This window comes from Panthera tigris, chromosome X (genome assembly GCF_018350195.1).
Source record: "Panthera tigris isolate Pti1 chromosome X, P.tigris_Pti1_mat1.1, whole genome shotgun sequence".
NCBI classification, from domain to species: Eukaryota; Metazoa; Chordata; class Mammalia; order Carnivora; family Felidae; genus Panthera; species Panthera tigris.
This window is the reverse complement of record NC_056677.1, coordinates 125,002,738-125,074,519: the sequence shown is the minus strand read 5'-3', so window position 1 is coordinate 125,074,519 and position 71,782 is coordinate 125,002,738. Positions and strand designations below refer to the sequence as shown.

The 71,782-nt window shown below is 41.7% G+C and overlaps 2 protein-coding genes across 4 annotated transcripts; one reads left to right on the top strand and one right to left on the bottom strand.

Moving 5' to 3' along the window:
• Window positions 1-11,745: 11,745 nt before the first annotated feature.
• On the bottom strand, window positions 11,746-22,740 carry LOC102972535 (synaptonemal complex protein 3-like). The gene is given in 10 exon segments (XM_015543525.2): window positions 11,746-12,794; window positions 12,928-12,995; window positions 12,998-13,025; window positions 14,875-14,973; window positions 16,471-16,570; window positions 17,470-17,587; window positions 19,245-19,279; window positions 19,433-19,502; window positions 20,016-20,184; window positions 22,662-22,740. Coding segments are annotated over 9 exon segments (702 nt in total). The 5' UTR covers window positions 20,146-20,184; window positions 22,662-22,740; the 3' UTR covers window positions 11,746-12,740.
• A 1,699-nt stretch (window positions 22,741-24,439) lies between these two features.
• Window positions 24,440-45,622, top strand: LOC102972808 (PWWP domain-containing DNA repair factor 3B-like). Of its 3 annotated transcripts, none has more exons than XM_042975055.1 (3): window positions 24,440-24,513; window positions 40,648-40,832; window positions 41,570-45,622. In XM_042975055.1, exon 3 carries the CDS (start codon window positions 41,788-41,790, stop codon window positions 45,124-45,126), a length of 3,339 nt encoding a protein of 1,112 aa, XP_042830989.1. In that variant the 5' UTR covers window positions 24,440-24,513; window positions 40,648-40,832; window positions 41,570-41,787; the 3' UTR covers window positions 45,127-45,622. The 3 variants fall into 3 exon arrangements, with proteins under 3 accessions (XP_042830989.1, XP_042830990.1, XP_007095547.2); XM_042975056.1 differs by lacking the exon at window positions 24,440-24,513 and adding an exon at window positions 28,021-28,079; XM_007095485.2 differs by lacking the exon at window positions 24,440-24,513 and adding an exon at window positions 34,618-34,702.
• The last annotated feature ends 26,160 nt before the right edge of the window (window positions 45,623-71,782 follow it).

The window sequence follows — 71,782 nt, the reverse complement described above, 5'->3', positions numbered from 1 at the left end:
GTAGATTGCTTTGGGTGGTATTGCCATCCTAACAATATTAAGCATTCCAATCCATGAACATGGAAAGTCTTTCCATTTATTTATATCTTCTTTAATTTCTTTTAGCAATATTTTGTAGCTTTCATTATACAGGTCTTTCACTTCCTTGGTTAACTTACTGCCTAAGTATTTTATTCTTTTTGATGCTATTGTAAATTATTTTTTCCCTTAATTTCCTCTTTAGATTGTTCTTTGTTAGTGCATAAGCATGCAATTTATTTTCTTTGCATGTTGATTTTATATCCTGCTACTTTGCTGAATTCATTTATTACTTCTAACAGGGGTTTTTTGGTGTGGAATATTTTGGATTTTGTACTTCTAAGATCATATCATCTGCAAATAGAGATAATTTTACTTTTTCCTTGCCATTTAGGATGTCTTTAATTTCTGTTTCTTGTCTAATTGCTCTAACTAGATCTTCCAATAGTCTGTTCAATAGAAATGACAAGAACAGAAATCCTTTCCTTGCTCCTGGCATTAAATGAAAAACTTTCAGTCTTTTGCCACTGACTGCACTGTGAATTTTTCAAATATGCTTTTTTTTTTTATTATGCTGAGGTAATTTCATTCTATTCCCAGTTTATTGCGTGTCTTTATTGTGAAAGGGTGTTGAATTTAGTCAAATGCTTTTTTTTTTTTTTTTTTGCATCAATTGAAGTGAATGTCTATGTGTGTGTTGGGGGAGGGCATTTCCTCTTCATTCTCTTAATGTGGTGTATTACATTGATCAATTTTTTCATATGTTGAACCATCTTTGCTTTCCAAGAATAAATTCTACTTGGTCATGGTTTACAACATTTTTCAACATGTTGAATTCAGTTATCTAGTATTTTATTGAGAATTTTTGCTTCCGTGTTCATAAGGTCTATATTTCTCCTGTATTTTCTAGTCTGGATTTGGTTTCAGGGCATACTGACCTCATGGAATGAGTTAGGAAATACTCTATCCTCTTCAGTGTTTGGAAGAGTTTGAAAAAGAGTAGTGGTTAGTTCTTTAAATGTTTGGTAGAATTTATGAGTGAAGCCATATCAGGTCCAGGGTTTTTCTCTGTTGGGAGGTTTTTCATTATTTATTCAATCCCCTTAGAGGTCTATTTTGATTTTATATTTCTTCATGATTTAGTCTTGGTAAGTTTTGTGTTTCTAAGAATTTGTCCATTTTATCAAGGCTATCCACTGTGTTGGTGTACTATTATTTATAGCACTCGCTTATAATTATTTTTATTTCTGTAGGATTGATAGTAAGTAATGTCCCCAGTTTCATATCCGATTTTAGTAATTTGAGTCTTCTCTCTTTCTTTGTTCAACTAGCAAAAGGTTTGTCAATTTTGTTGATATTTCCAAATAACCAACTTTTGGTTTCATTGATTTTCTCTATACATTTTTATTCTTTATTCAAACAACTAACGCTTGTTTTTTATTAAATATTTTTAAAAAATTATTCTTATGGGCAGAATAAATGAGAGAGAGGGAGAGAAAGAGAATCACAAGCAGGCTCTGCGCTGTCAGCACAGAGCCTGATATGAGGCTCAAACTCATGAAACGTGAGATCACGTCCTGAGCCAAAGTCAGACGCTTAACCAACTGAGTCACCCAGGTGTCCTAACTTTTGTCCTTTTTATTCAAAAAAACAACAAACTTTTGGGTTCACTGATTTTCTCTAGTTTTCTATTCTAATTTTTATTTTCTCTGTTCTATTCTGTTTTTTAGTATTTAATTTATTTTTTTAAATTTACACTCAATTCTTTATTACTTTTTTCCTTCTGCTGACTCTGGGTGTAGTTTTTCTTCTTTCTCTTGTTCCTTAAGTTGAAAAGTTAGGTTGTCGATTTGAGAGAATTCTCCTTTTTTAGTGTAAGCATTGATAGCTATACATTTCCAACAGAATTTCCCCATCTTATATGTGCTGTGGCTGCTAAGCACAAATCTTTGGTGTATGCATAAAACAAAGCACATTTTTTATTCTTTTCTTTCTGATAGGTTTAAAAAGAAGATACAGCAAAATGATACATGGTTTTCATTTTGATGTTACCCACATTAGATGGAATACAACAAAGTGATCCTCATGGTAACCACAAAGAAAATACCTATAGAACACACACACACACACACACACACACACACACACACACACAAAAGAGAATTGGACAATCCCAAAGAGAGGTGGCAGGTAACACAATGGCTACTTCCCCAACAACAGACCTCTCTCAATGGACAAAAACCATGAAATTGTTTGTGTCCCATATGAATGCTCATTAAAGGCTGACATGAATGGGGGAAGATTTTAAGAATCAAGTGGGAGAAAGAATGAAATCTGGCCATTTGCAGCAATGTGGATGGAACTGGAGGGTATTATGCTAAGTGAAATAAGCCAGGCAGAGAAAGACAGATACCATATGTTTTCACTCATATGTGGATCCTGAGAAACTTAGCAGAGGACCATGGGGGAGGGAAAGGGGGAAAAAGTTACAGAGAGGGAGGGAGGCAAACCATAAGAGACTCTTAAGGACTGAGAACAAACTAAGGGTAGATGGGTGGTGGGGGAGAGGGGAAAGTGGGTGATGGTCAGGGAGGAGGGCACTTGTTGGGATGAGCACTGGGTGTTGTATGGAAACCAACTTGACAATAAATTATATTTGATAAAAAAAAAGAATCAAGTGGATAAGATGATCCATTCTGTGGATCTCAGTCAGCCTCTTTATCCTGCCAACCTTTTCATTGTTCAATGGGGTCATCAAAATAGTGGTCATTGTCACGGGATGGAAGATATGCATGGACACAGTAACATAAGGCTGCCCTGGCTATGGGCACTGTTGGATGTTCAATCTGCCAGCATCAGAGATCAAAACTGAGTCATTAATATGGCACCATCTTCCAGGTGATCAACCTAGTGGCAGGTTGATTGCATTGGGACACTTTCAGATTGGAAGGGGCAGTGTTGTTTTTACTGTAATGGACACTTACTCTGGATACAGTTATATCTTCTTTGCCCCCAGTGCTTCTTCAAAAACTACCATCTGAGGATGTAAGGAATGCCTTATCTTCTATCTTTGTATTCCACACAGGATTGCTATAGTGCTTGGATGTTAAGTGAAACACTCATATAGATGTTGCTGTGATGGATTGTGTATGGCTTTAATTAAAGGAGATTACCCTCAAGAATGTATAAGGCCAAAAAGTAAGGTTTCTGAGGAAGGAAGGAATACTGCCTGACTTTAACATGGAGTTTCTCTGCGTTTCCATACTGCCAGCATGTGCTATATGTTTCTTCCTCATGACTACAACATCAACGCCCATTTCAGTTTCTAGATGGCCAGGCTACCATATATATTTAAGATTCAAGACTGCATGGTCAATTTTTCCCTGAATTTCTCACTAGCCAACTTGCCCTACAGATTTCAACTTACCATTTCCCAGAATCATGGGAGCAAATTCATTAAAATAAATCATTTAATAATATGCAGGTGGCCAACAGACACATGAAAAGATGGTCAACATCACTAATCATCAATGAAATGCAAATCAAACCCACAATGAGATACAACCTTACACCTGTCAGAATGGCTAAAATAAAAAATACAAGATGGGGCTCCTGGGTGGCTCAGTCAGTTAAACGTCTGGCTCAGCTCAGGTCATGATCTCGTGGTTCATGAGATCAAGCCCTGTGTCAGGCTCTGCACAGATAGCACAGAGCCTGCTTGGGATTCTCTCTCTCCCTCTCTTCTGCCCCCCCTCCACTCATACTTTCTCTTGCAAAATAAATAAACATTTTAAAAAATAAAAATTAAATTAAAAATACAAGAAGTAACAATTGTTGGTGAGGATGTGAAGAGATAAGTGGCATCATGTACTGTTGATGGGAATGCAAACTGGTGAAGCCACTGTGGAAAACAGTATAGAGGTCCCTCAAAAAATTACATGGAGAACCAGTGAAACTAATTCGAAAAGATATGTACACCCCTATGTTCATTGAAACATTATTTACAATAGCCAAGATATGGAAGAACCTAAGAGCCTATTTGATAGACAAATAGATAAGAAAGATGTGGAATGTATGCGTGGGCTTGAACACACACACACAGACACACACACAGTAGAATATTACACAACCATAAAAGAGGGTGAGTTTGTGCCATTTGCAACAACATGGATCTATGTGGAGGGTATTATGCTATGTGACCTGAGACTGAGAAAGACAAATATCATATGATTTTGTTCATATGTAGAATCTAAAAAACGAAACAAATGAATAAACAATTTTTAAAAAGCATAATCAGACACATAAATACAGAGAACAAACTAATGGTTGCCAGAGGGGAAGGGGTGAAGAGATGGACAAAATGGATGAAGAGGAATGGGAGATACAGACTTCTAGTTATGGAACCAATAAGTCACAGGAATAAAAGGCGCAGCATAGGCAATATAGCAATGATATTGTAATAGCACTGTATGGTGACAGATGGTGGCTGCACTTCTAGTGAGTATAGCATAACATATTGAGAAGTTGAATCATTGTGTTGTGTATCTGAAACTAATATAACATTGTGTATCAACTAAACTCAAATAAAAAATTCTGCAACAGGGATGGAGTAAGTCATCCTTATCTTACAAAACCAGGCACTGAGGATCACCAAAGTTGGTGTTGAGTAGTATGTTCCAGATCACCCAGTATTTGAGTCTAAGTTTGGCTCCAAAGCCCATATGGTCCCCAGTACATCATATGGCCAAAAAGATCAGGGAAGGCCTGAGAGGTTTTCTGAGGTTTTGAGTATATCGAATAAGGGTATTGGGAGTGTTTTTAAATTTTTTTTAATGTTTATTATTTTTGAGAGAGAGAGACAGAGAGACAGAGAGACAGAGTGCGAGTGGGGGAGGGGCAGAGAGAGAGGGAGACACACAATCTGAAGCAGGCTCCAGGCTCTGAGCTGTCAGCACAGAGCCCGATACGGAGCTCACACTCACAAACGGCGAGATGGTGACCTGAGCTGAAGTCAGACGCTTAACCAACTGAGCCACCCAGGCGCCCCTAGGAGTGTGTTTAGAACGTGTCAAACATGCACCTAAGTGATACAACAGTATAACAATCTTCACATGTTAGTCACCCAGTTTCAACAATTATCAAAATACAGTTCATTCTGTTTCACATATATTACGCTCTCCAACTCTGCTACTGCTCCTGTCTCCACTCAATTATTTTAAAGCAAATCCTAGGTATGTTTTTATTCATAACCCACACTACAAAATAAAAATACTATCAATATACACAATAAAAAATTCATTAATGTTATCTGATATCTAGTCAACATATTTCTCCAATTAATTTCATAACTGTCCTTTTACCATGGGCTCATTTACATCAGAATTCAAACAGGATGTCCAGACTGTCTTTCTTTAATATGTTTTATAAATTTCCTTTAATACATATCATTTCTTGCTTTTCCTTTATCTTATCATTTTTTTTTTGTGGAAGAGACTAGGTCATTGTGTCATTGAATTTTGGAAATCCTGGATCTGGCAGATCACACCCCTGCTGTGTTTCTCAACATATTCTTCTGTCACTAGCATGTACCCTGAACTGACAGAACTTGAGGCTTCATCATCAGATTCAGGTTTGGCTCCATGGCAAAAATATGTCAGAGATGGTGCTTTGTACTTCCTATTGCATCTGCAGCCCAATAGGAGATAATGTCTCTGTGTCTCTTTTTCATTGTGATGTTAAGATTGACCAGTGGGTCCAGGTGTTTTGAGCCCTCCTTGTTCATTACAAAGTTCCCTATCAGTAGGTTGATCATATGTCATCCAAATGGAGACTATTTTGTAGAGGAGGTAAAGTAAGGTGTAGTATTAGTAATGATGATAGAACAACCAATGTAAACCAGGACTTGTCCCAGGAAAATCATGGTGTATGTTCATCAGACATATCAACCTCCACATCATGGATTTACCAGCCAGTGAGGGTTATTGCTAGATCCATTAATTCATTAGGTGTTGCAAAATGGTGATTCCCCCCTCCACACACACATGCACACACACACACACACACACACACACACACACTCTTCATGGGTTTTTTGTTGCATTTACTGTCTGGAATTATACCATAAAGCATAAGTTTATAAATATTTGATTTTCATAAAATATGGTTCATATAAGAAAGCTAGAATTAATGCTTTGTTCTATCCCTTTCAGAGTGATGGGATGGTGACTGAGCTAGCTCCAATCACTTAGAGTGAGCAAGGGTTATTTGGGGATTTTTTTTTTTTTTTAGTATTATAATGAACTCATGAGTGTCAATATATTTGTGACTCAAACCATTGCATTTATTATTCCTTTGATGGTCACATATTTCTGCATTTGCCCATTAGGAACCCCTGTGTCCCACCTCCTGTGTCCTTTTGACATAACCTCAACACACATCCTGACTTTCGGATATTATAAGATGTTCCAGGCTTATATATATATTTTTTCCTCCCAAGATTTTACAGGCTTATATTATTTATATTCCACCCCGTATCTGGAACCAGCTATTTCTCCAAGGAGCTCTTGTTTGTGTTCAAGATCATAAAATAGACTCTAAGTTACTCACTGCAACTGAATCATTGCTTCTAGGCCTTGGCAGGCTATAAAGCTAATGATCAATGTTGACAATTATTTTTTCCAGTCTGATAAATGAGGAATAGTCTCTGTAGGAATGGCTCCCCTTGTTTCTATTTATTCATTTTCAAGATTTTCCTGTCAGGGCACCTGAGTGGTTCAGTCAGTTGAGCGACCGACTCTTGATTTTGGCTTGGGTCATGATCTCACGGTGCTGAGATCGAGTCCCGAGTTGGGCTCTGAGCTGGGCATGGAGCCTGCTTGGGATTCTCACTCTCCTTTTCTCTCTGAACCCCCTCTCAAAATAAATAGGTAAACTTTCTTTTTTTTTTTAAGATTTCCCTGTCCATCTGTACTAATCTTCCCCCCTAAATGGACTGCAAAACCAACTTGTCTAGTTCCAGGAAAAACAAAAAAAAAACTTTATGATATTGGAAGGTCTGAACATGTTTTTCTTACTAGGAGTAAGTAACATTTTCATATATTTAAAAACCAGTTCATACTCATTTCTGTGATTTATTTATTCACAATTTTAATGTGTTTTTCTATTATGTTTTTGACCTCTTCTCAATTGTTAGTAGCTCTTCTAAATCGCAAGAGAATCCTAGGTTGTAAAGTAATATTTGCATGGTTTCATTTTCTACAACTGGACCTCTGACCCATTTAGAATTTATTCCAATACACAGTGTAAGGAACAGATCCAATTTTATCTGTTTCCATATGGCTATTCAGTTACAACACCCCTCCCCGCCATGACACATTTTTAAAAGTCCACTATCCCCCACTGATTTGATATGCCATCTTTATCGTATGGCAAATTTCCATGTGCATTTGAGTCTATTCATACATGTTCTCTTTTGCTTAATTGTTCTATTCAGGCATCAATACTATGCTATTTTGTTATATAGATTTGTGATAGGTTTTAGTATCTGTAGACGTGGCTCCCCCCATTGGTCTTTCTTCTTTTTCAAAGTTTTTCTGTCTATGCGTGCACATTTGTGTCCCCAAAATCTATATTAACATCAACTTGTCTAGCCTCAGAAAAAAAATCTCATGGAATTTTTATTGTGATTGTATTAAACTTATAAATTTACTGCAGAAGAGCTGACTCTTTATGATGTCGAGTCTTCTGATCCAAGAGCTTGGCATATCTTTCCATCTGCCCAAGTCTATTCTTGTGTCTTTCAGAATGATTTTGTAGTTTTCCTTATTTATATTTTGGTTATTTCTTGTTAAATGTATGCCTAGGCATTTCATTTTTGCCATTATTAATGGAATTTTCCTTCTTATTTTCTAGCTGGTTATCCTTCTATATATGAAAACTTTTGGTTTCTGTATGTTAGTTTTATTGCCTGTTAACTTTACTAATATCTTCCACTGTTTATAGCGCTTTTTCCATTAATTATTTCTTTCTAGTTTTGTGTGGGCATTTCCTGCCTCTTGTGTAATTACATCAGCACATAGCTCCACCACAATGTTAAATAGTAATGAGATATTAGGCATCTCTTTTTGTTTCTGACTTTAGTGGTAGAGTCTCTAGTTAATGTTTCCCCATTAAGCAAGTTACTGGCTTTTGGGCTAAGATTTGTATATTTCATTAGTTAAGGTAGTTTATCCAGCTATATTATTTGCGAGCAGTCCCTAAACACAACACTGGCAAAACGCAATTCTGAAAAACAAAAAAAGTGGCTGTTCTACAGGTGTAGGCTGTTCAATACCAACTTCCACTGATTAGAATACCTATATGAAAGAAAACAAGTTGGAGGACAGGTATAAAGGGCATATGCTAAGCAATGCCATCATATTCACATCATATTTACTAGAAGACCACTTGGCAATAAATCTAGCTGGAGTATTAAAGTTCCTTTCCTTGGGACACTAAATAATAGAATTTAACGACAAGGGTATTCTAGTGTTTGTTAAGAGAATTTTTTTTTTAATCTGGAGCTAGAGCTTCACTGGGCCCAAACACTTAAGATTTTACTTCTATTATTACATATTTGCTACTTAATAATTCTCCAATTTTCAAATACCTTTACCGTCATTTATTAGTATTGATTCTGCTTACAGATTAATAAACACACAGGCTCTGGAATCACATGGTTTGGTAGAATTGAAATCTGGCTACACATAACTGTTAAGTGACCTTCAGTAAGTCACTTACCCTCATTTTCCTCAGTTTCTTCAGCTGTAAAACGAAGCCACAGAACTTCCACCTGGGTTCCGAGACTTTCAAGCTTTAACGTTTCATCCTAGCCTTTTACCTCTTGTGACTCAGTTTCTGTAATTGTGAAACGTGTTGCCTATTTCATACAACTCCAACGAGGTTCAAATATAACGTACAGGAAGTACTCTAAAATGTAATATTTTGGGGGCACCTGGGTGGCTCAGTTGGTTGAGCATCTGACTTTGGCTCGGGTCATGATCTCATGGTTCGTGGGTTCGAGCCCCACATCGGGCTCGCTGCTGTCAGTGTAGAGGCCACTTCGGATCCTCTGTCTCTCTCTCTCTCTCTCTCTCTGCCCCTCCTGATCTCTCTCTCCCTCTCTTTCTCTCTCTCAAATTTTAAAAAAATTAAAATAATATTTTCAGCCAAAAATTTTAGGGTATCATTTGATTTTTGAGATAAGTAGGCAAACAGCTCCTGCTCCAGGAAAGACAAATAAGAATTTTTATATATATACATATATATATATATATATATATATATATGTATATATATATATACATATATATATATATATCAAACGATGCAGCAACCATCCTTCTAATGGTTACTGCATCGTTTCCTCCATGACATGTTTGGTGCTTCCTGCCTGAAAATTTCAAGACACTTTCATTTTAATGTCTTCAAGACATCATATCATCAAACATCTGATCAGGTTCACAAACTGAGTGATTAGAAGCTGTAGGAGAAGAGAAGACATCCCCACTGTAATTGTCAACATTTAAGTTCACAGGTAGCAATCTGTACATTAATCAGAAACACTCCCCCGCACCAAAACAAAACACATTTCAATCTTGAAGATAGGAAAGTGAACCACTGTAGTCAAAAGAGTAATCTCTCTGTCTCTGAAAAATCCCATTTTGAAGGATTAGAAAAAAAATCCTGGACATGAATAATTTTAGCCATGCTTACTCTGATTGCTACAAAGGGTGATGCATACTTTGATTGCTATAGATTGAAATGTTAAATCATGATACTGCATAAGTGCATGCTTGTAATACTGTAATTGTTGAGCCAAACAGTATTAGAGGAAGTGACTTCTTGATATCAGCTACTTTTCAAAGAAGGTCTCTAGTTACTATGGAAGAAAAGGGAATATGTGCATTCGTCTACCAACTAGAATTCTACTGGGTATTTACCCAAAGAAAAAGAAAATGCTAATTTGAAAACATATATGCACCCCTACGTTTATTGCAGCATTATTTACAATGGCCAAGATACGGAAGCAACCCGTGTCCATCGGTAAATGAATGAATGAATACAGAAGATGTGGTATATATAGGCAATGGAATATTATGCAACTGTAAAAAAAGAATGAGATCTTGCCACTTGCAATAACGTGAATGGGCCTAGAGGGTATTAAGCTAAGTGAAATAAGTCCGATTGAGAAAGACAGATTCCCTAGGATTTAACTTACATCTGGAATCTAAAATACAAAACAAATGAATAAATGAACAAACAAAAAGCAGAATCAGACCTATAAATACAGAGAATAAACTGACATTTTCGGGGGGGGTGATGGGTGGACAAAATGGGTGAGGGAGAGTGGGAGATATGGCTTCCATTTACGGAATGAATAAGTGAAGGGGATAAAAGATACAGCATAGGGAATACAGTCAATGATACTACAATAGCATTGTATGGTGACACGTGGTAGCTACACTTGTGGTGAGCATAGCATAACATATAGAGATGTTGAATCACTATATTCTACACCCCAAACTAATGTAACATTGAGTGTCAACTATCCTCAAATAAAAAAAAATAAAACTTTTTTTTTTTTTTTTAATAAAAACGCTGGCTGCAATTTCCTGAAATTTGTATTTAGTAAAAGAAACCTGTCCTACCGTTTTTGGGGAGAAAAAAATGAATTTTTACATTTGCTTTAGGGTGACTTTCCTGATATTCTGAGTTAAAATTTCACTGCCACAAAAAAGTGGACATTAAATGTTCCCTTTTATGAAAAATAAAACAATGGCTAAAGCACAGGTGACATGTAAGAAAACTGTTCACCAAGAGAAAGAAAAAAGTAACACAAGAGTGAACCTAAATGTAACCCACGGACTATGGGTAATATCGATGTGTCAATGATTAAGTTTGTCGCTGTGGGTGTGTGGGGGCAGGGAGTATATGAGAAATCTCTGTACCTTCTGCCCCATTTTGCTGTGAACCTAAAACTGTTTAGAACATATATATAATTGTAATATGCACACAGATGATATATAATGGCAAATTATGTATAAATACATAAATAGTTATAACGGCAAAATATTTCTTCCCCTTAGAATATCAGCCAAAGTTGCTTCAAGTACGTATTTACTCATTTGAGGTTGCCAGGGGATGGAAATAAATGTCAACTGTTTGATCACTAAGTACATTATGTACTGATTATCGTCTGTGCACTCTCACATAAAATTAGATGGCTTAGTATGAATATTAGAACTTTCACGGGGACCTTTGGAGTACTTACTTGTGCCTCTGTAGTTACTGGAAAACTTCCCAAATAAGGACCTTCTTAGAAGTTTGGAACAGAACTTCAGACGCATATACCAACACATGCTTTGGCTTAACAGGAAAGTTCTTTACAAACATGTGAAGCTGAGCAATTAAATTCTCCCCATAATGTCAAATACTGGATAATGGTGGAGGACTCATTCATTCCTGTATACGTTGTTGCAGTTAGAAAAAGAGATTCCATATGGGCTTATTTTTTTAAAACTTGGAAAGCCTTAAAACAAACAGAAGGGTGGTATACAGGGGTCAGGATTAACGTTAAAAAAATGCAGAAAGACAGGAGAAAATAAATCCTCTCCTCTGAATGGAAATGCTTTATTTTGAATGATTCATGAGAGCAACTTCAGGAACTCAGAAAAAAACACATTTAACTGACTTATTCCAAATATATTCTGAAACAATGTCATGTTTATTAAATAACGTGCCCAAACGAAGATGGTGTTATGTTATTAAATGTAAAAAGAAAATGCCCATTACAAAAAGAAAGGTATAAGAATTATTCAAGTTATTAGTTCTCAAATATAAAATCAACGTTCCACATACTCAATGAACATTAAACTTGAAAACAAGGCACTATAGGTAATTTATCTTTAAAGAGAGATGTGAAATACTTAAACCATAAGTCATTAGGTATATGTACATATTAATGAAATACTTTCAATCAATGCTAAGGGCAAGTGTCATTTAATAGTGAACCAACACCAATTAAATGACATTTTGGTGTCTTTGTGGAAATGACATTTTCACAAACCCATGTCTCAGCACTGATACTTATGTATCTAGTTCTGTACTCCCAATGATTTTAGGCAGTTTAATTTATTCCAAAAAAAACCCCACAATCTTATGTTTGCTTTTAATAATTTTTATAAGGCAGTAGAGTATATTTTCTGAAATCATATTTATTAGAATTGGCTCTGTAAACTAATGAGTAAAATACAAGCGGGCACACGGGTAAGATAGATTTTATACCCTTTAATTTTATTTTTCCTTTAGGAAAAGCAAAGTAACCTTCTTTCTGTATGTGTGCTCTGAACCTTTTGGGACTGATACAGATCCACGGAGGCCAAGCCTCAAATTAAATCATCCTGTTGCTAAAAGTTAATTGACAGTGTTAAGTACACAAAGTCATCATTACTAACAAAGGGCTGAAAGCTTAATACATATAATTGTGGAATTGCTGCTACCCACATAACTGTTTAGGGCTTGGGGTTTTAGCAGGAAAAGATTCTTGCACTAAACAAGCAAGCTATGGTAAACAAGATGTACTGATTTCAACTACAATTTTTAAACTACCGCAATGTGGTTCAGTGTAGCTAATGTTATGCTTCTATCATAGCACTTAGGTTCAAGTTCTTTCTTCAAAGTCATCAGAATAACAGGGATTGAAGAGACTTTTGAACAATTGCCAGCTCTTGCTGTTGCTGTTTCAAGGAAGGAAATATTAAACATTTACATGCTATTTAGGTCATTGTTATATACACTTCAGCAAACAAAATACCCCAATGCTCACATCCCTTGTTAGTTCTTAATATTAAATATGCACTAAATACTTACAACTTCCATCATAATTTTGTTTTGCAATTTGGTCATTTCTTCTCTAACTTCACTTTGTTCATCAGTTCATCATGGTCCTTCTCTAAGTCGTGCATACTCTAAAACAAAAAGCCTAGTTTAGTTATAAACCACCACTTTTCATCTCACGCACTAAACATGTAAAAGCAAATTTCAAAACTAACATCTCTTAATATGCAAAGGATGCCCGTTATTTATTCCAAGTAAGATATTATACCTAATACATGGAGACCAAAATACCCACCTAAGAAATTTTTTAAATGTTGTGTTTGAGTCAAATATTATTAGTATAGAGGCACAACAGTAGTAGGCTCAAAACAATGGGTTACTAAACAGTTAAGGTCAAGGTGGAGGGAAAAAAAGAAAAAGACTGACAGTCCCACTGAATGAGATGCCATCATTTTAAAACTCTCTAATAAGCTTTCTAGACACCATGTAACGGTGCATTTATAATGACTCATAATCAATGTAGCATGATTACACTGGAGGGAATAAAATGATCTGTGACACGACCTCTTTAAGTTATGAAAAACAAACATGTTCTAAATCTTTACTATTCACCCAACAAATAGTGATCTACTACAGCCTACATAAAAAGTGCTGTGGGGGAATTTAAAAATGAATACACGATCTCTTCCTTCCTTATTCCAGTGAGAACAAAAAAACATGTAAATAAAAACAACACAAAAACTTTATAACAATTAAGGTAACACAACTTGCCGTGACTATGTAGTGGAAAATAAGATTGATTCTGATTTAGTTGGCAAAAGAATAAGATTTCAGTAGGTAAACGGAAGAGGCAATTGAAAGTATTCTAGAAACAAGGAAGTAATGGTGCGTTAGTTCAGAGAAAGCAACCAATCTGGAGGGGTGGGAGGAAAGAATGAACGTTAAGTATAAAACTACAAAGGGAGCCTTGTTATGGGGGAAGCGGGGCACAGACTTTGAATACCTGAGGGCCTAAAATGGGAAGCTAACGACAGGTTCTCAGGAGGGAAGGTCTATGCTTTGGAAGATCATATTGCAGAATGGTGAGGGATGGACTGGAAAAGAGAACTCAGATGAGGGTTTAGTAGCATAAGCAAGGAATGATGAAATCCTGAACTAGGGAGCAGCAGTTGGAATTCGAAGAAAGATACTAAGGTACCGTTGCAGAAGTAAAGGACACCTCCCCTCCGCCCAACACACACCAAGAAAAAAGAAGAGGAATGTGCAGGATTCTACTGCCTCCTAAATAAGTATATATCTGCATGAAGAAGAGGACTGTGTCACTGAGGACAGTTGGTCAATGTGCAAATATCACAGCGGATCATTCTCAATTCACAAACGTTTGGTCCTCCTGTGGCTTTTTCATCCTGTTATATTGTATTTAGACCTTCTCTTATGATTTTAAGTTTGCATATAAAGTCATTATTAATCATTAATATTCCAAAAGCAACTATGCCACAAAACACGTAACACATTTGGAAATAAAAGCAGTATTCATCAATTACCACTGCCTACTCATATTTAACAGAAACCTTCAATACAAGTAAAAGGCATGTAGAAGTGACTTATAGACTTCTTAGTTTCCACTATATATTTATTGCTGATCTCCTCCGAACTGATTGTTGCACAAAAAATTATGATTAAAGTGTTGATAAAGTACCACTTTTCTACACGATACATGTATTTCTAGGTAAAATCCCCAGCTTACAGTTCCCTGTTTTAAATGACTCCCACAAAAGTATTAATTAATCCCCAAAATCAAAACACATTTACCAATTATGTTAAATACAGAGCAACGAACTCCAAATGGAAAATGGTTAACGGTTCAGATGTACAACCTAACTGTGTTTTTCCCCCCACATAGATTCAGAAAGAAACAAACTATCTCCTACTTTTGTACACATGTTATGTTTTATAAGAATGTATTATGTTGCCAAATACCTCTAAGAATTGCACATATAAATTTTTAATTTTTTGCAGTCTCTGTTTCTGAACAACTCTAGCTTGTTGAAGAACCTTTCGTTGCTCTTGAAACATACTCTACAAATATAAAAGAAAAGGATGATAAAATGTGGGTGACATTTAATATTTAGAGAAACATAATCATACATCATGTTTAAAAGGAATATTCTTTAAATCAATACTTGTTAACATTTCCTGTTGTAACAACCTTTATGACCGAGTTTAGATAACTGTGTTCACCACTAATACACAAAAACAATACGATGATCCTACCTAGTAGTCATTAAGTAGGAAATTTTTTTTCTTGCCAATATGGAAAACAGGTTTTAACTCTTGATTTCAAAACCCACAAATGACCCTTCCAAGAATGTGTTTACTACAAGTAGTCAAAAATCTATACACTGATCCTTCCTAACAGTAGTTACAGAGGGAATATTCTTTTCTTAACAACGTTCAAAACATGTATTAATTCTTGGTCATTTCAGTATGCACACAGATGATCCCAGCCTTTCCGCTCCTTGACCTGATCTCCAACAACAATTTTGTCCTCTTCCCTACTTCAGTCGCTCACTTACATAGTCACACCCTGGATTCTGTCATTCCCAATAACTGCAACATCTACATTATATTAACAAGAGCAAAAACTTATATAGGAGCTGTGTGTCAGGTACTATTCTGAACCATTTTAAATAAACATTATATATGATCTCACTTAATCCTCAAAACAACTCTATGAGGCAGGTGCTTTTATTATGTCTCCTTCCATAATAGGTGAGGAACCTGGGTGAGGCACAGGGATAAACAATTTGTGGCTGATTTCACAGCTAGTACCGGTCAACCAGGATTGGATCCCAAAAACTGGCTCCAGAGTCCAGGCTCTGGACCACTATACTATACTGGTTCTCCATTTTTTCCCCCAATATTCAACCTCTACCTCCCTGTTTGTAGTTCTCTCCCTTTCTTACTATAGTCCAACACTCTTTCAGGATTAACATCCCATGGATCCTATGACTTTTCATTGCCCCTGATCCCCACCCTCATATTCTTCCTTTTCCTCCTTCCTGGCCTAAATGCCATGGTCAATCATTATACCTATGCCCTCGCACATGTACCTTACCCCCTTTTCACTCCGCCAATTTGCGTGGCTAAACCCCAACCCTGGAAAATCCAACTCTCCAGCTGCTCTGCCACAACCATGCAATGTGGTCTCACTTTAAATTCATGGTCACTATGACACCAACCTAAGTTAGACCATAATGCTGCTTGGCAATGGCATTTCCCTAGTCCATTCACTGGCCTGCTCTCAGGAAACAGTTCCAGGACTTCTTCTCTGCTCCCGAGAGGCAACACCTCCTCCACCACTCTAACTCTTAACTGGTGGCCTTCCTGTATCCCTAAATAGACAGAAGCAATTCAGAGAGGACATTCAGTCTCCCACCGCTACATCTTCTACCCACCTTTACCCATCTGGGCTCATGGTCCCTACATTCTCTCCTGTGTTTTTGCATGACCTATCGCTACTTGAGACTTTGATACAATAAATAAATCAATTTTAAAGCCAAAGCTGATACCAACGGCTAGTTTTTCTTGTTGTTTCTGGGCTTTCTGCATGTCTACATTCCACTCCCGAAACAAAGTCAGAAACTGCTGAGAATATTTGAGATGAAGATTCTGCCTGTAAAACATAATAATGAGCACTGTCATAATTCATAAAGACATGAAAGAATTAACCGTATTCAAAACAAAATTGATTTGACACAATTTACACTACAAAAGGAGAAGGCAGTAATAGCATAACAGCAGCTGAAATAGCAGTCTCATGGGAAGCAGAAAGGTGACATGAACAATTTACTCTTATTCCAAAAGTATTGTTCCTAACTGACCAACATAAAAGCTATCTCACATGCCTTACCTCTTAAAAGCTAATGAGGATTTACTGTACTATCAGTTTTCCAGAAAAATTCATTTTATCTAAAAGCAGTTTACTTTTCATTTCTTCTTACTGAATAGCATATATGTTCTGATACGATAAGTAGATTCATTCAATGAGGATATTATATCCATTTATCATAGAAGATTTCCAAACAGGAATATTTCACTTAAATATATCCCCCGAACAATGTTTTTTTTTTTTTTAAAGAACGGTGAACACAATTTACCTAAAATATGCAAATTATTTACAATATAAGATTAACCTTTTCTACATAACTGAATATAGTTAACTATCACAAGAATAATGGTTTAAGACATTTACCTGAAGTTCAGCTAGTGTAGGCCTAGAATGAATATAAATTAATGTTATAGGAAGAAAACTCAATTGTTATTTGAAAGGGAAGAAAGGTCATTTTTATTGGCTTCTAGGAAATACATCTCAGAATCTGTTAAGGAGTGAGGTTACAGAACTAAGGAATTTATCTGCTTAGAAAAAAAAACAAGCAAAATATGTTTTTCGCTGGAAAATTCAATATAATAGAATTTGTCTTAGGTTATTTGCGCCAATGAATACGAAGAAATGATACAAATGTCATCGTGACTCAAAAACAAAAACAAAAACAAACACTCCAACAACTTCACCTTTGTTCTTGTTGTAGTTTCCAAACACGCTCAATTGTTTCGTTAGTGGTTTTGATAGAAGCTTTTGTACCCATTTCGAACATTTTTCTCTTTGTGAGAAGAGCCTGTTTAATGTCAACTGTATGGAAAATAGATATTCACTGAAATTTAAGTGTTGAAAGTTATTTCGTTTTCATATATTCAGATCAGTACAGGTAAATGTTGCCTTGGCGATGTGCAAAGTACATTTACAATTTATAATACAGACATCATAAATGTCCAATCACTATGTTGTATACCTGGAACTAACATAATGTCGTATGTCAATTACACTTCAAAAAACAAAGTAAGTAAAATAAAATTTATAATTCAGGCATCATTTCAAAAAGCAAGATTTGCTCACTATTTTCTGTAAAATCTTTCCAGTGCTAGTATCCCAATTCTAATTTTTCTAACTGCAGGTCACCTTTTAGTTTAGAGATAATGAAAAGGGCTTAATAATCAATATATTTTTCATTATCAAAATGTGTATAAAGAATCTCAAAGACAGACTTTAATTTCCTTCTGAAAATTTGCTAACACGCACATTTTTCTAAACTTATAAAATATCCTCCAACTCAAGGGACACGTTTACATGGGTAAATGTCCTCCAACTCAAGGGATACATTTGGATGGGTTACCATTAGAATGCATTATATAAAAAGCACGAAAGTATTTTCCTAAAAATGACCCTCAAAAAGGATAAAAATAATTATATCGCACATTAAAAAATTATTTTTCAAGCAATCTAGTGAGTGATGCTTTTAACTGCATTTTACTAACAGAGACAAAGGCCGTGGGTGTAAAATTCTAGTTTAAATAAATGAATTCAAAAACATTTAAAAAAATATTTTCATGGAGCTTTTTATATAACACTTTCATCCATAAGTGCTGCATTTCACAGAATCTGAATACTTCAAATAACGCTTTGCAGAGCATATGATTTGACTTTATGGATCTACAGTCCGTAGTTATTTTTCAGTAGTCATGAAGGATCTGCACTACAATAAAAATATTTTATACACCCAGAATCCATCTATAATAAGAAGTTTATTAGACACCTCACAAAGCAAGCACTTTGTCACCACCAAATAGAGCAAAGCCTTCAAAAGATACTTGCCTGTAAGGATGATCTCTATGGAGAGCCACATATTGACTCAGACTCTGCTAAGTGTACTGTCCTATAGTGCAGATGGTGTAAGTGACATCTGACAGAACAACATAAAATTTAGGAGTTTGGATATGATTAGACACTTCTCACTAGCTAGCAGAGTTCTTTACTTTGCAGCTACACAGTTTGTTAATGAAAAATAAAAATAAAGAGTTATATTAGAGGATTCGATTTGTGCTGCTACTCCAAAGGGAAGCACACTGGAAAGTTATGAAAGGTAGCAAAATTAAGAAAATTTAAAATTGGCAATACACGTTGATACATCACCTAAGCTGTGCACACAAAAGGCAGTATAAACTTTTCTCACACACTCTTACACAGTACATTAAGTGTACACGTGCATAAAATAATGGCATCATTCTTACCTCACGACTGTTAGTACCGTTTTCAGTTTTCCACATCAACAATTCAAAAGGTCAGTAAAGAAACTTACAAAGTTGAATCACACTATAAATACTGGTATAAAGTGCTCTATACTAGAACAAGGCATTAAAACCAGTCTTGGAATCCACTCACTAACATTCCCATTTAGAAAAGTTGTATGGATTAAACAATTGTTTTGACTGCAAATATCACTTAAACATACCTCCAAGCCTTTCCAGCATCTTCTGTACTTCATTCCTGTGAAGAAGTTACATGGAACATTATTGAGAAAGGATAAGCAAAGATCATATTTGCTTTGGAGGAAATGTGTCATTCTAGGATTTTATGGAGAATAATTGTATGAGCCATGTTGCCTAGAGCTGGCAGGTGATAACACTATGAAGACATTACCCCACATCTGTCTCAAATGTTCCTGCAGAAGGACTGCTCTCCCCGGGCTTATCCGGTATTGGATTGTTTCCTGCATTGAAAGAAAAGTGGAAAGCATTTTAAAAGGAAGTATGGTATTCTGATCAGTTTTCAGGGGGCGGTAGCCTCGCCGTGTGGAGTGTTTTAGGCCTCTTGCAAGCGAAAGTCTTTACGGCAGACATATGAAAGGAAGGAAGCACGTATGCACAGGGTCAGATGAAACTGGATGGGGGATGAGGACCATGCTCTGGAGACAGTGTTGCAAACCTTTCAGGGTTAAGGTCAGACTACACCACCCGGCACGTGTGAGACATTCCGGAAAGAGCAACTGCGAGCGAGCAGAAGTGCTGCTATCTAAGCTTCTGTAATCCTGGTCTGGGATGGGAGGATCGAGTGGGCAACATCCGGTACATGAAACCGCTTTACACACACACACACACACACACACACACACACACACACACGTGTTTTACTGCTTACAATGCCAAGGACTCAGAAGCAGCGACCTGCCCCGCGGGTGGTATCTACAGGCGCTGCATCTGCAAAGGTGTCAGATAGAGTGTACCTTCAGGAACAGCCTCTGTCCCACTCAGGTCTCTTCTCTCTTGTCCCCGAAAGTCATTGGCTGCCATACCCGGAGCCTCCACCGGGGCCTTCGCAGCTCTCCTCAGGCGCTTCCTCCGAGGTGGCGCCATCCCAAGGTGTCTTCTCAGGTACAGACAGCTCTCCTGCACCTTGTGAGTGCAAACACGCGTGAAAGAAATGGGGACATGGTCAATGAGCGATGCCAGGCAAGGGTCCTCTGCGCAGATCAGAGCATGCGCGTCCTCGTTGTCTCTCGTTGGGCTAGGAGGGGACAAAGACGATGGTGACAGCAGACCCCTGCCCCCCGTGGCTGTGACCCCCTCTCCCTGGCTGCGACCTGCCCCAGGACACCTGAGTGTCAGGACCCTCTGCCAGATTCTTGCCCCTATGTTGGCACAGCGGCTGTCCCCTGCTCTCGGTCCCCAAGGGACAACGTGCTGGTCTGGAGGCCCAAACTTGGCCGTGACCAAAAGAAGTGTCCCCTCCAAATGGATGGGGAAGAAACCGTTCTGCACCTGTCCAGGGACAGTCAGGTCAGGGGTCTCCTCGACATGCCATCTGGACCCCAGGACAACCAAGCAGTCCTGCAGGGCAAGCGGCTGGGCAGGAGGGACAGACGCAGATGCCGCCTCCTCACCAGGTGTGGCCCTGTCCTGAAGAGGGGAACGTCGGGCTCGCTTCCCATCCTGCGGACCCTGCCAGCCCTGCCCTCGAGAGCCTCATCCTGTCCTGTCCTTGTCCTGTCCTGTCGTGTCCTCTCGGAGCCCCGGAGGAATCCGTGGGGACATCACTTCAGAGGTCAGCTCAGCTGCCGCCACCCCCTACTGTCCTTGCGGGCCTTGACCTCATCTTATCCTAACCTGTTCTCATCCTGTATTGTCCTGTCGGATTCCTGTAGGACTCCGTGGGGACATCACCATAGAGGTCAGTACAGCCGCTGCCACCATGCACTGCCCTCGGGGGCCTTGTCTTGTCCTGTCCTGTCCTATTGGAAACCCAAAGGACTCCATGGGAACATCACCGCAGAGGTCAGCCCAGCTGCCGCCTCTACTCACTGCTCTCGCGGGCCATGTCCTGTCCTGTCCTGTCCAGTGGGAGTCCCAGTGGGATATCTGTGGGGATATCATGCAGAGGTCCATAGAGCTGCCACCTCTATACACTGCTCTCAGGGACCTTGACCTGTCCTGTTCTGTCCTATCGGAGCCCTGGAGGACTCCGTGGGGACATCACCTCAGAGGTCGGCCCAGCCACCGCCACCCCACTGCCCTCGGGTTCTCAACCTGTCCTGTCCTGTTCTCTTGGAGCCCCAGAGGACTCCATGGGGACACCCCTCAGAATTCGGCCCAGGCACCACCATGCCACATGCCTTCGGGGTCTCGTCCTGCCCTGCCCTGTTCTCTTGGGGCCCCGGAGGACTCCGTGGACATCACCTCAGAGGTCAGCCCAGCCACCATCACCCACTGCCCTCGGGGTCTCAACCTGTCCTGTCCTGTTCTCTGGGAACCCCGGAGGACTCCGTGGGGACATCACTTCAGAGGTCAGCCCAGCCACCGCCACCCCACTGCCCTCAGGGTCTCGTCCTGCCCTGTGCTGTTCTCTTGGAGCCCCGAGGATTCCATGGGGACACCAACTCAGAGGTCAGCCCAGGCACCACCACCGTGAGACACTGCCCTCGGGGGCCTCATCCTCCCCCTATCCTGTCATGTCCTGTCAGAGACCAGAGGACTCCCTGGAGACATCACCTCAGAGGTCAGCCCAGCCACTGCCACCCCACCCTGCCCTCGGGGGCCCCGTCCTCTTCCTGTCCTGTCATGTCCTGTCAGAGACCGGAGGACTCCATGGGGAAACCAACTCAGAGGTCAGCCCAGACACAGCCATCCCACAGTGCCGTCTGGGGCCTTGTACTCATCTTGTCCTGTCCTGTCTTGTTGGAATGCCAGAGGACTCCGTGGGGACATCACCTGAGAGGTCAGCTCAGCCCCTGCCACCCCACACTGACCTCGGGGACCTCGTTCTCATGTCTTCCTCTCCTGTCCTATCATGTCCTGTGGAGCCCCAGAGGACTCCGTGGGGACACCACCTCAGAGGTCAGCCCAGCTGCCACCACCCCACTGTCCTTAGGGTCTCATCCTACCCTGTCCTCTCCTGTCCTGTCCTCTCCTGTCCTGTCAGAGCCACAGAGGAGTCCACGGAGACATCACCTCAGAGGTCAGTCCAGCTGCCACCATCCCACATTGCCCTCGGGGGCCTCGACCTGTCCTGTCCTGTCGTGGCCTGTCACAGCCCAGAGGTCTCCGTAGGGACATCACCCCAGAGGTCAGCCCAGCTGATGCCACCCCGCAGGACCCTTGGGGGCCTCGTCCTGTCTTCTACTGTCCTGTCCTGTCCTGTCACAGCTCCAGTGGACGCCATGGGAACATCACCACAGAGGTCAGCCAAGCCGCTGCCGCCCCACACCCTGGTCCCCTCATGGCTGAGAAGACACCCCCCCGCCACCTCCCATGGCAAGACAGGGCTACCGGGTCCACCTCCCCACCCGCCTGGCCTCCCTGAGGGTCTTCCCTATGCCCCACCCTCATCCTCTGTCTCTCTGTCCCTCCCTCCACCCCTCCACAGGCACAGCAACCTCCACACGGAGTCCTCTGCGAAGCTCCTCTGAGGGCCTCGCGATGGCGACGAGCTAGCCAGCCGGGCCTGGGCAGGAGCGTCGCTGATTGGTTGGCTAGGTGCACGTGACGGGGGCGGGACTTTCGCCGAGACACGCCCCCTGAAGGGACGGCCCAGGACCTTGGCGTTGGCGCCAAGGGTGGAGGCCAGGGCTCGGGGTTTCCCGTTCTACCGCCGAGGACGTTTCGCAGGCCATCTTCCTGGGAAATCACAAAAGGACACCGGAGTGGGCGACAGGTGCACAAGCCTCCACCTTCCCAATGTGGGGGAATTAAGACATTATGCTCAGTGAAATATGCTAGTCACAGAAGGACAAATGGTGTACGTATGAGGTACCCAAATTCATAGAGAAAGGGAGTAAAGTGGTGGTTGCCAGGGGGTGGGAGGAGGAGGGAATGGGCAATAGGTGTTTCATGGGTTCAGAGTTTCAGTCCGCAAAGATGAAAAAGGTTGAGAGATGGATGGCAGTGATGTTGTACAATGGGAATGTACTTAATGCCACTGAGCTGTACACCTACAAATGGCTGAACAGGTACAATTTGCATTGTTTCTATTTTATTGCGATAAAAAGGCAGAGGGAAACGCTGCTGTAAAGACTGATATCTAGCTCTACAAAACTGTAAGCAAGTCATCCTACCCAGTGGAAGAAAGGTCATAACACCCACATAGATAAATGTGGTGGGAAAGGAAATTGCATTGGCCAATGAGCATAAAAAAGAGCTCATTCTTCTTAGTGTGGGAGAAATGCTGAAGAGGATTACCACCGCCACCGCCACCGCCACCGCCGCCGCCACCACCACCGCAAACGCCACCAGCACGGACACCATCCCCATCCTCCCCACACCACCACCCTTCCCCAGCCAATTGTAATCTGATTATACCCAGTATTGGTGCGTATATGGAACAATCAGAACCCAACCTGCTGGTGTAGTCACATACGTTGGAAATAATTTTGTTCTACTGAATACTCAGCTAGCCTATGACCTAGGAATAGGTCATTAACTGCTTTAACCTCTTTGGCTCCTTCTGACGCTGCAAAGCATATTGCACGGACGCCAGGCATTGGAATATTTCTAGTATCACTGCTTTTTAGGGCTCTACAGTGGAAAGTATCCACGTGTCCATGGACAGGAAAATGGATGAACGAACCGAGGAGTGGTTCCGCAACGGTGTGTGCTACCACAGGGAAAATGAAAGCACTGTGGCTCCACGGAATAGTATAGTCACTGTTAGGACACAATGTTGGGTGAGAAAGAATGTGGCGGAATACTAGGCACAACGTGATACAGTTTGTTGTAATACCCAGGCAACGCACCAGGAAGCAAGGATATTCAAGGATACACACACGGGTCTTCCACAAAACCAAACAAAACCAAAAGCGGTAGAAAAGGGACGGGGGTGGTTTACACAGAACACTCAGGAGGATGGCCATTCCTCTGCAAGCGGAAGCAGTGGGTGGAAAGGGTCCCGGGAGGAGACGGAGTAGGAATTGTTAAATTCCCCCACATAGGAAAGGTGCACCTGTCGCCCACTCCGGTGTCCTTTTGTGATTTCCCAGGAGGATGGCCTGCGAAACGTCCTCGGCGGTAGAACGGGAAACCCCGAGCCCTGGCCTCCACCCTTGGCACGGACGCCAAGGTCCTGGGCAGTCCCTCCAGGGGGCGTGTCTCGGCGAAGGTCCCGCCCCCGTCACGTGCACCTAGCCAACCAATCAGCGACGCTCCTGCCCAGGCACGGCTGGGGAGTTCGTTGCCCTCCCGAGGCTCTCAGAGGAGCTTCGCAGAGGACTCCGTGTGGAGGTCGCCGTGCAGGTAGAGGGATGGAGGGAGGGACAGAGAGACAGAGGATGAGGGTGGGGCATAGGGACCCTTAGGGAGGCCAGGCGGGTGGGGAGGCGGGTCTGGTGACTCTGTCTGGCCATGGGAGGTGGGCGGGGGCGTCTACTCAGCCACGAGGGGACCAGGGTGTGGGGCGGCAGTTGCTTGGCTGACCTCTGAGGTGATCCCATGGAGTCCTTGAGGACTGTGACAGGACAGGACGAGGATGAGGCCCCCGAGGGCAATGTGGGGTGGCGGCGGCTGGGCTGACTTCTGAGGTGATGTCTCCGAGGCATCCCCCGGATGAGGGGATGGGACAGGAGAGGACAGGACAGGACAAGACCCTGTGGGCAGTGTGGGGTTGTGGCAACTGAGCTGATATCTGAGGTGATGGCCCCACGGAGTCCTCGGGGGCTCCAACAGGACAGAAGACAGGACAGGACGAGGCCCCCGAGGACTCATGGGATGGGGGCGGCTGGGCTGACCTATGAGGTGATGTCCCTCCCAGAGTCCTCCCGGGCTCCGTCAGGACAGGACAGGACACGACAGGACAGGACAGGACAGGTCGAGGCCCCCAAGGGCAGCATGCGGTGGCGGCGGCTGGGCTGACCTCTGAGATGATTTCCCCATGTAGTCCACTTTTTTTTTTGGGGGGGGGTTCCAGTCATCTGTGGATGGACACTTTGTTTCCACGTTTATCTATTGTGAAAGTGCTGTATGAGCACAGGTACACAAATATCTTTCTGACACTCTGTATCTGTTTGATTCTCTTCTTTCACGTCTTTTGGGCATATACCTAGCCACGGAATTGATGGATTGTATGGTAGCTCTATTGCTTAGTTTTTGAGGTTCTTCCATACTGTTTTCCATAGTAACTGTACCAGTTTCCAATCCTACCAACAGTGGGGAATTGTTCCTGTTTCTCCACATCCATGCCAACACTTGTTATTCCGGGTTTTTTTTTTTTTTTTGTCTTTGTTTTGTTTTTGTATTTTGTTTGCTTGATAATGGGCATCCAAATGAGTGTGAAGTGCTGTCTCCTTGTGGTTTTGATTTGCATTTCAGTAATTATTAGTTATGTTGAGACTCTTTTCATGCGCTTATCGCCATTTGTATACTTTCTTTGGAGAAATGTCCATTCCAGTCCTTTGACAATTTTTTAATCAGATGACCTTTGCTGTAGTTGCGGTGGTGGTTGTGGTTGATTGGCCGGACCTCTTTATATGTTCAGCATTTTACTCTCTTATCAGAGAGATTGTTTGCAATCATTGTTATCAATTCCATGGATTGCCTGGACACTTTGTTGAGAATGTCCTTTGATGCCCAGATGTTTTAAATTTTGATGTTGTCCAATTCATCTATTTGTTTCCTTGCCTCCTGGGCCTTTGCAAATAAAATTGTATGAACCCTAAGGTCATAAAAGTTTTCTCCTATGTTTTCTTATAGATGTTTTAAGGTGTGATCTTGCATTTTTTTAGTCTTTGATCATGTTGAATTGATCTTTGTGCTTGCTCTCAGGTAGTGATCTAATTGCTTTTTTCCTCCCATGAAAAAATAATTGTACCACCCTCATTTATTGAATGGCACACACTTCCCCACTATCAGCTATGCCATGCCTATCATATGTCAAGTTTCGCTCTGTCCCTGATTCCGCTTCCCTATCCTGGTCCACCAGTCATTTCATTTATCCTGTGCCAAAAACCACAGCTTGGAGTAGAATGAAGACTCTAAGCCAGAACTGTCTAACTCTGAGTCCTCAAATATTAGCTGATACTAGGATGTCTAAGATCCTTCGGTGAATTCCTCAGAGCCTCCACAAGAGGTTCTACCCTATGTATGAGAACCCTTAGCATCTGGACTCGTTTAACTTCCCTTTTATCCTCTCCATCCTGAGCTTCTTGCAGTTTCCTCAAGCACACCATTGCTGTTTCACCACTGGGCCTTTGAACAAGCTCAGTCGACTTCTCTGTCAAGTCTTGGTTGGCACTCCTTCCTTTGCCTGATACTGTGATTTGTGCTGCCTCTCTCCTCTCAATACACTGTAATCCAATCATCTGTGTGCTAATGAGACTGTACTATTGTGCCCCACCTTGATCATGCTGGAAACCTGTATGATTCAACCGAGCAGATTTGAAACTTACAATTCAAATTGGTTACTGTTTGCCCGTAAATAAAAACAACATTTCTGCAAGCTTTACTGCCCTTCGAAAGTATACATACCCATAGCTCATTTAATCATCTTGATAACCCTCTGGAAGATGAATTAGTGTAAGGCCAGTTTATAATTTAAGAGGATGAGGATCAAAGAGCGCAAATGTTTACCCAAGTTTGTAGAGCTTCACAGTAGAGCTAGGACCAGACCTTTGGTATTTTGCCCCACTGCTCTCCCCTGGCCCGCACCTGTGACCGTTTTGGGTTACTTTGCTGCTCTGGAAATAAACCTCATCTTCAGCTGTAGATCATGATCTCTAGCAGTGTTTGTGTCTTTGAAGAGTGTGACCGCAGATGTGGGAGTCCTTTAAAAAGTTGTCGTTTTCAATGTAAATTTCAAAACAAGTTACTTGAGGAAGGTACTATCTTTAACATTTTGGAATGCACCTAAACGTCATGAAATGATAAACCCATTGAAGAGTTCATGGACACCAGACCAGGTGAAAAGACAAAGGGGCTATCCTCGATAGAGCAAAGATCAGCAGTTCAGCAACCTGAAAGTAGTGTGCATCCAAATTTTCAGGGACATTCTGATTCTTTATGGCTAGCACAAGGACAGGAATCTGGATTTGTAAGAAGCTACCACAAGGGATTTGGATAATTAATAAATACAATGTAACATAAGTGCTATGGCAGGCCGTGCATCTACCTAAGCATTCTACCCTTCATCCTTTCATCCTTGCTAACAGAACCTTGACCCCGTTATGTGTAGAGGTGAGCACGTGGCCCAGTCCAGCCCCTGGGCTGGCCATGATACGTGTCCCAGATGACACTGGTGGCATTCCTAGGAAAGCTTCATGAACTGGAAAGATGCAGCTGGCTTCCCCCTTTGATCTTTACCCTTTGTCCTGCCAGAGATATAGATACAATGCTTGTGACCTTGGAGACAAAAGCCACATTTAAGGACAGAGGGGCAAGAAAAGAGAAGATCCTGGCTCCTTGTGTAGCACCAGCCCTGAACAGTGTATTCCTACTGCATGTTAACCGGAATAAGTGAACCCCCTATGTGTCTAAGCCACTATTTGAAATGCAGTCAATCGCAATTCATAATGATAGAACAGTGCATACCTGAAATTTATTTTTACCCAACTTGCATCAGGTGTGGTACACTATTACTGTGACATTTAAACCCAAACATGTATAATGACTCCAAACTAGTTCGTTTATTTCTCCTGTAACATTACCGGGAAAGTCAGTATGTCCTCATGGTGGGCATTATCCATGCACTTCTACAGGGACCCAGGCTGTCAGAAAGTCTGCCACATCCAACATGTGACTTCCACGGGTGCCCTGGACGTGGCCTCCTTTGCAGTTTGCTAGAAGGGGAAAAGGGCACGGAGGTGTGCCAGGTACGGGGATTTTTTTTTTCTTTCTTTTTTTTTTTTTTTATGAGCTAGGCCTGGCAGTGGCACACACCATTTCCGCTGACACCTCATTGCCTACATCTCAGTCACACGGTCACATCTAACAGCAAGGAAATCTGGGAAATGATGCCTACACAGGGGCCCAGGAAGACGAGGAGAGCCAGGACTTAGGTGGGGAGCTGGAAGCCCCCGCAGTCTATGCCTTTCTAAAATTAATGTAAAACTTGACTGCATTGGGTTTTCTTAAAGGGAAACTCATAAAAATCCTAGAAGCATGAACTGAAAGTCCAGCATGAAATTAAACGAGGCCTTCCCACTTACAGACTGTGAGACAAAGTCCAGCATGAAATTAAACAAAGCCTTCCCACTTACAGACTGTGAGATATTGAGCTAATTTCTTGACCTCCCTAAGCCTCGGTGACTTTCTTACTATCTTAAAGGCATAACAGCAGTATTGTTCTCATAGTATTTTGGATGAAATTAAGTGAAATAATGCATAAAAAATCTTATGGGCACTCAATAATATAAAGCAAGCACTCAAATATTGATAACAGCACAATAATATTAATGTTTATAATTAGTTATACCACAATTGTGATTATATTATAATAATTTTTATATTGTCATTATTATGGCCACATTTTTAGCCACTGGTATACAATTTCCTGAACATCAAACATTGACTGCAAACTAGTGCCTGCTATATATTTCAGAGCCTAAAAAATGAATGTTTTGATCATCAAGATTAAATATAACATTAAAAAATTTGGGATGGGAAATATAATATATTTCAAGTATATGAATTATTTAGGGTGTGTCAAATGTCACAGGGCATTTTTATTCTTTTTATAAAAGTTTATTTATTTATTTTGAGAGACAGAGCATGAGCAGGGGAGGGGCAGAGAGACAGAGAGAGCAAGAGAGAGATTGAAGGAGGGAAACCCAAGCAGGCTCTGCACTGTCAGCATGAGCCCGATGCTGTGCTCAAACTCACGAACTGTGAGATTATGATCTGAGCCAAAATCAAGAGTCTGACACTTAACTGACTGAGCCACCCAGGTGCCCCTCTTGCAACTTCTTATTACCATTGCAAGTTCCTTCTTTTCAAATGAGCCCTCACATGATGGCATTCCTCAAGACTTGATTTTACTCAGTTCTTTTCTCAATTTATACCCTTTCCCTAAATGTTTCCATATAGGTCCATGGTTTTGATTACCATTTACATCATAGTTTCTCAAAGTGTGGTGCGTGGGATCACCTATATCAAAATCACAGAAAGGAGAGTGTTAGAGTCCAGATTCCTTGGGTCTATCCAAGGCCTGCCCAATCAAATATGTGGGTGGGCACTGGGAATCTGCATTTTATTTTATTTTTATTTTTTTATGTTTATTTACTTTTGAGAGAGAGAGAGAGAGAGAGAGAGAGAGAGAGGCAGAGAGAGAGAAGGAGACACAGAATCTGAGGCAGGTTCCAGGCCCTGAGCTGTCAGCACAGAGCCCTACACGGGGCTCGAACCCACGAACTGTGAGATCATGACCTGAGCCAAAGTCAGACGCTTAAACTGACTGAGCCACCCAGGCGCCCCTGGGAATCTGCATTTTAAATAAATTCTCCAGGTTGCTCTCAACCCCACTGAAGTTGGAACCACTGTTATTTGTCAAGGAGGACCTGACTGTCATTAACAATGGCAGCTCAACATCTCCATCTTGTGGCTTCTTAACACCATTGTCATTGTTTTGCAAATGCAGTCCATGGATGTTAGGAAACTATTAAAAATCTGAAAAACAGAAAAGAAATAGGAACAAAGGACATTAGTGGAGTATCTGCTCCACGAATAACCAAGACTGAGTTATAACATCTTTTGACTTTTCCAACACCAAACTTGAACTTATCTGTATTAAACTTTTAAGGGGAAGTCAAATTGATGCGTTTCAATTGTCATCCGACTACACGAAAACACAGGTATTGGATGGCTGCTATCTATAGATCATTACACCACGTCTTGGTTTCGTACAGTGATGCCAAGAGGATTTCATGAATTATCAAGTTATCCTTCTAGAGCTTAGCTAATAAGGAACATTCCACTTTCCAAAAATAATTTAATATGGAGCACTCTTAGTTAAATTCAGTTCTACTGTTAAGTCTTTCTTCTAATTATAAAAGCAATAAACATTCATGGTAAAATAATTTTTAGAAAATATAAAATTTATGAAGGAAATGAAATTCATACTTTATTCCACCACTCCGATATACCGTACAATTCGAAATTGGGGGATACTATTTGCTTTTGTCCTTCTCCCTTCCCCTCTCTCCCTCTCTCTCTTCCCCTATACTCTTTCCATTTGACATTTCGCTTTTTTGTACCTGCCTTACTTTCTACAAGCTCTGTATTTTTTTCTGTTTTTAACCACACATTTTACTTCTTTCATCTGAGATTTGGAAGCAAAGCTTCAATATTTTATTCAGTCTGATCACACTTTCATACTGCCTACTTCAAGTAACAGGTTAATGCTAAGCCAATGATTTATGTTTTACTTGCAGTTCTCTTCCTTATAATGCTCAGCATTTCACTGGCGCTTGTAAGCACACCAGTGTGTTGGGTGAGGGATGACTGATGATGACCATTCAATGGGGTAAGGATAGTCCCTTTAACAAGTGCCTCTGGGACAATGGTGCATCCATGTACAAATGAATGAAGTTGGACACTATAGTCACACCATACACAAAAAGCCTAAATATAACAGCTAAAAATTTTAAATTCTTAGAATAAAACAGAGGAGTAAACCTTCATGACCTTGGATTTCTTAAATATTAGACCAAAAGCAACAAACAAACAAAAAAATAGGTAGGCTGGCCTTCATCAAAATGAAAATGTTTTTGCATTAAAAGACACTATCGACAGAGAGAAATGATATCCTACAAGATGGGAGGGAACATTGGCAAATTATATGTCTAGTGGGAGTCTAGTAACTAGAGTATATAAAGAACCCTTACAACTCCAACCAAATGACCAAACAAACAGCAAAAATGGGAAAGGGATCTGAATACATATTTCTCCAAGGAAGATATACAAATGGCCATCAGTCACATGATAATATGCTCAACATAATTAGTCATTAGGAATTGGAAATCAAAACCTAACAATAGCTGTTAACACCCACTAGGGTGTCTAAAACTAAGGTGCAGGGGGAAGGGAAAAATAACAAAATTGCTGTTGAGAATGTGGAGAAATTGGAAGCCTTATACACACACTGCTGGTGGGAATTTAAAGTGGCGCAGCCACTGTTGAAAACAGCTTGGAGGTTCCTCAAAAGCTTAAACATATAATTAGCATATGATGCAGCAATTCTGCTCCTAGAGATATATACCACCCTCCATTTAAAACAGGCATTCCAAAACCGCATGAACATGTATGTTCATAGTAGCACTATTCAAAACAGCCAAAAGTGGAAGCAACTCAATCTTCTATCAACAGATGAATGGGTAAACATAAGGTGGAATATCCATAAAGCAGAATATTATGCAGACATTAAAAGGAACGTTGCAATGTAGATGAACCTTAAAATCATCATTCTACATGAAGTAAGCTAGACCACACTATGTGTGGTTCGACTCATATGAAATATTCAAAATAAGACAACCCATAAAGACAGAAAGTACAGTTGTGGTTGCCAGGAGGTAGGGGCAGGTGGGAATGAGGTGTGGCTGGGTATAAGGTGGGTATACGATTTCCTTTAGAACTTCTGAAAATGTTTTGTTAAGAAGATAGAGGTCATGATTTCACAACATCGAAAATTTACCTAATGCCATCGAATAGTATACTTTAAAATGTGACAATGGAATATTAACTGGCCATCAAAAAAAAGATGACACCTTGACATTTGCAGTGACGTGGTTGGAGTTAGAATGTATTATGCTAAGCGAAATAAGTTAGTCAGAGAAAGACAAATACCGTATGATTTTTCCACTAATATGTGGAATTTACAAAACAAAACAGATGAACATATGGGAAGGGAGGCAGAAGAGAAGGGAAACAAACCACAAGAGACTCTGAACGATAGAGAACAAACTGAAGGTTGCTGGAGAGAGGTGGGTGGGAGATGGGCTAGATGGGTGATGGATATTAGGGAAGGCACTTGTTACGATGAGCACCGGGTGTTGTATGGAAGTGATGAATCACTGAATTCTACTTCTGAAACAAACATTGCCCTGTATATTAACTAACTAAAATATAAAAAAAAAACCTAAAAATAAAACTAAAAATAAATAAATAAATAAATAAATAAATATATGAATTTCAATTCAATAAAATATTTTAAATTTTTAATGAAAAAATAATGCTTTTTAAAACCAATGCTACAGTGTATGTTAACTAACTTGATTTAATTTTTCAAAAATAATGCTCTTGAGGCCACTTTAATAAAATATTCAAGTATTTTGAAAAAAAGACTAAGCAGTCTATTTTTTTTTCCTTCTTTAAAATTTTTTAAGCGTTTATTTATTTTTGAGTGCGAGAGAGACACAGGGGAGGGCAGAGAGAGAGGGAGACACAGAATCTGAAGCAGGCTCCAGGCTCTGAGCTGTCCGCACAGAGCCCGACATGGGGCTCAAACTCACCAACTGTGAGATCATGACCTGAGCCGAAATTGGATGCTTAACCGACTGAGCCACCCAGGCGCCCCGTAGCAGTCTATTTTAATGCATTCATTTAAAAATAATATTCAGCTCATTATTGCTTACATGTAAATATGGTTTTTGAAAAAATTACTATATTTTTGAAAACAAACAAAAGTATTAAAAGTATGGCATTGTTTTACATCTTTGCAAGTCTATTCAATACCTACCTGAATAGGAAAGGCCTCGATTTTCTTACCTGCCTCTTCACCTCTTACAGTCTGTTGTTTCAGTGGAAGGCAACCAAGAAATCCAGATTCACTGATACTGAGTAGGGAGAGGAAGACCTCACTGGCCCTCCAGCAGGTTCTCAGGGACCCCCCTCCCCACCAGGGTTCCAGAATGACCACCGGGCACTGCTGACGTCCAGTGTTCTTTCATAAAGTTTAATCAACCCTTTGAGAGCAGAGACACTATGAGCTGATTTGACAAAAACGGACACTAGGGAACAGAGACCTTAGGGCACAATGTGAAAGTCACACAGCTGAGGAGAGGCAGAGCTGAGACTTAAACCCACATCCGTCTTTCAGAAAGTATCTCTGATTTGAGAAGATCGACCATGAATGCACCCCACTATTTTCCCTCCCCCAAAACTACATAGGCTACACCGGGGGGGGGGGTGTCTTGATATCTCTCTCCCACTCCTCTACACTAAGAACATGTTGAAAGCCTTTATTTAGTTGGCACACTGTTATATAAAAGTCCAGCTTGCCCTTCTCTTGTGGATTGCATGCGGGATGGGAGGGCTTTGTCTTGCTTCAGAATCTGGGGTCCAGGGCTGTGCTGGGCCATCTGTGTCTGTGTCTGGATCCATCACCTCATGAGGGCTGATTTGGGGCATCACTCGCCAAATCAGCATTCAGTGACATCATGTTGGTGGCTTAAAGTCGGCCATAGTGGGAGTATTTACATCATGGAAATAGGAAAACTCTGGAAATCGGAACTGCACTCTCCCTTCCCAAAGACCTGTTTCCAGCACATCACTGCCCAAGACTGGCCACAGAAGAATCGCCTAGAATTCATTAATAGGAGGAAAAGCTGCACCACAGGGCAGCTCTGTCCCCTAAAATAAATGACTATGAGAGAAGAAGTATGTGCTGTGTGCCCTGATGATAGGAGCCCTATCTCTGAGCATAGTATTCTTTGGCAGTGTGGTTGCAGCAGTACATGCTGAGCACAGATCCCAAATGTGAGAGGTTCATCTCCACCTCCCTTAATGTCCTAGATCAATGACATTTGTGGAAGTTGTCTCTCTTCTCAGGAACCACTGGTGTCCTGAAAACCCTGTCAATACACATTTGTCCAAGTGTTGACTCAGGGTCATTTGGTCCTGCTGCAACCTGAGTTTCTAGTTTGCCTTCCCCTGACGCCCAGGTCCTTTATCCTCACATGTTTTCTCCTCTTGGGTCATTTTAAATTGAGTGACAGTCCTTGGATCCCACCTACACAAATGCACCTGGCCTCATGTGTCCTGGAAGGTTGAAAGGAGGTCCTTAACAGGACTTGGATCCTAAGTGTGGGGCGTGTGTGTGTCTGTGTGTGTGTACGTGTGTGTAAAGCTGTTATCTTTCTACTTTATTTCCTCTCTAATCCATTTTGTGAAAACTCCTCTGCCCTCAATGCCTTTTCCATGAGAACATCGAGTAGTGTCTCTAATATTTTATTCATTCATTCATTCATTCATTCATTGGATTGGTCAGGGTGTAACTGACTGAGAGTGAGATCAACGCTCTGCATCTGAGGATGTACTGGTACTTCCTGGTTTCCATAGAAAGCTAACATCAGGGAGAACATTTTGATGATATTCTGGTTTCCATGACAACTGGGGTAAGCCATTCCTTCCTGGAGACAGAAACATTTAACAAGGATATTTACAGACTGGAGAGATGGAGTAACTGTAGAAACATCGAGACTAGTCGGTGTCTGCTATCAATGTGAGTTGTGTGTGTGTGTGTGTGTGTGTGTGTGTGTGTGCATTGCCAGCGTGTGGTCTTTAGTTGGACATTGAGAGCTCTAATCTCTCCTGTTTTATAAGAGAGGATGGCAGCTCCTCTTGTGAAGGGTTAGGGTGATTGAATAACCTGTCATACCTCAGTCCCGTTTTACTGTCCTAAGGTGACACCACTGCACGAAGGAATTGTTACCTGAGTACTTGAAAGCAGAGGTCCCCAAGTATTTCTCATCATGTACCTCTGCTTAACGATTGTCCCATGAACCCTTAAGATGTAAGTTTACTCATTTACACCTACTTATAGTAAAATTATTGTGTGCATAAAATGAGAGAAAATTTGAAGTCAGTAAATGAGGGAAATGGGTAGGGTTGGGAGATCTAATGTTACTTTGTGTAACCTAGAGGATAATATTGTGAGTATTATCACACAATGAGTAGCTCATACACACACAAACTAAGAAGCATGTCTAAAAGACAAAGTGTGAGCCCAAGCTCTGAGGTCTCCTCCTCAGATCATGGCTTCTCAGAAGCACCATATCTTCCCTTGGTTTTTCTAGAACTACAAGTGCCCACTCTTCCTATCATGGTACTCTTGTCTCATTGCTCCCTTTTTGACTTTTTTTTTTTTTCCTTTTTGGTCTCCAAAGAATTCTATCAAGTTCTCTCTAATTAAAATAATAAGAGAATATTGCTTAATAGCCATGCTTGTTTTTCCCTCTTTGTTTTTAAGGCCCTTCCTTTCCCTTTGGTTTCTAGAACTTTTACTATGATGAGCCTAGACCTGTTTGTATGTGTGTCTTCGTGTGTGTGTGTGTGTGTGTGTGTGTGTGTGTGTGTGATGGAATGTATTATGCTTGCAGTTTGGCACATCAAATATACCACCTGATATCGTTCTTTATTTTGGAAGATTGTTCCTTCACACATTCAGCAGTCCTTTGCTCTCTTCTTGGACTGCAATACAGTATCTCTTATGTGGTTAAAAATATACATTTTAATAATAATTTTTCCTTTGACCAATGTAAAGTACACCTCAAAGACATTTCAAATATATTCTCATCACTTTCTATGCTAACGGTATGGTACAGTTTTGGTTGCCTTCTTTTTGTTCACTTACATCCAGTATTTCACTTCATATCTCCTTAGAGTCCTTATAAAGTAAGGTTTTTGGTGCCTATGTACACATAAATGTGTCCTCCCTGTAATATTTTAAAACATGATTTGAAAAGTGATATAGGGGAGCCTGGGTAGCTCAGTTGGTTAAGCGTCCGATTCTTGATCTCAGCTCAGGTCTCAGGGTCGATGAGTTCAAGCCCTGTGTTGGGCTCTACACTGGGGGTGAAAACTACTTTCAAAAAAAAAAAAAAGGAAAGAAAAGTGATGTCTACCCTCACCACCCACTTCCATCCTTTTTCCTCTTCTGTTTTCAGTGGAACCATACCATGACATTTCTGTTTGCCATTCTGGACTTTTCTCTTTCATTTACATGTCTTTTGTGTCCTAAGATAAAGTATATACCGTTGTTCTCCATGTGAATATGTGCTTTATGGAAAGCATATTATTTGTACTTAATTGGTCTCTAGTTCGATTTTTTTTTGCCCGAATTTTCTTCCTGTGTCAATACATGAAGGTGTGCATCAGTCTTTGTGTTGGATACATAACATGCCCTTGTCAGATTAGATTATAGGTTTGTTAGTCTTTCCCCATGGGTATCAAGGACCTGGCATATGTCCAGTGTCGTTGTGACAAACTACAATGCAATGACTTATCATATGAACGAGGGCACATTTTTCTCCTTGTGCATGACACAGGGCAATCAATAGGTTCTGAAATTACACCTCATCAACTTGCTTAGATACTAGTAATTATGGAGGCTGCCCTTGACTTTTTTTAACCCTAATGCCATGCATGATTTCATTAGTGTTATAGAGGGTAGTGGAGGTTTCCTTGTGGCAGGTAATAGGGACCCAAGGGGTTAACAGAACATCTTTGGAAGAAAGTTAGCCTACTGGAAGGAAGAAACCACCTGAGTTTGCTAGAGGAATAGGAGAGAAGTCTCTTTAGTCTTAAAATAAGGCCCTGAGGGAAACCCTGAACTTTGTATAGTTCTTTGCTCAAGTGCTCTTGCTTCCCCTTCTGTGAGTAGATAGCTCTTGAAGATGTGTGTCTGCAAGACTAGGCGCTGTTGGTCCTTCTTTGTTAATGAAAAATTGGGAGGCAGACCTCAGCAATTTGAAGGTGTATGTCTATGTAGTGTCATAGCTGATCATTTGGAGGTGAGAAACAAGCCTAATTTTTTCACTTCTTTGAGACGACTGAGGGCAGTCATGATTTTTCAGTTTGTAACATTTGCCATTTAAATGTTTGTACAAAAATGGCTCATGTTTCCAAGTAGGCATGACCTCTATGAATTTATGAAACTAGTGAACAACATAAGGGAAAGGTTTGAAGACCCTACTCAGTTGTCCTACAAATAGAATTCAAACCCAGTGAAAGCTTAACAACTCTTGCATGTGAAAGTTCATGCTGAATTCATCTGGCACTGGAAAGGTGCAAAAATAGGCAAGAATGTATTTTCTTTTATAACTGAAATGACATAAAATGTGCCTTTATAATAAAAAAGGGGAACTGCCAACTCATCCATTTAAGGAAATACATATTTAGGGGACAGTTTAAAATCACAAAACCTACAGCGTGAAAGAAGCTCCAACAAATAGGCAGTAATTGTAGGGATGGGTCATTGGGGTAAATATGAGAGAATTCCTGCATCTGGGGAGTGGGATGGGGGCAGTCATAGCAAGGAAAGTGCCCTCATTTTGAGACAACACCTCCAGAGGGTTGTTTTCTTTTCCTTTTTCTTTGGAAGTGAAGTGATTACAGCCCTCCCTGGGGAAAAGAGTTAAAGAATAGAGCTTCCAAAACAATTCTAAAACTCATGGCCGTTGATTGGATAAATAAATACTCTCTGCCATCAGGCTCTTTCATTCCATAACCAAAGAGCAAATGGAATAGAACAAAAGGTATACCAGGACTTAAAAATTGAAGCTGGTCCAACTGAAGGCTCTACTTCTTGACGGTCTGGAATTGACTGTGAAGTTATAGATTGTGGAGTTGCTATTTATACCATTCCACGTCTGTCTTATTCTATGTGATTTTACTGGGCAGGCATGTTTGATAGATCATAGTAAACTAAAATTCTGGATACATTTTCATATTCAAGGTCTCTGAGGATTGGGGGTCACTTGGAAAGTTACTTTCGTGTCATTCAAGATTCTAATTTTTTTAATTTTTTTTAATTTTTGTTTATTTTTGAGAGAGAGAGAGAGAGAACAGAGAGAGACAAGAGTGCGAGCAGGGGAGGAACAAAGAGAGAGGGAGACACAGAATCCAAAGCAGGCTCCAGGCTCCGAGCTGTCAGCACAGAGCCCGATGCAGGGCTTGAACTCACGAATTGTGAGATCATGACCTGAGCTGAAGTTAGACGCCTAATTGACTGAGCCACCCAGACACCCCAGGAGTCTATTTTAATTCATTGCCCCTGGTGTGCAAAAAGAGGATCAACATTTAAATATTATTATCTCTTTCTATCATGTCTGTCTATGCACCCACCTGTATACATCTTTAGAGGGAAAGAAGAGAGCTGAGCTTCTGTTAGTATGAAAAAGAAAACCCTCTGCAAGATTAGGTACCAACCCTTCATGGAAGATATTTGGACAATGGGCCAAAGCATATGGTGAGAAGGCCACTTAGGATTTAATATTTTCATTTCACACCCTTCTCTTCTGATTGCCTGTCTCAAAGATGCATTGCTTTAGTAATCGGAAAAACAACCGTAATTGCTGTTTTGGTTGTCTGGTGAAAGTTACTCCATCGAAGTGTTTCATACTTTTATAATAGATATACACAAATGTGAATATGAGAGAGTATTCAAATAGGTGGTATGGGTTTTGTTTTAAGCTTATTTATTCATTTTGAGGGAGAGAGAGAGAGAGAGAGAGAGAGAGAGAGAGAAAGCAAGCACGAACAGTGGAAGGGCAGAGAGAGAGGGAGAGAGAACCCCAAGCAGGCTCTGCACAGTCAGCACAGAGCCTGATGCAGGGCTTGAACTCACGAACCGTGAGATCATAACCTGAGCCAAGGTCAGATGCTTACCTGAATGAGCCACCCAGGTGCCCCGGTGGTACGGTTTTTAAAACCCTTTTTAGTATCTTATATAAAATATGTACAAATAGAGTCTGTGGACTCACATATTTGCAGTTAGCATTCTTCCTAGGTGATCAGATTATTGATGCTTAACATTTTTTGTACTTTATAATTTTAAACAGCATTTTAGATTTTCCACGTGTATTTTCATTTTTTTTAAATACGAAATTTATTGTCAAATTGGTTTCCCTACAACACCCAGTGCTCATCCCAACAGGTGCCCTCCTCAATACCCATCACTCACCCTCCCCTCCCTCCCACCCCTCATCAACCTTCAGTTTGTTCTCAGTTTTTAAGAGTCTCTTATGTTTTGGCTCCCTCCCTCTCTAACCTGTTTGTTTGTTTGTTGTTTTTCTCCCACGTGTATTTTCAAAATAAGGAGCTGAAAACAACATCTACACTGGAAGCAGAAACATTTGCTTGCATGTGTAGAGCAGAAAGCATGGATTATATGCATCAATATCAGGCATCTTGGGTCACTAACGTCGTTGCTCTGAGTGTGTGTACATATCTGTGAGTGTATGTGCGTAAGTGTGTGTATGTGTGTCTTGGGGGTTGGTAGCTATCTGGTTGGGGCTGAGGTGACTCAGGCCCTCCTGTTTTGTGTGACAGGCTGGCAGGTCCTGCTGCAGGGAGATTGCAGTGGCTGAGTCACCTGTTTTTCCTTCTCCCTTTTGTTCTGTGTCCTCACGTGACACTTGTGTTCTGAGAGCCAGTACGCTGAGTTCTCTAAAGCAGAGGACACAATACCTGCATGATCATACAGTCTGGCAAGAAAAAGTGTGTGCAGACTATGCCCAAAGTATGTATAGTTAGTCATACATTTCATATTATATCTATGAGTATGTGTGAAGAAAGTTGTGCATACACACATTTCTTAGGGAAATAATATTTTGTATTATGAAACATATCATTTGAAACTGATAATGGGTGAGCTAAAATCTATAAATGAATTATTATACATATTTGTACAGTGTATACAGAAAAGCGGAACCCATGAACAGGGAATTTCTGGGGGGGGGGGATTGAGAGAACAATTGCATTTTCTGCATTACACACATCTGAGTGTTTGAAATGTATTTAGATAAAGTTTTTAAATGTCAGGGAAAAACCACATTGTAAAGAGACTCACAAAAGTTATGTGAAAAATCAGCATTCACATGAAACAGTGATCAAATATGCTCTTGAGTGAAGAAATATAGTCCTAGGTAATATGCACCAGGCATGTGTATATGGATGCATAGGAAATGTGTGAGAAGCCCATACACCATCATATTGAGAGTAAGCATCTATAATGTATTGCCTCCAGTATATATCTCTCTACACGTTTTATGTTCTCCGCAAATGCATTTAGCGTTACTTCAGAAACACCAAAAACACACTTACTTTATAGACTCTGTTTTTGTTACACACACACACACACACACACACACACACACGTCACTACTATCATTAAATCTGTGTGTCCAAGACAGGCAAAGGCTACTATGAAAGCAGTACTTCCCACTGTTCTGAAATAGGAGGACTAGGATAAACTAAGTAGCTTCACGTGGAGATGTATTTGAAATGCAAAAGAAGGAAGAAAATAGACATGTCTACATTATAAGTGAGATTTAACTAACATTTCTGTTTCAGAATGGCCTGCACTCCAGAGCTGGGGAAGGGAAAATGATGAATCCATCCCCATTTCATTGGCTTAACTTCCCGTCTGCTTTTCTGATTTTCTAGATTGACATTAGAGGTGCATACGTCCTGGGTATCTATCTACATTTGACGTCATTTGATCCCTGGAAGGACAGAGCACCTCAGAAGCACAGAGCAGAATAAAGGGTCTGCTGGACACGCAGTTGGAGTGTGTGAATCAACAGATGCAGCTCACAGAACCACACCTCCCAGGATTTACGTGGCATTCAGTAAGACGTTCCCATTTTACTAAGCATCTCATTTGCAGTCATCTCATGTTGAATCTGGAGTGTGGTTTACTTTGCTCCTCACTCTACAGCCACTTCTTTACACAAATTAAGTGCTTGGTGTGGGGAGGGTGGGGTGGGGGGAAGCCTTTTAAACCACCATAGAGAAATGAAAAAGTGCAGGTCACAGCCAATGGCCCATGCCTGCAGCAACTCTTGTGAAGATGGTACCAGTAACCACCATAATGATCTTTGTGAACCTCTGGATTCTAGGCTCGTGCTCTTGAACACAACATTGTGCTGACATTCAGTGTCTGTAGGCTGGAGATCACCTCTGGCTTCCCTGGGTACACAGGGTGGCACCAGCACCCCAGAAAATAAAAACTGAAACATTCCCCCAGAATGAACCCGGGGGAGCACAAAAGGCACAGGATGTCCAATACCACAGATGAGATCTAGAAAATGACACCCACCTCCCCACACAGATGCTCTTTAATATGCAGTAGTAACAAGCAGGGCAAGAAGTTGGGTTTGGCAGGTTATAAAACTCCTCTGGTATCTTCTGTATTTTTCCCTGATACTTGCCGTGTATTTTACCCCCCACCCCCACGCCCGTCTGATACACACTCTATTTCTTTGCTTTACCTCTTATCGATTCTCATTGACCAACGTTGTTCTAATTTCACACAAAAGGAGTATTTTTTCTAATACTTTTCTTCTTTTCCTTTTCCACATTCCAGTACTCTCCAATATAGTCCATTCAAAACACAGGCTCCAGCGACCCTGGGAGATTCAGGTGAAGAAAGACAGGCCACATAAGGTGTAAACCCTTTGTGGTCCTAGGCCAAAAGGTGTGGTGAAGAACATTGCTTTAGGGAACACCTGCCATGGCTGTGGGTATGACGGCCAGACCCTTCAACTTCTATTAATTCCGTCTTGAGAGGAAACTCAAATCATAATGGCTGCTGAGTATATCCTATGCAATTGGAAAGGCCACATTTGGCCAGCAAAGGTTTTGTCCAGATCTGGGATCTCACCAAAATATATGAGGAAAAGAGCACTTTCTCTAGAAGTTCAAATACTCTCAGTAGGTAAAAAAATTAAAGTGAAAAGCACAGACATAAAGATCCTAAATGAGTCTCAAATTGAATCCATTACCTCCTTGCTAGTGGCCCAGTCAAAGGCCAGTGTTCCACCAGGACAGAAAGTGGCCTACAGAAATGCTCTTAAAGTGGCACTGGAGATCCTGAATAAGAGAGCAAATTTCGGTCCAGCAAGAGCATCAGATGGTCTAGAGACCACTACACCATCTCAAAGGGGACCACAAAAGCAAGCTCATAAAAAGTACCGGAAGCCTAAAGGTACCTTACTGAGGAGTCTTAGGAAAAGAAAAAACCTCAAATCGCTGCTGGTGTGTTCACAGAATAAAAACGCCCCAGACAGTGGCCGATCACAGGCGCACACAACCATCACGCATACACTAAGGGAAAGGCGAGCAAAGTCCTCGCGAAGCTGCAGCATGTGCTCAAAGTTCCCATCACTTTTGGAAGATGATCATAAGACAGGAGGCCGACCACACGCACACACAATGGTCACGCGTACTCTAAGGGAAAGGCGAGCAAAGGCCTCGCGAAGCTGCAGCGTGTGCTCCAAGTTCTCATCACTTTCAGAACATGATCATAAGACAGGAGGTCAACCACACGCACACGCAACAGTCACGCGTACTCTAAGGGAAAGGCGAGCAAAGTCCTCGCGAAGCTGCAGCGTGTCCTCAAAGTTCTCATCACTTTTGGAAGATGATCATAAGACAGGAGGTCGACCACACGCACACACAACAGTCACACATACTCTAAGGGAAAGGCGAGCAAAGTCCTCGCGAAGCTGCAGCGTGTGCTCAAAGCTCCCATCACTTTTGGAAGATGATCATAAGACAGGAGGCCGACCACACGCGCACACAACGGTCACGCGTACTCTAAGGGAAAGGCGAGCACAGTCCTCACGAAGCTGCAGCGTGTCCTCAAAGTTCTCATCACTTCCGGAAGATGATCATAAGACAGGAGGCCGACCACACGCACACACAACGGTCACGCGTACTCTAAGGGAAAGGCGAGCAAAGTCCTCGCGAAGCTGCAGCGTGTCCTCAAAGTTCTCATCACTTTCAGAAGATGTTCATAAGACAGGAGGCAGACCACACGCGCACACAACGGTCACGCGTACTCTAAGGGAAAGGCGAGCAGAGTCCTCGCAAAGCTGCAGCGTGTCCTCAAAGTTCTCATCACTTCCGAAAGATGATCATAAGACAAGAGGTCGACCACACGCACACACAACGGTCACACGTACTCTAAGGGAAAGACGAGCAAAGTCCTCGCGAAGCTGCAGCGTGTGCTCAAAGTTCTCATCACTTCTGGAAGATGATCATAAGACAGGAGGCCGACCACACGCACACACAACGGTCACGCATACTCTAAGGGAAAGGCGAGCAGAGTCCTCGCGAAGCTGCAGCGTGTCCTCAAAGTTCTCATCACTTTCAGAAGATGTTCATAAGACAGGAGGCAGACCACACGCGCACACAACGGTCACGCGTACTCTAAGGGAAAGGCGAGCAGAGTCCTCGCGAAGCTGCAGCGTGTCCTCAAAGTTCTCATCACTTCCGGAAGATGATCATAAGACAGGAGGTCGACCACATGCACACACAATGGTCATGCGTACTCTAAGGGAAAAGCGAGCAAAGTCTTCACAAAGCTGCAGTGTGTCCTCAAAGTTCTCATCACTTTTGGAAGATGTTCATAAGGCAGGAGGCCAACCACACACACACACAACGGTCACGCGTACTCTAAAGGAAAGGCGAGCAAAGTCCTCGCGAAGCGGCAGTGTGTCCTCAAAGTTCCCATCACTTTCAGAAGATGATCATAAGACAGGAGGCAAAGGAAATAGGGACACCTCAAGAGGTATGTCTTTGCATCGCACAGTCAAAGAGAAGGGTACAAGTGCTAAAGATGGAGGTGTCCTTCCACCTTTGTCACCAAGCTTCAACCTCACTTTGCCCAAAGCTCACAAAGAAGGGGCACATGACACCTACCCAAGGACCCTGGCTGTCTCCTCTGAAAGCTCTGCCTTCTCAGGGAATGTTGAGGACCATGGAGAGGTTGCCTGGAAGCCAGGCTTGGAAGGTGCAGCAGCATCCTCCAGTGCCCCTAACCAGAGGCGGTGTTATTCACTCGGTCTGGCAAATAGAAAAAGGAAGCTGCAGGTGACAGAGTTTGAGAAAGGGCTGCAAGAACTTCAACCTTCAGTCAACTCAAAGGCTATTAACCCCACCACCACTATTAAAAAGAATGCCAACAAAGAAATGGGACAAGTGGCAAGCATGGGTTTTCCACAAGGGCCTTGTCCCATTGAAGGAGGAATGATGGTCTGGTTTAAATTTCAGAATCACCCATTTTGGCCTGCAGTAGTAAAGAGTGTCAGCCAAACAGAGCAGACTGCAAGGGTGCTTTTGGTTGAGGCAAACATGCACTGTGAAATGAGTGGCATTCGAGTTCCTCTTCGAAGATTAAAGCACCTGGATTGTAAAGAGAAAGAAAAACTAATAAAGAGAGCCAGGAAATTGTATGAGCAAAGTGTGAACTGGTGCCTCTCCCTGATTGCCCACTACAGAGAAAGGCTCAGGCGAGGTTCTTTTGCAGGCAGTTTCCTGGACTATTATGCTGCTGACATCAGTTACCCAATTAGGAAAGCCATCCAAGACAGGGATCTGGAGATTGATTTCCCAAAGGTGAATTATGCCGACCTGGAAGATTCTGAGGAGGAGACCTCCCTGGACGGGAAGAAGCCCTGCAAGAAAATTCTCCCTGACCGGATGAAGGCTGCTCGGGACCGAGCCAACCAGAAGCTAGTGGACTTCATCGTGAAAACAAAGGGGGCCGATCACCATCTTCTGGACATTGTCCAAGGCAGGAAACAGTCCAGGTGGCTGGTATCATTTAGGAATTCGAGCAGGTACGTGATCTGCGTTGAAACATACCTGGAGGACGAAGACCAGTTGGATGTGGTGGTAAGACATTTACAAGAAATCTACAAACAAATAGACAAGAAAACGCTGAATCTGGTAAGGGATGACAAAGTGAGTTTTGTTCTGGAAGTTCTTCTGCCAGAAGCAATCATTTGTTCAATTGCTGCACTTGATGGATTAGATTACAAGGAGGCAGAAAAAAAGTACCTACAGGGGCCACCTGTGCATTACCGGGAAAAAGAGCTATTTGATAAAAATATCCTAAAGAAAATAAGAAAGAGATAAGCAACAAGGAGCAAGACTAATTAACTCCCCCTGTACCCACACTTTAGCAGGAAGACCTCTCATTACCCTGTCTGTATGAAATGTGTGATCGTTCCGCTCTCTATGGCATGCAAATATGTTCTGGAAATTTGAGACCTTGGGAATATGCTGGATTCATTTTGGATCCATCTCTAGCACTTGTGGGTAGCACGGTCATCATCTTTTCTAGTACCCAAATGCCTCACAAACTAATTTGTTAAAATATTGCAAACAGTTGTACTTCCCTCTACTTGCTTGGATGTGTAACTGTCCAGATGTTTTCCTAACATGGCTTTTAACCATACTTCATATTTTAATATAGCACACACACATTATTTTATTACATGAAAGAGCACTGGTATCAAACATTAAGCAACAATCATTTTTAAAATCCAAGATAGTGATTTGTGTGTGTGCAAAATTTTCAAGAGTTAGCTGTTTTGATTCACAATAAAACCACTGTATCTTTCACCTTGAACTTTTGCTTCATCATATTTATATAGATAGATGAATAGATGATAGATAGACACATAATATTTTGGAATTTTAGTAATTTAGTTGTCACCTTTATGGTTCATTATAAATTTTCTTCTAATCCTAAATATTCACTTTTGTACTTGTTTTCATAATTTTAGAAGAGAACCTTCCAAATGGTGTGAGCTTCAGGCCCAACAGAACCTTTTGGGACTCTGCCTGAGAGTCACCAATGACTCCTGAGGCATTCTGCATGAGCTAATCCACATGACGTTCTCATGGTCCTGGAAAGTACTTGGAAACACACCATCTCCACACTCTGTGTGGACCTTGTGCACTGGAACAACACACGTTAGTTCCTCTATAAACATCATGTCGCTGAATCAAATGTGTCACTCAACTTCAGCTTTCTCATATAGCCATATTTGGCTCTACATTCTAATATTTTCTTCACTACCTCATTCATTCATTCATTGAGCTGTCCATTGATTCATAGCATTGTGAGTCAGTAGAGTAAGATGTGGTTTAAGACCGCTCTGAGGATAAATTTCAGGTGCCACAGAAAGAAGATTGGCATCATGGAATGATGACCTATAAGTGAAACCAGAACCCCAGATTTTCCCATACTTGTGAGATCGTGGGTGTCTCTTGGTTGGGGATGACGGGAAAGGACCTGGTCCCTCCTGGGGTGCCATCGATGCCAGAGGCAGTCACTGAAGAAGAAAGACATGCCTAAGACATACATCTATTCTCCTCCAGGATCACATTTGGGGTATGCAGCTGGACTGGGGGCTGGCTGTGTAGACTGTGAGATACCTTACAGCTTGAACAGTTGTAGTTGTTAAGGTGGCTCTAAGATTGCCCTAAACTGGTTCTCTATCATGGGTGTGTGTGTCTGACGGGATAGCCCAATCTGTCACCCACCCTAATCTACTGGATTAAGGAGACCTCCTCTCCTGCAGTCATAAGGCAGATGGTGGAATATCAGGTCCTGATCCTAACTGTTGGTTGGCAGAGCTGCATGGAGATGGCATGCACAGAATTTACAGGTTTCCATATTTATGTATGAATCTGACAAAGAAAAAGTGGAACCCCGAGACACGCTATAGTGACCAGCAGGAGAACACTGAATACCCAGAATCCTCCTGAAACCTCACCTAATGCTTGCTACTGGAGAGAACCCCCTAATGCTTGCTACTGGAGAGAAGCTGCCTCATTCCTGGAGAGCCTGCAAAGACCTCATCTAGGGCAGCTGCCTGAACAGATGTTGCTTCTCTTATTCAATATTAATCTCTGCTAACTTTCATTGCTATCGGACTAATGACAAGGGCAAGTAAGACTAGGTAAGATCACAGCACAGGAAAACAAAATAAAGTTTTGTTTGGATGGGAAATGCCTTACATTCAGAAAAACTGTAGGACGTGGCTCTTCTCTACTTGCATGAAGTGAGATAATATATGTGCCGATGGATTTTGAGAATATTGAGCCTGCAAGTCAGGGGACAGAATATAAGTCGATATGGGGGAGAACTTAATAACGTGGGAGCACAGGGATGTGACTCAGGGTTTGATGTCCTTAAAGGGGCCAACCCAGCAGCCTAATATGCATGTTATATAAGCTTGGACAACAACAGTATACAGTAAATGGCATGGAAATAATTGGAAAATTGAGGAATTGGCGAGAAGGTCCAGGGCGGAAGGTTTTTAGCTGTGATTTGTAACATGAGATCAGATGTCCTACCTCCGGCCTCTGTTTCTTTGGAGGGCCGAGAAATCACTGCTCAAATAAGGAACATGCTGGTGAAGTGGCACTGGCATCTTTGAGAAACTCAGTGCTGACTCTCCTCTGCAAACCATTGTTGGAAGCAAGCAATGCTGGCATGGAATTGGCAATCAATGGAGAAGACAGGATTCTCAAAAGGCAGGGTCCCAATGGTGGCACAAAACTATCATGGACAGGGTGAGCATCATTACCCTACTGGGCAGCAAGGCCAAGGTGGTGGTCAGTCTCATCTGACTGACCAGAATCTGTGGCAATGTTATAGACAGTAGTGTTCCAGGATCTAGATGTGTGTACAGCTAGCTGAGTTGTTATTTGCTTTTTATAAGGAAAACAAAAAATAAACAAAATGAGAGCTGGCAAGCAGAAAGCTGATGTTAGCAGCTGTAGTGGAAAACTGTAGTCTCCCACCAAGTATCCAGGTCTAAGTCATCCCCCAGGCCCAGACAGAGCCCTCTGAGTGAAGTGGCGGAAAAACCCAGCCAAGCCTTTCCTAAAAAAACCCTTATCTATTTTACCAAGGTAATTGTGCACTGTGGTAAGGAGGATACCTGCATTAAAAAAAAGAGAATATTGAATGTGAGTTCTCTGCTTATAAAGGGACTTATGAAGTCTAGGCAATAATGGACTTCTGTCTCATTTCCCTCTGACAGGACATCCAATGGTTCTGTGGGTCCACCCAGGGTTTGTTTGTTTGTTTTTTTTTTCCTCCAGACTCTCAGTATATAGTTGGCAATAATGTGCTTGGTAGGTGACAGAATCTTCATATTAGCACAAGTGACATTATATGGAAAGGCACACATGGAAGCCTACAAAGCTGCTATCTCCCTACAATATAAGAAAATAAAAGAAATACTAATTCTGTACTAAGAAAAGTGAGAAGACTCAGATTACTCACAAGCAAAAGAAAAAAAGTAACTATGTGCATTGGTGGATAGGTTAACCAGCTTAAATGTAGTGATTATTTTAATGTGTAAGTATATTAAATCATCAAGTTGTATACCTTATATATATACAACTTTTGTAAATTAAATCTCGATAAAGCTTGGGAAAAACAAGAAAAAAAAGACATGAAATTGGGAACATTACTATCAGCCTTACAGAGATTTAAAAAAAAAGATTATAAGTGAATTCTATGAAAGATGGCACCAAATTTAAATAAGTTACATGAAATGGACAATTTCCTGGAAACACAACTGGCAAAACTGACTGATGAAGAAATAGAAATTCTCAATACACCCATGAAAAAGTAAAGAAATTGAATCTGTTATCAAAAACCTCAGAACAAAGAAAAGCTCAGGACCTGGTGGCCTCACTGGTGAATTCTACCAAATGCTAAAGAAGGATTACAAATCCTTCTCAAACGCTTCCCAAAGAATAGAAGAGAGGGGGGAAGCTTCCTAACTCATTTTATGAGGCCAACATTACCCTGATAGCAACGTGAGACTAGGACACCACAAGAAGAGTGCAGACCAATATCCTTTAACAATATAAATGCAAAAACACCAAAAAATATACTAGCAGACAAAACAGCAGTTTCCTTAATTAGAAGAATTTTAATTAAAAGGATTATACATCATCGTAAAGTGGGATTTATCCCAGGAATGTAAAGGTGGTTCAACACATGAAAAGCAATATAACACACCACACTAATAAAATGAAGGGAACAAACCACATGATTATCACAAAATGATGCAGGAAATGCATGTGACAAAATCCAATACTCTTTCATGGTAAAAAGCATTCAGAAAACTAGAGTTAGAAGGGAATTTCCCTGGGGCACCTGGGTTGAGCTCAGTCAGTTGAGCATCCGACTTCGGCTCAGGTCATGATCTCACGGTTTGTGAGTTCGAGCCCCACATTGGGCTCACTACTGTCAGCGCAGAGCCTGCTTTGGATCCTCTGTCCTCTCTTTCTCTGACCCTCCCCTGCTCACGCTCTCTCCCTCAAAAATAAATAAACATTAAAAAAAATTAAAAATAAGGGAATTTCCCCAACTTGAAAATGGGCATTTATGAAAAACCCACAGCTAATATCACACTCCATGGTAAAAGAATGAAAGTGTCCCCCTAAGACCACAAACAAGACAAAATGTTCACTCCTGCCACTTCTATTTAACACTGTACTGAAAGTTTTAGCCAGAGCAATTGGGAAAGGAAAAGAAATAAAAGGCATCAAATGTGGAAAGGAAGAAATAAACCTAAGGGCACCTGGGTGGCTCAGTCGGTTAAGCATCTGACTTTGGCTCAGGTCATGATCTCACGGTTTGTGGGTTTGAGCCCCACATCAGGCTCTGTGCTGACAACTCAGAGCCTGGAGCCTGTTTCGGATTCTGTCTGCCCCTCCCCCTGCTCTCTCTCTCTTTCTCTCTCTCTCAAAAATAAAATAAAACATTAAATTTTTTTAATAAAATAAAAGAAGAAATAAACCTAACTCTATTTGCAGATCACAGAATCTTATCTATTTAAAAATCCTAAGAAATCTATTACAAAAGTTCCAGAATACAAAATCAGTACACAAAATCCAGTTGTGTGTCCATGTACTTGCAATGAACAGTCTAAAGAGGAAACTAAGAGAATAATTCCATTTCCATTTACAATAGCATTAAAAAGAATAAAATACTTGGGAGTAAAGTTAGCTGAGGAGATGCAAGACTTGTATGCTGAAAACAACAAGACATTGTTGAAAGAAGTTAAAGAGAACCTAAATAAATGAAAAGACACCCTGGGTTCATGGACAGGAAGATGTAATATTGGTAAGATGGCAACACTCTCCAAATTCGTCTACAGTGTCAGTGTGATCCCTATCAAAATTCCAATGCCCTATTTGTAGAAATGGAGATGTGATCCTCAAATTCATATAGAATTGTAAGGGACTCCAACACCAAAACAAACTTGAAAACAAAAAACTGAGTACAAAGTTATGGTAATTAAGACAGCGTGGACATTTGGGCTCTTTCCATAATTTTGCTATTGTTGATAGCACTGCTATAAACATTGGGGTCCATGTGCCCCCTTCGAATCAGCATTTTTATATCTTTTGGATGAATACTTAGTAGTGGAATTTCTGGGTCATAAGGTAGTTCTACTTTTAATTTTTTGAGGAACCTCCGTACTGTTTTCCAGAGTGACTGCACCAGTTTGAATTCCCACCAACAGTGTAAGAGGGTTCCCCTTTCCCCACATCCTTCCAGCATCTGTTGTTTCCTGGGATGTTAATTTAAAGAATATATATATATATATATATATATATATATATATTCTATAGAGAGAGAGAGAGAGAGAATATACATATTCTTTATCATATGATTTCACTCATATGTGTAATTTAAGAAACACAACAGATGAACATAGGGGAAGGGAAGCAAAAATAAGATAAAAACAGAAAGGGAGTCAAACCATAAGAGACTCAAAGAAAACAAACTGAGAGTTGTTGGAGGGGAGGTGGGTAGGGAGATGGCTAAATGGGTGATGGGTATTAAGGAGGGCACTTGTTGGGATGAGCACTGGGTGGTATAAATAAGTGATGAATCACTGGGTTCTACTCCTGAAACCAATACTACATTGTATGTTAACTAACTTGAATTTAAATAAATATATTTTTTTAAAAAGATAGTGTGTACTGTCACAAGTCTAGACATTTAGACCAGTAGACTATAGAATTGAGGGCCCCAAAACAAACACATACACATATGGCCATTGATATTCAACAAAGGTGCCAAGACCATCCAGTGGGAAAAGAACAGTCCTTTCAACAAATGGTGCTGGAACAACTGGGTATCCACATGCAAAAAGAAGGATGGTAGACCCTCTTCTCACAACGAACACAAAGATCCACTCAAAATGGATCAAAGACCTAAATATAGCTAGAACTATAAAACTCTTTAAAGAAAACACAGGGGTAAATCTTCATGACCTTGGATTTGGCAATATTTTCTTAGATATAGCAACAAATGTACAAGCAACAAAAGAAAAACTGCATTAATTGGACTTAATAAAAATTTTAGCATGAAAGGACACTTTCAAAAGAGGGAGAAGACAACCTGTAGCATGGGAGAAAGTATTTTCAAATCATATATCTGATAAGCATCTAGTATCTAGACTATATAAAGAACTCTTACAACTCAACAACAAAAAGACAACTACATTTTAAAATGGACAAAAGACTTGAATATAGACATTTCTCCAAAAAAGATAAGATCTACAAACAGCCAACAAGCACATGGAAAGATGCTCAACATCATTAGTCCTTAAGGAAATAGAATTCAAAATTACAATGAGACATCACTTCACACTAAGAATGCTATAATTTTTTAAAAAGGAAAATAATTTCTTCAAATAAATTTCCTGCCCTCCCCTCTTTTCCTTCTGGGATCCCTAGAATGCAAATATTACTATGCCTGATGATGTCACTGAGTTCCCTCAACCTATTCTCATTTATTACCACTCTTTTTTCTTTTTGCTGTTCAGCTTGGTTGCTTTCCATTACTCTATCTTCCAGATTGCTATTCTGTTCTTCTGCATCCTCTGATCTGCTATTGACTCTCTCCAGTGTATTTTTAAATGTTTGCTTGTTTGTTTATTTTGAGAGAGAGAGAGGGAGGGATAGAGAGAGAGGGAATCCCAAGCAGGCTCCACACTGTCAGTGCAGAGCACAGTGCGGTTCTCCATCTCACAAACCATGAGATCATGTCCTGAGACGAAATCAGAAGTCAGTTAACCGACTGAGCCACCCAGGCGTCCCCCTTCTAGTGCTCTAGTGTATTTTGTATTTAAGTTATTGAATGCTACATCTCTGACAGCTTCTTTTTTTATATATATCCCCCATCTTTATTGAAGGCTTCACTGAAACAACATGAATGGGCCTGCAAGGTATAATGCTAAGTAAAGGAAGTCAGATAGAGAGACAAATACCATATGATTTCACCCATATGTGAACTTTAAGAAACAAAGCAAATAAACAAAGTAAAAAAAAAAAAGACAAAGAAGAAACAAGACTCTTAACTACAGAGAATAAACTGGTGGTTGCCAGATGGGAGGTGGGTGGCTGGACAGATGAAACAAATAAAGGGGATTAAGAGTACACTTATTGACCGTGATGAGCACTGGTAATGTATACAACTATAGAATGATTATATTGTACAACTGAAACTAATATAACACTGTATGTTAATTAAAAATAAAAAGGAAAATAATAAGTGTTGGCAATAATGTGGAGAAATTGTAACCCTCATATATTACTGGTAGAAATATAAAATGGTGCAGCCATCATGTCAAACAATTTGGTGGTTCCCCGGTGTGTTAAATTAGAATAACCATATGATTCATCAATTTCACTACTAGGTGTGCACCCAAAATAATTGAAAACAAGCACTTAAACAAAAGCTTCTACAAGAATGTTTATAGAAACACTATTCACAACAGCCAAGAGATAGAACCAGCTCAAATTTGCATCAAATGAAGAATGGGTAAACAAATTTGGTATACCCATGTGGTGGAATATTATTTGGTCAATTAGAATGAATGAAGTTCTGATGTATGCTACAACATTCATGAACCTTAAAGACGTTATGCTAAGTGAAAGGTGCCGGACACAAAAGACCACGTGTTGTTTGATTCCATTTATATGAAATATTCCGAATAGGCAACTTGAGAGAGACACAAAACAGATTAGTGTTCACCAGATTCCGGGAACTGGGGGAATGGAAAATGACTGCTTAATGGGTAAGCGTTTCCTTTTGGGGTGATGAAAATGTTTTGAAGCTAATTAGAGGTGATGGTTGCACAACTTTGTGAATGTACTAAATGCTCCTGGATTGTACACTTTAAAATGATTAAAGTGGTAAACATTATGTTATGTGAACCTTAACACAGTAAAACAAGAAAAAGTAACAGGAAAAGTATGAAGGAAGATCCTACAGATTAAAAGGGACTTAAGAGACATCTCTACCAATCACAATGTATGATACTTATTTGGTTTCTGATTCAAAGAAGCAAACTGGTTAAAAAACTTTTTTTACTATTGCTTAATGTTGACCTAATGGTTTGAATGGTTTTTCATGCAATAGAAGAAGCCTTATCACTAACCGGATATTTAATGATATTAAGAAATTATTTTTAGAACCAACAGTTTAGGAGCGCCTGGGTGGCTCTGTCGGTTAAACGTCCGACTTTGGCTCAGGTCATGATCTCACGTCATTGAGTTCGAGCCCCGGATCGGGCTCTGTGTTGACAGCTCAGAGCCTGGAGCCTGCTTCAGATTCTGTGTCTCCTTCTCTCTCTGCCCCTCCCCTGCTCATGCTCTGTCTCTGCCTCTCTCTCTCTCTCTCTCTCTCTCTCTCTCTCTCTCTGTCTCTCTCAAAAATAAATAAAGATTAAAAATAATTTTGAAAAAAGCTTGGTTTTGCTTTTGTTTCCCTTGCCTGAGGAGAAATAAATATGTTGCTAAGGCCAATGTCCAAGAGATTACTGCTGATGTTTTCTTTTAGGTGCTTTATAGTTTCAGGCCTCACATTTAGGTCTATAATCCATCTCTAGTTTATTGCTGTGTATGCTGTAAGAAAGTGGTCCGGTTTCATTCTTTTACATGCAGCTGTCCAGTTTCCTCGACACCATTTATTGAAGAGAATGTCTTTTCTCCATTGTATATCCTTGCCTCCTTTCTCATAGATTAATTGGCCATATAAGTGTGGGCTTATTTCTGGGCTCTCCATTTTGTTCCAGTTATCTATGTGCCTATTTTTGTGCCAGTATCATACTGTTTTGATCATAGTTTGGGTCTCCTTCATTTAGTTGCCCTGTGCACAGAATCTGACCATTACATGAGTAGAATCATGGGACTATGAATTTTCCAGTTTCCAGGATCCTCCATGTCTACTATTCTTGAAGTCCTGGGAGCCTTCCAGGAATTGTTTCTCAGCCTCGTATCATGGAAGAAAGCATATCTTGGGCATCATATACCCTTGTTCTTGCCTTAGGTCTACTAATGGCCAGCCAGATAACTACAGGAAAGTTGTTCAAACTTGATATTGGAAAGGGATATCTAAAAGCATCAAAACCAGTGCTGTAGGCCCAGACCCTGTGAACAGAAGCTCTTTACAACTGCTCAAGCCTACTTGAAGAGAAGGAGGATCCTTAACCTGGATTTCACTGCCAATCCTCCCAAGCCTCCAGGTTTCTTCCTAATCTTCTGTTCCTGACTGGGACCAAAAGGTAACCCTTTAAACTAGGTTTTGGAGATGGGCTTTTAGGAAGTCAGGAAAGGTGAATTCTGACAACTGAAATCTAGCAGTGGGCTAAGGGGAAGCATAAATTCAGAATGAAAAGTAGAACCATAGTTGACGAAGGTGTTAGATTCACATTGGGATACAGACAACACTTACTGCCTTGGACATTAAGTAAAAGAGAGATGTCATTTATGTGTGTGACTCACAGAAGAATTATTTATTCAAAAGGTAATTTTCAAAAAAATACATGTGAAATTTGACTTTTATGTATTCAACTTGATAAGAATAAATCTGGAATATAAGAGAAAGTTGGTACATCTATTTGACTATTATTTAGATAAGGAACAAAAACAAGAACAACAAACTGCATTATAACCTCTAAGCTCTAATTTGCTATCTTAATATTGACTAATTTGAAACTTTACCATGTACCAAGTTTCCATGTACTATGTGTGTATACATACATACATACATATGTATGTATATATACATATGTATACACATACGTATATGTGTATATACACATATGTATATTCACATATGTGTATGTGTATATATATGCATGTATGTATGTATACACACATGCATATACATGTGTATACACGTATATAGTATGTCACTTCAAAACATTTGAAAAGCCCTAGATTAGATGGCCTCATATAACCTTCCAACTCCTTGGCTTCCTCTCTCTCTCATTTCAGAGTTCTCAGTGTTCTTTACCGCACTTTTTCACATTGCACAACTCTACCCACTGTTAGTATAACTTCATCAGTCCCAACCTACACATCCTAAAACCTCAAGTGGCAGTCACTGTGGGACTTTAATAGGGACCAGAAGTACAAACACATAATATGTAAGAGCATCATGCCCTGAAAAATCCCAACTGTATTTTATATAATACTTTTAATACTCAACATTTACATTTACATTTAATCCCTTGATTTTGAAGCCCCAACAAATGTTAATTCTCAGTCCACTCTAATTTACAGGGGAAAGAGATATATTTGCAATGGTATCTTACCCACACAACATGCAACACAATCCTAGGCAAAGGGGAGGACCCCAACATTTCCTACAATGATATCTCAGGATGGGAAGGAATATTAAAAGTTAATTTCAGTAATCCTCACATCCAATGGTCCCTCTGAGCATCAACATCCATTCATAGGCTCTGCCTCCAGTGTAAATACTCTGGTGCAATTCAGTAAAGGAATTATAATATTCATAGGGCTTTTCTGTAGTATGAATTTTCTGATGATGTATAAGGGATGCACTCTAGCTGAAGGTTTTTTCACATTTCTTACATTTATAGGGTTTCCCTCCAGTGTGTATTCTCAGATGTTTTGTAAGATGTGAGCTCTGAATGAAGGCTTTCCCACATTCTTTACATTTGTGGGGTTTCTCTCCAGTGTGAATTCACTGATGTTCAAGGTGTATACTTCTACTAAAAGCTTTTCCACATTTTGCGCATTTATAGGGCTTCTTCCCTGTGTGTATTTTTTGATGCTGAATGAGCCCTGAAGGGCTACTAAAGGCTTTTCCACATTCATCACATCTATAAGATTTCTCTCCAGTGGAAACAAAGAGGCATCTAGAAAAAGATGAGGTATCAACAAAGGCCTTCCCACATTCATTGCATTTATAGGGTCTCTCTCCAGTGTGGATCCTGTAATTCTGGGTCAGGTGAATGCTCTTGTTGAAGGCCCTCCCACACTGACAGAACTCTTATGGCTTTTCTCCACTGTGAGTCCTCAGGTGCTCATTAAGTGATGAGCTCTTGCTGAAGGTTTTCTCACACTCAGGACAGCCATAGGATTTCTCTCCAGTGTGAATGCTGAGATGTTTGGTGAAGCAGGAGCTCTGGATAAAGGCCTTATTACAAATGTTGCACTCATAGGGCTTCTCTCCAGTGTGGATCCACTGGTGGTTAATAAGAGACAAGCTCAGGGGCGCCTGTGTGGCTCAGTCAGTTAAGCGTCCAACTTCGGCCCAGGTTGTGATCTCATGGTTTGTGGGTTCGAGCCCCACATCAGGCTCTGTGCTGACAGCTCAGAGCCTGGAGCCTGCTTTGGATTTTGTGTCTCCCTCTCTCTCTGTCCCTCCCCCACTGGCACCCTGTCTTTCTCTCTCTCTCTCTCTCTCTAAAAATAAATAAACATCAAAAAAAAAAATAAGAGTAAAGTTCCAAGTTAATGCTTTCCCACCTTCATTTCACTCATACAGCTTTTTTTCTGGTATAAATTTGAAAGTGCTGAGTCAGGTATATGCCCTGGCTGAGAGCTCTTCCACATTCATTGCATCAGAAAGGCTTCTTTCCAATATAAGCTACCTTGATGGTGAATAAGAGATGAGTTCTGGCTGAAGAGAGGAGTTTTGTCACATTCACTGCATTTAAATAACTTTTCTCATGTATGAAATCTGAGGTGTTTTATTAGAGATGAGCTCTGGCTGAAAGTTTTCCCACATTCAACCATGATAATGTTTCTCTCCAGTATGAATTCTTTTGTGCTGAGCAAGCTCTGAAAGAGCATTGAAACCTTTCCCAGTCAAGACATTTATTTATAGGGTTTATGTCTTTTGTGAATCAATGTCATGAGTGACAGAGGAGGCATCTTTAAAGGTCTTCCCACATTCACAGAACTCATAAGGCCTCTCTCCAGTGTGGATACTGCGATGCTGGGTCACGTGTGTGCTGTGGCTGAAGGCCTTCCCACACTCATGGCACTCATAGGGCTTCTCCCCTGTGTGTATGCACGTGTGCTGAGTCAGGTGTGTGCTATTGTTGAATGCCTTCCCACATTCACTGCACTGATAAGGCTTCTTTCCTGTGTGGATTCTCTGGTGGTCAATGAGTGATGAGGTCTGGCTGAAGGGTTTCTCACATTAATTATATTTAAAGGGTTTGTCTCCAGTATGAGGTCTTTGATGCTTTGTAAGAGATGAGCTCTGAATGAAGGCTTTCACACATTTGTTATACATAAAGTGTTTTTCTCCATTGTGAATGCCCTGGTGCCCAATGAAGGTGGAATGGTCACATAATGACTTCCCACATTCACTACATTGCCGCAGTTTCTTGTCTGCACAGAAGCCCTGTTGAATAATCAGGTTTAAATTTGGTGTCAGACTCCCTCCATGTGTGTCACATGTAAGGAGATTTTCTCCTGTAGTAATTCCCTACTGTGAAACAAGAATTGACTACAGACTGAAGCTTCCCTCGAAAGCACTGCATTCATAAATAGTGACCTCCCTAAAGTTTCTCTTGTGCAGTATGACTACTTGTCCTGAATGTTTCTCTAAATGGTCCTCACATCCCCAAGTCTCATGCAACACAGAGTCCCAGGGACCATTCCCTGTCAGTCTTTCTATTGTCACTCCCTGGAATGAATCTTCTTCAAAAATGTCCTGCTGGGAAGTTGATCCTTAGTCTCAGGTCTGTATTCCCAGTCTGAAAGCAATACAAAAGTGGCAATTGGGCCAGGGACATGCAATGGAAAACAGTACCTCTAAGGCATACATGGTGTCAACAATTCTCAGAGTCACCTCTGTAGATTCAAAATGGGATTAGAATAGAGAAGTGGAACTATTTTTCCCCCTCCCCTTCCCCCATGGTCTTCTGTTAAGTTTCTCAAGATCCACATATGAGTGAAAACATAGTTACAAACAGAGAGGAAGGGAGGCAAACCACAAGAGACTCTTAAATACAGAGAACAAACTGAAGGTGGATGGGGGGGTGGGGGACAGGGAAAATGGGTGATGGGCATTGAGGAGGGTACTTGTTGGGATGAGCACTGGGTGTTGTATGTAAGCCAATGTGACAGTCAATTATAGTCATAAAAAAAGAATAGAGATGTGTACAAGCAGGCAGATAAATAACAGAAATGGTACGTGAGAAATGAATACCAAGGAGAATGCTATGGTCTGAATGTTTGTGTCCCTGCAAAATTCATATGTCGAAACCTAATCCTCAGAGTGATGCTATTAGGAGGTGGGACTTTGGCGAAATAATTATGTCATAAAGATGGAACCCTCAGGACTGGGATTAGTGTCCTTATACTTATAAAACAGGCTCCAGACAGCAAAGCTCATCCTTCTACCATGTGAGGACACAGCAAGAAGTTGACTTTCTGCAAACAGAAGAGGGTCCTTACCAGACCACAACTATGCTGGCACCCTGATCTTGGACTTCCAGCTCTAGAACTATGAAAAATAAATGTCTGTTGTTTATAAGTCACCAAGTCTGTGGTATTTTGTTGTAGGAACCCAAACAGATGAAGACAGACAGCTTCACTAGGCCATAAAGTAGCTGGGAAATAAAGCCACGGGAAAGGAGGTAGAGAAGGATTGAAGATAACAAGCAACAGCAGAAGATGATCTCAGGACTGGGAGGACTGGTAGATATGACTGTACAGTGCTGAGTCTCTCTAATGGCTTCTTGGGTAATTTCCTTCTCTCCAGTCTCCTGATTTATCAAAGTCAATCTTGCATATTGTCAGGTAGAAAACTAAAAACTCAGGGATTTGGAATGAGCAGTGGGTGTTGTATTTAAGCAATGAATCATGGGAATCTACTCCTGAAACCAAGAACACACTGTATACACTATATGTTAGCTAACTTGACAATAAATTATATTTAAAAAAAAACTCAGGGATACAAATAGTATTTTCCTCTCTTATTCTAGTGGACAGTTACCTTTGTGGAAAAAGAGAGCACGCAGGAAACACAAAGATGCAGTGACTCTGCTGATTAAAATTTTGGAACACACTTTATAATACTAGAATAGACATCTCTTTGCAAAAGACCAAGAGCTGATTTGCAAATGACTTTTAAAATGTGTTAACTCACAGAAGATTCATAAAACTGATGAAGAATTTGAATTCTAGGGGTTCCTGGGTGGCTCAGTTGGTTAAGCATCCACCTTTGGCTTAGTTCATGATCTCGGGGTTCATGAGTTTGAGCCCTGTGTTGGACTCTCTGCTGTCAGCACAGACCCTGCTTCAGATATTCTGCCCCCCTCTCTCTCTGCCCCTCCCCTACTCACACTCTTTCTCTTTCCCTCTCAAAAATAAACATTAAAAAAAAGAATTGAATTCTAAATACAGACAGCAAATAGATGGTTGTCAGAGGGGAGGAGGATAAGGAGTTGGGCAAAAATGGGTGAAGGGGAGTAGGAGTTGCAGGCTTCCAGATATGGAATGAATAAGTCATGACAATAAAAGGTAGTATACGGAGAATATAGTCAATGATATTGTTTTTTTAATGTTTATTTATTTTTGAGAGATAGAGACAGAGCATGAGTGGGGAAAGGGCAGAGAGAGGAGACACAGAATCCGAAGCAGGGTCCGTGGCTCTAAGCTGTCAGCACAGAGCCCAATGTGGAGCTATTGTAGATAATCCTGCTATAAACTTTGGGGTGCATGTATCCCTTCAAATCAGTATTTTTGTATTCTTTAGGTAAACACCTAGTACTGCAATTGCTGGATTGTACAGTAGTTCTGCTTATGAATTCTCAACTCCCTTTGTAACTCTCAAACTCTCAAATTCCCAAACCTGTGCCTGCCATATCATCCCCATCTCAGTTACGTCAACTGTACTCCCAGTTGCTCAGGCCAAAAACCTTAAGTTCATCCTTGACTCTATCTCACATCCTACTATCTGACCTACCAGCAAATCCTGTCAGCTCTATATTCAGAGTATCTCTTGAATCTGTCCACCTCTCTTCCCCTCCAGGGCCACTCCCCTGGTCCAAGTCACCATCACCTCTTTCCTAGATTGTTGTAAGAGCAGCCAAACTGGTCACCCTGCTTCTGTTTTACTCCCTGATACACTCTACTCACAACAGCCCAAGAGAGTTTCTTAAAATGTTATGGCAGATCATGGCACTTGTCTGCTCAAAGACCTCCAGGGGCTTACCCTCTGGCTCTGGGTCAAAGTCTAGGCCTTTACAATGCTCTACAGAACTCACTACATCATGGCCCCTGGAAGGCTCTTGAATTTATTTCCTCCCATTCCCGCCTGCACTCCCTCTTCTTCAGTCCCACTAGCCTCATTGCTTTTGCTGTAACATATCAGATGCCCTTTTTCTTCAGGGCCTAGTCTGCAACCTTCTGTAATATAGTTGTATGTTTTTTTCCCCAAAATGATGTCTTGACCCAGTTTTGAGGCTTTGGTCACAGGCCAGTCAGTTCCCTTTCTTGAGCAGCTGGTTAAGTCTGTACTCCAACTACTTCCAACACCATGCTCTAACACTCCAGGCTACCTGTCCTAATTATCCTGGGGCCAGGTACCAGACACTTAGGGATAGCCTCTATGCCCTGGAACCTAGGAAATTATTTATATTAGCCAATCCACAGAGATCTTACAAAACCTAGCTAACCTATCCAGACTGCCATACATAACTGGCCGCTAAAGCTCCAAAATTTTACACTTAGGCCTTCCCTGACTGCCTATGGAAAACTGCAGCTCTCAGGCCTGGCACTTCATATCCCCTCACTGCTTTATTTTTCTTCACCACTTGCCAGGCATCATATGTTCATTGTGTCAATTATCTGATCCCATTCAAATGCCACCTTTATGAGGGCAGAAATTTTTGCCCCACAGTAGGTGTTCAATAAATAGTTGTTGAATGAGTGAGTGAATGCATGAGTGAATAAAATGGTAAGAGTAAAGTACAGAAATAGCAGAGATACTAAAGTCTCCAATGAGCTATGACTGCAAACACACAGGCACACACACAAATAAAACAGCCATAACATTTCCCAACAAAACAAGCCTCCAAGGATTTTTAAGTCATATGTGAAACAAGTCATCCAAGCCACTCTAGTAGAAGGTCCCTGTGGTTCACACAGTAGTGCTCAGCAAATATCCTATTTGTTTCTTTATATTTCCCAGTCCCTCCCTCCTCCACCTCGACCTGACCCCATGCAATTAGGAAAACCCATGTGATCAGTGCTGGCCTGTGGCCCATAAATAGTGCATGAATGATGTTTAGTGCTTCTAAACCAAAGAATTTAAGAGTTGGTATGCTTTGTTCTTTGAGTATGAGGACGTCATGAGTTCCAGAGGATGAAGGTACAAAGTAGATGGAGTTCCTTGATTATCCAGGACCTCTGTTGACCTGTGATGAACAGGAAGCATGAGCTTTAAAAAGCAAGGTTTTCTGGGGTGCCTGGTGGCTCAGTAGGTTAAGTGTCTGACTCTTAATTTTGGCTCAGGTCATGATCTCTTGGTTTATGAGTTTGAGTCCCACATCAGGGACTGCGCTGACAGCATGGAGCCTGCTTGGGATTCTCTCTCTGCCTCTCTGTCTGCCCCTGTCACACACGTGTTTCCCTTCTCTCTCTCTGTCTCTCTCTCAAAAATAAATACACTTAAAAAAATAAGGTTTTGTGATGAGAAGGTACTAGCATTGGAAGCTATCAGTTTAGTAGCATAAACTGCCCTACCGTGAACAATTCCCATAGTGTGCTGTTGAGCATTTGGTCTAATGGGGCTACTGATTTCTATGTACATTATATGAATATCTATGGGTGATATAATTTTTATGAAAGTACTGTTTTAGTTCAAGTTGGTTTCCTTTTTTTCTCTTGGGAGGCAATCCACATGGTGGTAAGAGTCCAGTCTCTGGCACCAGACTGCCTGGGCGTCTGTCCTAGCTTTTCCACTTATAGTTTTCACTCTCTGGCCTTGTTACTTTACCTGGATAATGGGAATGATACTAAAATCTAGGCTCATAAACATTAAGAGTTAAAACATGTGTCTTAAACACTCGGACAAGAATGTGAGGCAAATCTCCTCCTGAACCCGATACTCATTGTCACTTGCAGATCATTCTCCTCCCCTCTTCCCTAAAAAACACCAAACTTTAACCATCCTGTCATCAGACTCTGCTCAATTCTACCTTTCCCTGTAGTCATTGACTAACTCCAAGTCAGTATCCCTCTTTTCTTGCAGACTACAGCTCCTGGATGAATGTTTCCTCTCCAAGCCATGAAGAGGATGGTTCTTTCCTTCCCTCTATCTCCTGTTTATCTTTCCTCTTCAGTTCTTCTTCCTTTCCTGGCCCTGAAGTGTTTCAGTTCTCAGGTTCCCTTCTCTGCCTTGTGTTTACTTCACACTACACTCTCCCTGAATAATCTCGTTCTGGCTTCAACTATGACCTTTAACAATGTCTTCCAAATCTCTACCTCTAGCTTCTAACTCTCTCCCAAGTTTTCAATACAAATTTCTAAGACTACTGAAAATTCCATGAGTATCTTATTTTTAGTGTGTCCAAAATCAAACATTAAACATTATTTCCCTTACTACCCTTGAAATCCCTTCCTAAAAAGTAAATACTTCAACTACATCTCTTCTCTCCATGCTTTGCAACTGTGCATCTCCATTGCTAGGATTGCTTTAATGTAAATTTAATCCAGCAAATATGTAGCAAGCATCCACTACAGTGTCACACTCTATCCATTTAAGTCCCAAACCTGTACTGGCTGCCTCTCGCATACTGGCTCTCTTTTGTCTTCACATTTCCCTCTAATGACAGCCCTGGTTCTCTGTGCTCCTTCTCAGTAAAACTCTTCCATAAAGTCATCTGCACAGTTTTTCTCTTCCTCCTTCACTCACTCCATGGGGACCATTTGAACTCCTGGGAGTGGTGAAGGGGTAAAGATGCACTAGGGAAAGAGGAAGCACATGGGCCACATGAGGATAGCCTCAGGGTTACAGAGTCCCAGGCCTTCAGAGTAAGCAGGTTACAGTGACACTTCCTCATTGTACAGATGGGGAAACTGAGGCCCTTGGAGGAAATGGACTTGCTCTATGTCCCACAGTGATGGGACGGCATAGCTAAAGCTGAAACATGCTCATTTCCCTAGTTCTTAGATATATACCATGCTACATTCAATTATTATAGTGAATTCCTTTATGGTTTTCATGGTTTTTGCCCCACAGTAATAACATGATATATTATATGTAAAAGAATGTAAACGGTCCACATTTATGTGGAACAAAATATAAAAGCATATCATGGACCTCTTACAGTCCCACATGCTCTATTCCTCTCCCCAGCGGTACCCGCTGTCAATGATGATAATGATAAAAAGAATCACACTCTAATGAACTGCCTCTGGAGAGTTTGCTGCACTTTCTCAGGCTCATTTGCCCTGGAGGTGAACTTGCCTTGGGCCAGCCCCTCTCAGGCTGCAAGCTCACTCTGCCAGACCCACCACTTGGCTCCCTTTTATTGCTCATGGAAGTTTCTTTGGGTTATTTTGTCCTAAGAGAGCTGAGTATGTCCCAGCAAGACTCCTCAGTTTAGAAATGACCTTTCCTCCACGCCCAATGATCTTGATATCTCTCTCCCTCTCCCTTCCCCTCACCTCTCTGTTTCTAAATGATAACCATAGCCCTGTGGTAATCCAAGGTAGGTGCCTGGGACCAAATTCTCACATCTCCTTCTCTCCCTTACTCACCCACATTTACTCTGTCACCAAGTTCTGTCCATTCAGCTTCCAGCAGTCTTCCAAACCCACCAACTTCTATCTCCATGGCTACACCATAAGTCCAAGATGCCAGTATCTTTAGCTTAAACTACTGACTGCATTCACCTCCTATTTGGTCCTCTTGTGACCTTTCTTTTCCCGTTCCATCTTTCTTTCCCAAAGCAGCTAGAGAGATCCTTTAAAAAGTAAATACAAACCTGTCACATCCCTCTCTTAAAATATGCCAGGCTGGGTCTTCATATCTCTCTTGGAAATGAATCTTGACCTCTTCTCATGGCCTTCTGCCTCACTGACCCAAGTGCCTATCTGACCTCACCTCATGCTGATCCCTTACTCACTCTGCTCCAACCACTCAGATCTCCCAGTTCTAGGGACTCATCAAGCTCTCATGTGCTATTCCTTCTTTTGGGAGTGTTCTTCCTCTCCAGATGCCCAACACCTCCCCATCATTCAGGTCTCCATCTAATACCATTGCCTCCGCAGATGACGTAGGAAGATTTATTTGGTCATAAGTCTCCCTTCCCTCCCTGTCCTTGCCATGGTTCACTGTAGGTAGAAAATACTTACATGCCCCACTCCTTTGGGCTTTGATCCATGACTTGCATTGGCCAATGAAATGTGAACGGAGATGAGGTATACCATGTCCAGTGAGAGGCTTCAATGTGATTGCGTCATTTAGCTTGCCATAGTCTACCCCTGTCCTAAACCATCAGGACACCCTGCCTTACTCAGGTAGCCACTGTTCCTTCCATTTGGGTCCCAGAATGAGAAGACAAATGGAGCAGACCTGAAGCTATGTCCATAAACTGATGCACACCACAACCAACCCAAAGGCCTGTGCATGAGAAAGAAATGTTATAAACCACTGAGGTGTGGTGACTGAAGTATTCCAGCAAATGCTGATGCATGCCTTGGGGTAGAAGCACTTACTAAAAACTAGAAAATGAGGTGAAGGTGTAGATAGATGAACAGTGAAACACCCAGCTCCATTTCCCACCCAGCTCCCAGACCACTGGTAATAAGGTGAATATCTCCCAGGCAAAAGATGAAAAAAAATTTCTCCATTGAGAAAAAAAACAAAAAACCCTAGGTCAAGAGAAGAGACCTTCAGACACTACCATGAGTAAATCCACCATAGGAAACCCAGTTCACCTACTTCTGACTCCACAACCATGGCCTCCAGTGAGTAAGTCTCTCTGACCCTTGTACACACAGAGCTTCTAATCAGTTCCAATCCATTAAGGGCCTTACCCTTTTATATATATATATATATATATACCAACTCTTCATTTTGAAGTGAGTAAGAAGTGAATATTCATCAAAAGAGACTCCTCTGCCTTTGCAAAAGGGGGCTATAGTGTGAAGCTTGGGGCCTACCCAGACACACCTCCCTGGGGTGCTTCTGCATTGCTCCATGGCTACTGCCTCTCCATGCCACTGCCATATTTACCAAGGATAACTCACTATGTTCCCAACCACTCACTCCTTGTTTGGGTTTCTTCTGCACCCATTTTCCAAAAAGTAATCAGGGGGTCATTCTAAAATGCTTATCTCAAGGGGCACCTGGATGGCTCAGTTGGTTGAGCATCTGACTCTTAACTTCAGCTCAGGTCATGATCTCATGGTTTGTGGGATCACGCCTCATGTCCGCCACCCCGTGTCAGGCTCCCCACTGTCAGCACGGAGCTTGCTTGGGATTCTCTCCCTCCCTCCCTCTCTCTGTCTGTCCCCTGCTCATGCTCTCTATATTTAAATAAATAAGAAAAATTAAAAAAAAATAAACTGCCTATCTGATCACGTCACTGCTTGGCTCAGAACACTCCAATGGCTACCTGACTCCTGTCCATGGCCTATGAGGTCCTTGCCTAGTCCTCCCAGTGCAGCTCCCACTCATGTCCCTTTCAGTGGTTCTACTCCAGGCAAGGGGCTTAGGCCTTTTTATATCTTGAAAACGCCTGCCTCAGAGGTTAAACCCTTGTTGTTCCTTTGCTTTCCCGGGCTTTTCCCCAGTACTCCCAAAATTTGGGCTCCTTTTCATCCTCTCATCTTCTTAAAGTGGCTTTTTAAACCACCCTGCATACAGTAATTCTTCTTCAATGCTTACTTTTCATCCTTTTGTTTTCATATTGACCATGATTTGCAATTATATAGATTTTCCCCTTGATTTATTGTCCATTCCCCTCATTGACTGTAAGGACCACTGGAGCAGGCCTCATTATGACATTCAGTTTGGAATCGCCAGCATCTGGTGCAAGTCTTGGACCAGAGAAGGCCTTCCAGAAATGGCTCTGAATGAAAGAGGAAGGTGGTATCAGTGTTAAGGGGGAAAGTGCTTGATGTAAGTACTCACTAGAGGGCAAACCACCATGTCTCTATGTGTGGTTGGGGGGAAATGGGGCAGGTTTATGCACAAATGAAATCAGAGTGTTTCTCTGCCCCACTGTCACCTTCTCTGCCTTCTCTCTGGAGCGTTTCTCTCCCCTGGCCACATCCCTGAGTTCCTGGGCTAAGGGCTGCAGCAAAGGCAGAGAGACTGGAGAAAAGAGAGATGACTGGGTCCTGTGTATGCAGAGCAAAGATCTTGGAGAAAGCGGGAGCCCAAAGGGGCTGGAGAGAAAGAAGCAAAGGAGTAGAAAACTGTGTCCATCTGGGGAAGGAGAAGGAACCATTCCTACAAATGGCAGGGGCTGCATGGAGGAGACCCCTAGGCCCAGCTAGCTTCTCCCCACCCCTCCACCCAACAGTCCCAGCACCCCTGAGCCCCCACGATGGAAAAGGTGCACTTGGGCCCTCTTTGGGCCCATGTTTGGCAACATGAAAGGGGAGCCTAGGCCCTGGGCAAGGCTGCACTGGATGGACTCTGTGGGACAGTGCCCTCTGAACTAGGGTGTTGCGAATGCCACCACTGCTCCTCTGTACTTGAATGACAGAGAAAAAGAAGACCCCCTTCCCTTGTCCACCAAGTTGTGCCTGGACACAGCCACTAAGAGCCTAAGGTTCCTCAGGAAGTCCTGGAGAGACAGGGACATGGCCTGAGGTAACAAGTCCCAGCTTGGAGCTGTGCAGCTGGAGCCCCAGGAGAGGGAGTTGTCCCAGATCCAGCAGGGGTGTGGGCGAGGGGGTAGGGCAGAAGGGGTTGTCCTGAGGGCTGTGCCTGACGAGGTTGAGGGCCTCCAGCAACAGGCGATGTGCTCCGCTCCGGGGCAAGGAAGCACAGCCCTGGGAACACCAAGTACAATCTAAGGGGACAGGAGCTCCTTGTTTCAAACTGCATGGTTGCCGCAGGCTGAGGGGGTCGGTGAGAGGACTGGCAAGGGACACGGGGTCCACAGGGTCCGCGTATGTGGGCAGTGGCCTGGCCCTGATCACCCCGAGGCCCTGTGGCCTCTCTGGGGCCTTCCCCAGGCCTCTCCCAGGGACCAGTTTCTGCCCCAGGAAAGACCCCAAAGGCTCTGGGACAACGTGGGCAAAGGCATCCCCTTGTGCCAGCTCAAACCCACTGGCCCCACAGGGGGGCTCCCCATCTTCTTGTGCAGCCTCACCTTGCTTCCTGCCCATGTGTCCAGATCCCCTCCAATTATAAAGCTGTGCCAAGCCCTTTCAGTCCTGTTCCTTGGTCTCTACTAGGAAGTCTGACTCCCAGGATGGGGTGGGAGTGGAGATGGGGACATGAGTCCTGCCTGACATGCACTTCACACCTGAACCACTGATCTGCCTCCCCTCTGGGAGTCCGTTTCGCCCTGGGCTTCCACAGAGCCTGGTGCTGGTCCCCACATCTTCTGGTCTGAGGACAGCCACAGCATCAGACGGAGGGCCTGGGAAGGACATGAGGGTCCCCCAAGGTCAGGTACGGTGGGATTAGAGCCCACGTCTGCAGGCCCCGTGTCTGGCGTCTGGTGTGCTTTCCGGAACAGGGACTAAGGTGAGCCGAAAGGCCTGTTCCACTTCTGCCTTAGCCCTTCTGTTGCTCTCTTCCTTTCCATTTCCAGGGGTCCTGGCCACCCTTGCTTGTCATCATGCTTGGACCAGGGTACCACGTGTGCAACAAGTTTGACCTGGCTAAGAGTGAGCAGGTGGTGTGCACAAAAAAATGGTGCACAAGGACACACCCAGTAGGGCCCCAAGACAGGGAAGGGATGACATCCCAGGGGACGCCAGAGAGACATCCCAACACCTGCCCCAGCAGAAAGCTGGCAACAGGGCCATGCCTAGGAGCATGTGGGAGGTGAAGGCTAGGGCACACCCCACTGGGTCTCTTCTGCCACTGTGTCTAGGAGTGCACGCTTGACTAAAGGCTTCAGAAGACAAGCTGAGAATTCACCATCATCGCATCTCATAAGCATGCAGTTGCCGTGAGTGTGCGACACGTGTACATCCAACCTCTTTCTTGGAGGCTTTAAAAAGACATCGACGTTCTTGAGTTTTTGCTTTGATGGCAGAAGCACGACATACTCCCCACCCGGGGAGCATCCATCACTGCTCCCCACGTGCGGTATGTCTTTCATTCAGCTATTTCTCAGGGCTGTCACCATTAGCAATCTGCCGTGTGTCCGTCGGCTCTGCTTCCAGGACCGTCACTGCTACCCACATGCCTCGAGGTTCTTTCCGTTGTTTCCAGGGGCCGGGCTGTGTGGTCTTGCCAGCCTGACCTAGAATCCCAGCACATCCACTGAGGGGCTGTGGGACTTTGAGCAAATCTCTGCATCTTTCTGCACCCAGTTCTCATCTGGAGAAGAGGGGCCATAACAGTGCCCACCTCCCGCCAGGGCTCCTCTGAGGACTCTTGGAGAGAGCGCAGGCCCAGTTGCTCAACCCAGTGCCTGGCATGTAATGAGAATTGACGTTACTTTTAGTTGTTGTTTGTTTGTTTGTTTGTTTGTTTTCATAGTTAAGGCTATGCTATTTATGTGTACAATTTCATGTTTTGGCTTTTTTCTTTAGCACTATTAACCATGTACCTCTGTTCTTTAAGTCTTTGTTTCTTTTTTTAACTTTTTAATGTTTATTTATTTTTGAAAGAGAGAGAGAGAGAGAGAGAGAGAGAGAGTTGGGGGGAGGGGCAGAGAGAGAGGGAGACACAGAATCTGAAGCAGGCTCCAGGCTCCGCACTGCCGGCACAGAGCCCAATGTGGGCTTCAAACCCATGCACCATGAGACCATGACCTGAGCTGAAGTGTAACGCTTAACCGACTGAGCCACCCAGGCACCCCTGCTTTCACTGTTTTTAAGCTCAGAATATTCTTTCCTATCCAGAGTCGATGTAAGTACTCACTGGTATTTTATTCTAATATTTGTCTTTACATTTAGCCTTTAATCCTGTGGATATATATTTTAGAGTACGCCATGTGTTAACGATCTGCTCTGTTTTCCTCCAAATTGCTAAATGTTCTGATACCATCTCTGAATCATCCTTCCATGGTGATGACTGCTGTTTCCTTCATTTATATTGTACATATGTGTGCGTGTGTATACCACCTGTAGTCTCTTTCTAAACCATTTGTTTGTTTATTTTGATGCCACAGTGACTTGGTGACTCTACAGTCTAGAGTTCTATGTTGTAGCACTAGGAGACGTGTGAAATTCTGGCATCAAGTGAACCACAGGCAAAAATAGATGAAAAACAATTTGTAAACATGAAGTTTGTTGTGAAGGAAACCTATGGTGGCATTGTGTTAGTACCTAAGTTTTAGCTTGCTTTAATGAATAGAGTTCAGTTTTGTACCATATTTTGGCAAGGAAACTTAAGCAAGGAGGCAGGAACTCCCTCCTCCAAATATACAACCCTGAGGGCCACAGCTCCCAGAATTTACTGTCTGAGCTGCCCCACTGGCGACAACATTCAATCATTACAAGGCAATCACTAAAAGGTCTACGTGTCTTAAGTGAACCAAGTGATTAGCAGCTATGTAATGTGAAACACACAGTTAGTGAAGAGAAAGGAACCAAGGAGCATTTGCAAGAGGCCCAGAAGTAGCCAAAGCTACTGGGAGTGTAGCACAATGACACAAAGCAAGTGTTTTTAAGAAAATATGCACTGTCCAACACAGAGAAGCACAAGAGAACAAGGATGAGGGCCAGCCAATGGGGACCTCCTTCAGGATCAGGGGTCACATGTTAAGTACACATTGGAGGAATTTGACAAATTCCTTAACACTTCATATACTAGAAAAGGGAATAGGAGTAAGTATGAAGTTCTGATTCTGATGGAAGGCAGAGAATGCACGACTTCAAGGGGAAAGGATGAAGTTGCTGAAGGGAGAGAAGACATAATAATTATGGGGACAAGGGTATGAGGACAAATTAGGATGGGCTTCAGAGTGCAAGCAGAAGGGCATGCTTTAAAGAGGAAACTAGAAGGAGTAAGATAATCCAAATATCCAGGTTAAGGGTCTATGGTTCGCCAGATCCCCTGTCATTAAAAGGGGAGCCTGAGGGAACAGGGGAATAAAACAAGAAATGGCCAATAAGCACTTGAAAAAAAAGTTCAAAATTAAAACCGTTTTCCCCTTTTCAAATTGGCAGGGATTTTAAAAACTACACTACATGCTGGCAGGGTATAGGGACATATGCATTCTCATATACTTCTACAAGAATGTAAACTGGAAAGCTTTTTGACAAGCAATTCATAACACAAATCAAGTACCATGAAAATTCCTCTTCTAGTTATTCTAGAGGGAAAAAACAGAGCTGTAGAGAGACATTTAAATGCAAAGATGTTCATAACAGTGTAAGTAAGTGAAAAGGGAAAAAATTAAAATTTCCCAGAGCACATAAATGATTAAAGTAATTATATATCTAGATGATGAAATAGTCATTAAATACCATGATTCTGAAGAATTTTTTAACTTTTTTAAAAGAGTTTATTTATTTATTTTTGAGAGAGAGAGAATGCTCGGGAAGAGCAGAGAGAGAAGGAGAGAGAGAAAATCCCGAGCAGGCTCCGCACTGTCAGTGTAGAGCTTGATGCAGGGCTTGAACTCAAACCTTGTGACCTGAACTGGAGCCAAGAGTTGGACGCTTAACCGACTGAACCACCAAGGCACCCCTAAAGATTTTTTAGTGATTTGTAAAACTGGTTATGATTATAAAATCAAACAAAAACCAGTATACATGACCATAATCTTTTCTAGTTATAATGTATAAGTACATATATACTTACATGTGTATATAAAAAATAATGGAAGGAAATACACTAAAAACATTAATAGTGCTTTCCTCTAACAAGTGATTTTATTTGCTTCTTTATACTTTTCTGTCTGTTAAATTTTTTTTTCTGCAACCAACACAACATACTTTTATGATTAAAACAAACTCTGCCAACAAGAGACATTATTTACAAACAAGGAAGGGAGAAATCCCAGTTTCCTCCAGCCCTGAAGTTTAAAACTGCATGAAAGAATCACGGTCCTATGCAAAATTGCCCACTGCCTTGAATAAGGAACCAGAAGAGACTTTTGTTCCAGAATGAGTATGGCGAACTTGGCCTTGAACAATAGGGAGGGGAAAGAGAGACGTAGAAAGCAGGATCTTGTATTAGTTCTAGAGGGTTCATTCAAACACAAGAAGAGGCTTACATCCTACCAAATGAACACAGGTAACTTCCACATCTTAATTCAACTGAGATGCTGGGGGAGGAAGGGATTATGACTGGCTGCTCACAGAAGTTGAG

Bases quoted from the DNA above. Each gene is read 5' to 3' on its own strand.
- LOC102972808 (XM_042975055.1), top strand. From the start codon at position 41,788: ATGGCTGCTGAGTATATCCTATGCAATTGGAAAGGCCACATTTGGCCA.